Below are 72,089 nucleotides of genomic sequence, written 5' to 3' on the forward strand. Positions count from 1 at the left end.
TATTTTTCTCATAGATTTGGGAGGAGGAGGAAAAAGCTAGAAAAAAGAGAGTGAAAGCAACAGAGAGAGAAATAACATTAACAGGTAAACAAGCTCTTCCTGAGTGTGAGAGTGAGTGATTTCCTGACTTAAAAAAAGGACCCCTGGGCTTCCCTTGTGGTGCAGTGGTTGAGAGTCCGCCTGCCGATGCAGGGGACACAGGTTCGTGCCCCGGTCCAGGAAGATTCCACATGCCGCGGAGTGGCTGGGCCTGTGAGCCATGGCCGCTGAGCCTGCGCGTCCGGAGCCTGTGCTCCGCAACGGGAGAGGCCACAATAGTGGGAGGCCCGCGTACCACAAAAAAAAAAAAAAAAAAAAAGACCCCAAACCATGCTAAAGGGAGAATGAAATCAGGGAGTCCACCAGTGATTGTCTGCCTCTTCAAGCTTACACTTAGTAAAGATGAGGCACCTATAATTAATCTCAACTGTATGTAACCTCTGCTTACATTTTCCTTAAGCTGTTTTGCCTGCGAGCAAATTCTGAGCTTGTTGCACTTCCTGGGGGCTGGTGGATGGTTAGATAAACCGTAAATAAGAGAAATGGAGAAAGTCAGGAATTACAGGACATTGTTTTAGAAAAAGACCGTCACCCTCCGATGTCATCCCCCTTCCTATTGTAGAGGCAATAGAAAAATGTCCCAAAGCTGATGGGGTGAAAAATCTGCCTGGAAGAGCATCTTGAGTTTGGGACTGCTCAAGGAGAATTTGGTCACTTTCTGGCCTCCTTGGAGGGGAATACTTGGTAGGTGGGTGAATGTGAAACCAAAGGGTAGTTATCAGATCCATTAAACTGTAACTTGCTTAATAAATAATGAGCTGGAACCTGCCTTCACTGATCAAGCTCACTTTAACTGCTGCTACAAAAGCCTTGCATGTCCTTCAAGCATCATGTACCCTAAACAATAAGCTGTTTGTCCAAGTTGTTTTCCAGGAACTTGGAGTCAGCTGCGTCCAGTTCAAGTCTGGCCGGTTGAAGCTGGTTGGAACCACTGACCCTCCAACTGGGCATGCGTGGGCGCCTGTCTCGGTGACCTTTTGACTTTAGAGGGCCAACAATTCCACACTCAGAACACGCTAATGCCACCATTTTCTAAACATGCACCCCGTGAAGAATCCTGTAGCTTACCTGCACCTGCACAGAATGACCATTATGAAACTGAGTCCTATGACTAGTTTATAATTAAAGCTAATGCCTGGATTTATGCTCTTGTTCCTCTCGTTCCTCTTTTGGTCCCTTTTGTCCCCTTTTGTCCTAGCCCATGCCTGTTTGATCAAGTTTGCCTAATCAGTAAGGAGTAATGAATGTCAGGTGTCTTGAGACACAGCTTTCTGATAAGCATCCCTGTTTATGTGCTGTTCTGAGTTACCTTTGAGTAAGCTGACCTTCACAGATTAAGTAGGGTCAGACCTCAGGTCATGGACCAGTAGACCAAAAACACGTAACAGATGAAGAAATAGCACAAGAAGATGATTAATCACTAGATTTTTTGTTCTTCCCCTTTAAAACCCCAGACACAAAGACCAAAATGGAGTGGATCTGAGACTCCCACTCCCTCACTTGGCGCCCTGCGATAAAATCCTTACTTTGCTGCAAACTCCTGCTGTCAAGAGTGCAGCTTTCTGTGCCACGGGCACATGAGCCCTTTGCTCGGTTTCCATTATCTCAAATTTTTCTTATTTCTAATCACCCTTCTCCACATTCTCCATGCCTCAGCTCTAGCCCATAAATAGCATGAGCCCCTCACCTTCGGGGAGGAAGATTTGAGATTTGTTCTCCTGTCTCCTCACTTGGCTACCTCGTGAATAAACCCTTTCTCTGCTGCAAACCTCGGTGTCTCAGTATTTGACTTGCTGCACATCGAGCAAATGAAACTCATCCAGTAACAAGTGTATGGTTGAGAATTACCTTAGGAATTTGGGGGGCTTGGGGGATGGTGGAGATGGGCCCATAAATGGGTACAATATCTATGCTCTCTCATGAGACTAATTACTCTCACGTTGTGTGGACTTAGAACCTAAAGAAATAAGTGGGAGCAATGATCTCCTCTGAGATGGAACGCACCTTTTTTTTTAACTTTTTATTTTATATTGGAGTATAGCCGATTAACAATGTTGTGATAGTTTCAGGGGCACAGCAAAGCGACTCAGCCATACATATACATGTATCCGTTCTCCCCCACACTCCCCTCCCATCCAGGCTGCCACATAACATTGAGCAGAGTTCCCTGCACTATACAGTAGGTCCTTGCTGGTTATCCTTTTTAAATACAGCAGTGATTTTTTTAACTTTATTTTAGGAACACACCCTTGCATATTCCCCCCTTCTGAGATAATAACGACCACCCTTCCCTCTATGCATCTGTACACACACGCGCATTTGATTCCACCTTCTTCCTGGGGCCCTGGATCTCTTATCCACAAGGCTGAGACATCGGATGTCCTTCCTCCATGGTCCTCTAGGTAACCTTGAGTGCACAGCCGCAGCATCACCAGCTCAAAACGGATTTAGGTTTCTTATTAACCCTTAAGTCAAATTCACCAGCCTCCCTCTGGCAGAAGCTCTACGATAACTGCCTCTTTACCACTCCCTGATCCAACAACATCCCTCATCCGTGTCACCAGCAGAATCTCCGTGCCTGTTCAAGCAAATCAGTTTACCTTCTTTATTATGACAGGTTCTTTCCTTTCTTGGAACTACTGATACTATTTAGTCGCTTCCTCCTCCTAGAAATTCTGCATCACATCCTTCCTCGCCTCACATTCTACCACACATAAAAACACTTGCCAGGCTCTTCCCATTATCATAAAAATCCTAACTGCTAATGTCACTTCATTTTGATCTTCCATATAGCACTCAGGGGCTTAGATTACACAGGGGTCAAACCCACTTTCACATCTTAGAGAGGTTGGGAGGAAAGAAGAAAATGCAACTAGCAGGAAATTGTAAACTGATGAGAATTAACAAAGGTGCTCGTTTACTGTTGTTCTTCGATACCCAGAAAATTAACTTATCTCATAACGAGAATAAAGTGCTCATGAAGCATTTTCCTCATCCCAAGCAATCCACAGACAGAGCCTCCTGAAGAGGCAGGCCTGCAGCTCTTCACTAAGCTCTTAGGTACCAGCCCATAGGACTATTTCTAAAGGAGCAAACCATCCTCATCATCATGTATTACACCCCCTGACAGTGAAATGGCTGCAGAGAAGCTATGCTGTCCCAAAAGGGTGCTAAACACTTATGGCAGCAAAATGGTGTACGTCTGCCTGTAGCTTTCTGGCAAATAACTGAACATTATTTAGGAAAAACACTTAGAAATAAATGGAAAGTTCAAGAATTTAATGCAATAACAGCTTTGATTAAGGAAACTTAGGTCCAAACAATAAAAGTACAAGTTATAAGACTGTGACTGTGAAAATTTATAACTGTCTTATAAACATAAAGGGCCTGTTGATTTCTACCCCTGAAAACACACCCACCTCTCCCCATGTAGGAGCTGAAATGAAGAATTATCAGATGAGCATCTTTCCGATCACCTACTTTCTCTCTACACAGAGGAGCTACACGTAAACCATTGTCTCCCACTTCCTCACCTTGCCTTTCACCTCTTACAGTCCTCAGGCATTCCTTCTCATGCTCACATCACCACAGGTTTTCTTTTGTCCCAATTTCTGAGCTCCGATAGCACTCCTTTTCTCTACCTCCTTTCTATGTGTCCAAACTACCCAAGTCAAGACCAAGATGCACAAGACTAATGGTAGTTATTGTGTCTAACAAGAAAAAAGAAAAACAGTTTCTTTTAGAAATAATTTGTGCTTTTTTTTTCTGATTACCAGAAGACAGAAATAAAAATTGCCTGTTATCCATCTACCCAAAGAAAATGAGAGTCACCATTTTGGAAAATCATAGGTTTTGAACCAAATTCAAAATGCCAGGTCTGAGAAATCATCCCACAGCCCCTTGCACATGCATAGAATATCTCTTCAGAGAACCAGGAAATTTCCCATCTCTGTCCTCAGTCTCTGTTTATTAATCTTTTTTTTTCCCCAACTTTCAACATAGGACACTCTTTTTTCTAGGTTCAATTTATTGTTCTTCAGTTTTGCTTAATTACAAGTGTTGTATTAAAAAACAGAATATGTTTTCAGTTCAGTTTTAAGTTTATTTAGCCCTAAGACTTTTTTTGGAAACTTCACCCCATTCTTCTCTGGGGAGGTGTGGTATAAATTAAAGAAGAAACGTACGCACTTTTTTAGCAAATTTTTTCCTTTCATGAAATTTGGAATGCCTGTTTATTATTCCTCATTCTTTGATAATTTATTTTGTATTCTTTTGACAGTTCACCTAGCCAGATCGAGAACCATTTTTGGTTGGACTAGGAAAGCAACTCAGAAGATGTTACAGTAAAGAAGTGGCGTTGAAACTCTGCCACAGCTACTACAGATTATACACTAAATTTCTTATCAGCTTCCTCATCTTTCTTGCTGCTATCTCTAAATGAAATGATGCATCTGTAGGGGCCATACCCCCAAGCTTCAGCCTGCCTCACAAAACCCTGTAGTCCCTCTATCTTTCAGGTGCCTGGTTAGAAATAATGAATTGTGGAGTTAGAGATTGGTGGAATAGGACACAATCTGAATGGTCCAGCTAATTGATAGAATTATAATTTATAGACTTGATCTGTAACTTAAATACCCACAGTTCTGAGTTCTTAATGACAACGATGAAAGCAAGTCATTGGAGTGGAGTTCAGGAAGAAGTCAATGGGGTTGAGAAGATCACTAGAGGCCAAGGTGTTGAATGGATTATCCGCATAGACATACTCATTACCTGGAATGGTGGCATAACAGGGGGTGAGAAAGATAATTACCAGCCAGATGCCAAAGTCTTCGCTGATGTCTGGGAGATCAACAGGTTACAGGGAGGAGTGATAAATGAGAATATAATGAATGAAATTAGCCCCAAAGTAGCAGAGATAATCAAGTTTAAAAGACTAAACTCAGACATCATCTTTTCCAAGAAGAATGCACCGACTCCACCTCCACTTATTGTACTAAATGAATCTTTGAATGTCTTCATGGCATTCTGTGAAAATTTCTACTGTATTATATGCCAAGTGGTGTCCATTAGGTTACATCTCTCTTAGATTATGAGCTCTCCTGGTAACTCGTACATAGAAGGGGCTGACTAAAAATTTGTTAAATTGAACTCTTCTACTATACTGTACTGCCTCCATCTAGTGTGATTAATTTTCATGCCTCGCCTATTCCATGATGCTCAACCAAGTTAGAATTAGTGGAGAGAATGTTGGATTGAGCATTATAGGTTGTTTATCACTGTAAATGTTAAAAAGCATGAGTGTTAAAGTCGGAGAGGCCTGGGTGGCTTTACAAAGTCAAATCCCGACTTTACAATTTAGGCAATCTCTTTGAGCCTCCATTCCCTTCTCTGTAGAAGTGGAGAAAATAAACACACCACAAGAATGTTGCATAAATTAAAAGTAATTTGCACTGTAATATGTATAAAATTACCTAACAAGGTGCATTATATACAGTAGGGTTTTCTTTCTCTGTCTCTTTTTCTCTGTTTCCCTCTCTCTCATCTCACACTCCTGAATTTGAGCATGGTCATGCGACTTGCTTGGACCAGGCACATATGAATAGAAATGTCGTGACTCAATCATGGTGCACACATTTAAGAGACTCCATGTTCTATTCCCCTACCACATTAACTAAGGAAACATGTAATTGTATTGAGATGCACAAGAAAGGCACCTAGAATCTTGAGCCATATCCATACAGAAGATAGCTGCCCTGGACTCATGGTAGATTTTGCATACTGAGAGACTTTGGGCGCGTTAATCCACTCCTACTTTTATTATGTTTGTTACTATAGCATCATCTAGCCTATTATGTAATATACCTTTGAACTTTGCCTTCTCTGAAAGCTCCTCTATCCTTTTGGGAAGTAGCCCTATGTTAATTCTTTAGTATGAATAGTAGAGGACAGCTATCAGAAGAATCTTTTGCTGATAGCTATGGTGTTGCAACTGCATCTCTAAATATAATCTTATCTTTTTGAAAGTCCTCCTGTTTCTACTAGCAAAGATGCTAATAGAAACAGGGCAGTGTTACAGCATATTGTTCTATTATGATTATGTTTCTGATTTAGCTTCCTTTTTCTATGAAAAAGAACGAGAACTGATGCTAGCTCCCTGACCAAAAAAATCAACCTGGAAAACACTACAGAAGAACTAAATGGATATATTAGAAATTTACTATTTTAGAAAAAATTTATTTTAATTTCTAAATAAAATAGTATTTATTTCTACTTATTTTAATATTGCTGAAATAATTTAATATGTATAGGTATTGCATTTATTTCATTAAAATTAACAATTTGTTCATTTAATTAATATTTATTTAACAATTAGGTTTTTTTAGATGTAAAAAAATAAAGAAACCAAAATAAAAAGCTCAGCAGATGAGCTCATCAGCAGAATGAAGGAAACAGAGGAATGAAGCAGTGAACTGGAAAACAGAAAAAAGAAAATGGACAGAAAAAAATGAACAGAGCTGTGAGACACAGATAAAGCAGTGCTGAAAGGGAAATTTATAGCACTAAAATGTATGCACTAGAAAAGAGAAAAAGTCCTAAATCAATAATCTAAGCTCCCACCTTAAGAACCTAAAAAAAGAACCTGCTGTATAGCACAGGGAACTCCACTTCGCTGCACAGTAGAAACTAACACAACATCGTAAAACAACTATACCCCAATTAAAAGAAAAATTTTTTTGAAAAAAAAGAAAAAGAAAAAAATAAAAGTTTCATTTCCAGAATAAAGAACTCCTAAAGCTCAACAACAAATAGACAAGACAATTAAAAATGAGCACACGACTTGAACAGACTCCTAAGTTTTATATTCTGTGTGGTTCTGAGTAGCATGATGGAAAAAACAAAAAAAAGAACCTAGAAAAAGAAAAGTAAAATAAACCCAAAGCAAAAGAAGAAATGAAATAATAAACCAAGAGCATAAATAAATAAAATTGAAAACAGAAAAGCAGTAGAGAACATCAATGAAAAGAAGATCTGGTTCTTTGAAAACATCAATAAAATTGGCAAATTTCTAAAAATGCAGACAATAAAAAGAGAAGACATAATTACCAGTATTAGGAACGAAGCAAGAGATATCACTACGGACACTGAAGACTTACAAGGATAATAAGAAACTACTACGAACAACTCTACACACATAAATTTGACAATTTATACAAGATAGACCTCTTCCTCAAAAAGCACAAACTAGCACAACTCACCCAATATAAAATAGGTGTGAATTCTGAATACCCAATTACTATTAAGGAAGTTGAAGTCATAATTTTAAAACTCTCCAAAAAGAAACTTTCAGGTCCAGATGGTTTAACTGGATAATTCTACCCAAAATTTAAAGAAGAATTAATATCAGTTCTATACAGCCTCATTCAGAAAGTAGATGGAAAGGGAATATGTCTCAATGCACTCTATGAAGCTAATATTACCCTAATACTAAAACCAGGTAAAGACAGTGCAAGAGAACCACAAACTAATATCCTTCATGAACATATACTCAAAAATCCCTAACAAAATATTAGCAAAGAGAATTGAGCAATATGTAAAAAGAATTATCAAAATGACCAAGTGGGGATTATTCCAGTGATATCAGAGATTCAATATTCAAAAATCAATGTAACCTACCACATTAACAAGCTAAAAAAGAAAAATTACATGATAATATCAACCAGTGCAGAAAAAAGCATTTGACAAATTCAACACTCATTTATAATAAGAACTCTCAAAAAAATACAAAAACAGAGGGGAAACTACCTCAACCTGATAAAGTGCATCTGCAGGAAAAAAAACCTTTAGCTAACATTGTGTTTAATGGTGAAAGACTGAATGCTTTGCCCTTAAGACTCGGAATAAGGCACAGATGTCTGCTCTCATTACTCTTATTCAACATAGCACCAATACAAGTTCTAACCAATACAAAAAGGCAATAAAAGGCATTTATGTCATAAATGAATAAATTAACATGCTCTTACTTGCAAATGACATATTTGTCTATGTACAACTCCTAAGAAATCTTCCCCCAAAGCCCACCTAGAACTAAAAAGTGAGTTCAGAGGTTGCAGGATATAAGATAAATATGCAAATATCAATTATATTTTATATGCTAGCAGTGGCTGCAGGATACAAGATAAATATGCAAATATCAATTATATTTTATATGCTAGCAGTGAACAGATAGAAGATACTGAAATTTAAAATCTAATACCATGTACAATTTCTTTAAAAAGTAAAATACATAGGTGTAAATCTAACAAAATACATATAGGAATTGTATGCTGAAAACTACATAATACTGATGAAAAGAATCAAAAGATCCAAACAAATAGAAAGACAGGCATGTGAGTGGATGGGAAGTCTCAGCATAGTAAAGATGTCAATTCTTCTCAAATTGGTATACAGATTTAGCACAACTCTTATCAAATTTCCAGCAAGATTTTTTATAGATATCAACAAGATTATTCTAAAATTTACATGGAAATGCAAAGGAATTAGAAAAGCGCAAACAATTCTGGAAAAGAATAAAGTGGCAGGAAATGTTCTACCCAATTTCAAGACTTATTATATAGTTACAATAATCAACACTATGTGGTATTGGCATTCAAGTAGACACACAGACAAATGGAACAGAACAGATAACCCAGAAATAGATCCACACAAATATGTCCAACCGATTTTTCACAAAGGTGCAAAAGCAATTTAATGAAGGAAAGATAGCTTTTTCAACTAATAGTGCTGGAGCAATTGGGCATTCTTAGATTTAAAAAAAAAAACAAACCCTTAGAACCCTGACCCAAGTCCCATACCTTGTATAAAAATTTACGCAAAATGGATCATAGACAAATATAAAACATAAAAGTATAAAACTCATAGAAAAAAGTATAGGAGAAAATTTTTTCAGGAGCTAGGACTAGGCATAAAGAGGCCTCAAACTTCACATGGAAAGTAAAATCCATGAAGAGAAAATTGGATAAATTGGACTTCATCGAAATTTATAATTTTACTCTGGAAAATAATCTGTTAAGAGGATGAAAAGTCAAACTCTAGACTAGAAAAAATATTTGCAAACTAAACATCCAAAAAAAGGCTATATCTAGAATATATAAAGAGCTCTCAAACCCAACATTAGAAATACAAAAAATCCAATTAGAGAGCTAGCAAAAGACAAGAAAAGGCATTTAATCAAAAAAGATATAAAGATAGAAAAAAAAGCACATGAAAAGATGTTCAACATCATTAGCCACTGGGAAAATAGAATTACAATCAGATATAACCCATCATAGATTTACTTATCAAATACCTAAAATAAAAATAGTGACAACACTATATGCTGGTGAGGATGTGGTAAAACTGGATCACTCATACACTGCTGGTGGGAAGGTAAAAAGCTATAGCCATTATTGAATAAAATAAGGGTTACAGCACAAGGGTTACATTATAAGGGATGAACACAACCATTGTGATACCACAACAGTTGACCTGATAACCAGGTCAGCTACTAAATGACTAACAGGCGTGATGTGCTGGACAAAGGGATGATTCACATCTTGTCAGATGGAGCAAAATTTGTTCACACTACTCAGAACAATGCATAATTTAAAACTTATAAATTGTTTATTTCTGGAATTTTCCACTTAATATTTTTAGACCAACATGTCAACCAGATAGGCCATGGGTAACAAATCATAGAAAGCAAAACTGTACACGGGGGTTGCGGGGGATTACTGTTTGGTTTTTTAAGATGTTACCATTGGGCAAAACTGGGTTAAGAGTAAATGGGATCTTTCTGTACTATTTCTTATAAATTCTTGTGAATCTACTATTATCTCAAAATAAAAAATTTTAAAGAATAAATAAAAGCATCTGCACACAAAGCATGATTATATATGTTTTCCAAGAACACACACAGAAAATAGAAACTGAGCAGATTAAATTGCTTGCTGGTAGGAAAGGTGAGGAAAATGGGAATGAGAAATGAGGATAAAGGATATACTTTGTTAATAGGTGACAAAGTTTTAAATTTTAAAAAATACTCTTAATTCAATTGGTTCATACTTGGCTCATTAGAGGCTGACTTGCCAGTAGTGGACTGTAACACAAGACCTATAACTCTTTATTGAATGCATCCAAAGTCATAAAAGAAGGGTCACAGCAATATACTTCTATGAGGTTTATACGCTATCCACAGAGTTCCAGATATACTCATAGGTATCACACAATTGGCTCAGATAGGTATGCAAAATATAGTTCCATTTTGGTTCCAGGTGTCAAGTATTTACACAACCACTGACGTAATTCGAGTCACTGTGTCACTATAGAAACCATTAAGTTGGCAAGTTTCCCGTGTTTGGGGCAGTATGTTAACTGGCTCATTTTAATTGTTTGGATAATTAATTTGTAAAGGCCTACTGCCATTAAAGAACAAAACAGGTTCAGTCTAATAAATATTATTTTTTTTAATTTTTTATTGAAGTATAGTTGTTTTACAATGTTGTGTTAATTTCTGCTCTACAGCAAAGTGATTCAGTTATACATATATATACATTCTTTTTTATATTCTTTTTCATTATGGTTTATCATAGGATAGTGAATATAGTTCCCTGTGCTATATATAGTAGGACCTTGTTGTTTATAAACTAATCTTATTATTTTTATGTCTTAGTTCTCTTTTAAATTTTCTGTGAAAGCATTATGTTTAAAGACGGAAGAGGACCATTTTCTGCTAAGGGTTTTTAGTAGATATTTTAAATAAGAAACTATGGGGAAATTTACTTGCAAGCTTCAGATCTGGAATTCCAGGAAGACTTTAGGTTTATCAATCCTTTTCCGCGTTTATGAGAAAACAGAAAGTTTAACAAACTCAGGCCCATTTGATCTTTAAGAATGTATTCAATTAGCAAGCTTCTATTCAGCAACTCTATATACCAAGAACTACATTAGATACCGGTGAAAAATATAAATCAGACATAACCTCTATCCTTGAAGAGCTCAAAATCGAGTAGAGAAGACAAGTAAACAGTAAATTATAATTTAATGTGGAAAGGAATAAAGATATGAGCAAAATCCTGGGTGAGCAAAAGTGAGCAAAGAGTGGGTTGTAACTTGTTCTGAGGAAGCCAAGCAGAAGTGATACTCAAACTGTTCTTTAAAAAGAAGTAAGTGTGAGTGACAGAGAGGGAAAGGAAGTACATTTGAGATGGAGGACAGGTATATGCCAGGCTTGAAGACATGACAGGAAAGGGCATCTTTCCCACTTGAGCTTCTCAATCAGAGTCCTAGTTACGGTTCTTCTGGTTGCAATGCAATCTAAGAAAAGACCTCAGCAAGGTGAGAAATCAGGCATCTCTGAGGGCTATAGCCATCCTTCCCTCTCTACATCCCCCAGGTCGCTCTTTTGCTCCTCCAGCTGCTCTTTCACCCTCTTCCCTTTCCTGACCAACTTCCTCTGAGTTTCTCTACCTGATAAATCTTCATGACCATAAACTCGTATAAAGACCACCACGCCCCAACTTATCCTAACTTTCAGGTCAGTCATCCACCACTGGATGCCTTAAAACTGAGAGAGAAAATCTAACTGGTCTACTCTGTTTTCAGACATGTCCACTGAACATGGCGGACAGTTCACCCAGCATCTCATATGGATAAAGGAGACATAGTCTCCCTTTCTATCCCTCCTTCAATATTGAGGTGCCTGGTTGACTCTTCTGGGTTCATGTTTCCATACTGAGGGGTAGCATAATTTCAGTGTTTTGCAAGCCTGGCTATATGTTACAACCAGTTCTAAGTTGTATTTTAAAATAGTGATGCCAAGGTGCCATCCCCAGAAATTCTGATGTCATTAATTCGTCATGGAGTGAGGCTCCCCAGGTGACTCTATTGTGCACTCACATCAAGAACCAGAACCTTAGTGCACTGTGGGAAAGGAGATGATCAGCTTCCTGGGTCAGCGACTAATGAAGCCCTTACAGCTTTGGTCATCGTCATCAGCCACGAACCCAGATCCTCTTTGACAACTTCCAGCTGATCATCCCTTAGGCATAGAATTGCCAAAACCAGAGAGTATTACCTCGAGGGAAGGAAGCAGCTTATTCCCTCATACTTATATCTCTCCCTTCAGAAACGCAGACATGGCATATTATAGAATAGGGACTAAGCGAATGGAGAAGACAGGACAGTGTGTGATAGGTTAAATTCTCAGTGGATTTCCTGTACTCTACTAACCGGTGGTGACATTAGCTATGTATATGGCTTATGCAGTGATCCCAGGGCAGCTGAGCTTGACAGGCAGCACCCTTCCTCCCTATGACCTCACCTCCCTCAGTATTTCTCCCTCTTTGGTGCAGAACCAGTTCCTTCAAGGCTCAGTGAGGGACATCTTTTTATCCCACTCTTCCCCAGCCCCTAACATAGTCATTAAATTAGAGAAACAGGTAGTCATCTCTCCGTATGGATTATCTGCCTGGTTGAAAAATACTATAGGGGATGGGTATGTTTCCTGGGATGCCCCTCTCAGGAGTTTGAGAAACAGTTCCTCCTTCAGTAGCTACTGGGGTGACTCAGTCCTGTCCACGCCATTCCAGGACCAGCAGTCACAAGGTGAATTTTCTGTCCCAAAGATTCATGTCTCCCGAATCATCCAAAAACAACACTGTAGGATTAACCCAATGTCCTAAGTGATTTAGCCCAATGTTTCTTGGCTTGGCCCAGCATCCGGATATCTATTCTGGTCTTGGACTTCCAGGGTCAACATATGGAAGTGAGGCAAAGCAGCAGAAAGACAGCTCTGGGGGTGCACAGGCATATACAGAACTCACAGACCCATGTGCAGAAAGACACTGACTTACATTAGAAACATCAAGACACAGGTCCATGCACAGGCACATCAGACTGTGATCACCCACACTCAGCTAACACGTGAAGTCACACACACACGTACTAGAGTATCACTCCCTACCCCCCATTCCATGACTCATTATCAACACTTGCACAAATGTGTGTCAGAGGAGAATATGGTGAGCAACTAAAGCTGTCTACTTCTCCTCCTTTCTCACCTCCTTAGCTATTATCCTACACATCCAGGTATGTGATGCCTTTGCCTATGGAGAAGGAAGTGTGATTCCTCTAGGAGATGACCTAGTCAGTCCCATTGCTCTTGTCTCTATCCAGGGGAAGAAGAGGAGCTCCCCTCCTGGCATAGGAGACGCCCAAGGGTGAACCCACACGGTGAAGGCAGGAAGTAGGGCTCAGACATTTTGATGAAAAGAAAGTTTTTTTTCTCAAATTCTTATCCCTGCCACGAGAGAAACATTGGCCGCGGTGGAGGGCTGAGAATCCTAATTCAATACACCTCTCTCTTTCAGCCTTCTCCTCATATCCCTTTACTTGCCAGAGGGCATCTCATTCATCCCTCTACTTCCAGGAGTTGGCAGTTGCCACGGTGATGAGAAAGCCTGTGCGCAGCAACGGAGACCCAACGCAGCCATAAATAAATAAATTAAATAAATAAGCATGACGGAGAAAAACAAAGTAAGGCAAAGGGTGAAGAGTCTGGAAGTGACCATGTTAAAAAGGTTTTGATGGAAGAGCTCCCAGAAAGTGAACCATTTGAGCAGAGTGAGCCAGCCATTCCCATACCTAAGGGAGAGGTTGACATGTAGGACAGAGGTCCCGAAGCAAGAATTTGCTTTGGATTGTTTAACGAAGAGCAAGAGGTCAAGGCAAATGAAGCAGAATAAGGAAGAGGAACAGCAATAGGTGTTGAGATTGGAAAATTTCGTAGTGACCAGATCTCCTAGGGCTTCCTAGGCCATGACAGGGGAGGGGAATTGACATTTATTCTACATATAATGGAAAGCCATCAGGAAGGGTTTTGCCGTTGTTTTGAAGGGGTAGTACAAAATCTGACTTCTTTTTTGTTTAAAGGATCACACCCTGGCTCCTACCCATAGACTAGAGTATATGAGGGCAAAAGTGGAAGCAAGGAGAGCTGTTAGCACATGCTGCCCAGGTGACGGGTGCTTAGGGCTTGACTGAGGGGGTAGCATCAGAGATGGGAAATGTGATGGCATTCTAGGTACTTTTAAGGCAGAAACCACAGGATTTGCTGGTCGACTGGATGTGGGCTACAAGAGAAAGAGCACCATCAATGATGGCTCCAAACCATGTTCAGGACATTCAGAAGCTCAGTTTGTTTGGAACACAGATTCCGTCTATGGCACGTGCACATCCTGTTGATAACATCCAAGGCAGTTTGCCTGAAGGTGGGGTCCCTGTGTGTGACGGTGCTGGGCAGAGGGGAGAAGCACACACAAATACTTCCCTCATCTCCCTCCCTACATCTCTCATCTTGCTTCCACATGGCTTCCTCCAAGGTCAATAAAATCATGGCATAATCACGTCAAACTGTTTCCTTAACAAACAATATCTGTATTTGAAACGTAAGTACATTAGTCTAAATTTTAAAATGCCAAAGCCCTGCATACCCAGAGATTTTGATTCAGATCTCTAAGATGGGCCTCAATTTTTTTTTTTAACTGCTCACTCAATGCTTAATCACATGGGGATTTGAGAACCTATGGTTTATTAAATTCTAATGCTCCAACTTCATTAGAGCTTCAGCCTAAATTTGTAACTAAAAACTCCTTAAAAAACATCAGCAGGGGAGAATGGATTGAACCTCAGGGCAGGGTTATAATATCTTTAGGCTTGTTTTAGACCACGCTGGGAGATGTCCATCTTCCTGGCTACTTTTTTTTTTTTTTTGCGGTATGCGGTCCTCTCACTGTTGTGGCCTCTCCCGTTGCGGAGCACAGGCTCTGGACACGCAGGCTCAGTGGCCATGGCTCACGGGCCCAGCCGCTCCGCGGCATGTGCAATCTTCCCGGACGGGGGCACGAACCCGTGTCCCCTGCATCGGCAGGCGGACTCTCAACCACTGTGCCACCAGGGAAGCCCCTGGCTATCTTTTTAGCTTTCAGGTTTCCCTCAAATTGCTGCTCCCTAAGAATATGACCCCCCACCCTAATCTATGTATTTTAGGTTTTCTGTATCATTGGTAGCACATCAGAATCTCCTAGAGGTTTTTATCAAAATACCAAATTCCTACATCATTTTACCAAACTCCCGAATCAAAATCAATGTGGATGGAGTCCAGGAATCTGTTTTATGTTTAAAGGTACAACCAGCCCAACACTTGCCTACTGGCCATAGTATTAAACAGCTTCTACTTTGGGCGCAAACAGAGTCTGCCAAAGGGGTTCTTCTGGACCTGAGCCATTCAGACTTCTTCCTTTCTGAACCCCGAATCCTTCTAATTTGACCTCTGCCCACCTCTCCATGACCCATTTATACCTTAACCTTCTTCTCCAGATTCAACCAACTAGGTACTTTCCAGGTTCCCATCCCCATAAAGAATGTAGTTTTCTTTATTATTTCATTCACTTCATTGTGAAGTTTTCATTCTTCCATGAACATGGTACCTTGTATAACTCAACATGAAGAATACAGTTTTCTCAACCTCGGGCACTAAAATCTCTGGTTGATTAAAAATGTGACTATAGGGACTTCCCTGGTGGGGCAATAGTTAAGAATCTGCCTGCCAATGCAAGAGACACGGGTTCAAGTCCTGGTCAGGGAAGATCCCACATGCGGAGCAACTGAGCCCGTGCGCCACAACTACTGAAGCCGACGTGCCCTAGAGTCCACACACCACACTACTGAAGCCCGCGCACCTAGAGCCCACGCTCTGCAACAAGAGAAGCCACCGCAGTGAGAAGCCTGCACACCGCAACAAAGAGTAGCCCCCGCTCGCCCGTCACAACTAGAGAGAAGCCCACGCGCAGCAACGAAGACCCAACACAGCCAAATAAATAAATTTTTTAAAATGTGACTATATAAGCATGTCTAGTAACATCAACTTTGAGGTACTATATCTCTTCGAGATGATGAAAAAATAATAATTCGAGAGGAATTTGAAGATTGCCAAACGATACACATAAGTATAACGGCCCAAAGAGAGGACAGTGTCAGCCAATCAAAGAATATGGCATCTCTGGCAAGGAGCAACTAGGACTTAGAGTAAATCCTTCTGACTCTTGCATCACTAACCCAACAGGCACATCATCTGAATGGGAGCTATTATTCCAAGGAAAGTTCAAAAACACTTAAAATCATCTCAAATTGAAAGGCAATGTTCGACAGTTTATTTATTTATTTTGCAGTACACAGGCCTCTCACTGTTGTGGCCTCTCCCGCTGCGGAGCACAGGCTCCGGACGCGCAGGCCCAGCGGCCATGGCTCACGGGCCCAGCCGCTCCACGGCATGTGGGATCCTCCCGGATTGGGGCACGAACCCACGTCCCCTGCATCGGCAGGCGGACTCCCAACCACTGCGCCACCAGAGAAGCCCGTTTGACAGTTTAAATTGCTTCCTAATAACTGAAGAGGGAACGGGTGACATACTCAGTCTGTGGGGTGGGATGGTACCCTATTCTCACACAACACCAAATATGTAGTGCCCTGAAATATCAATGCAACACTCAGGAAAATATAAATCCCTGAAGCCAAACAGTTCCTGGACTTAGTCAACAGCTGTATGGAATAAATAAATCTCTGTGGGTTAGGTCACGTTGAGAATGATGGCCTATCTTCTTCTAGGAAATCTACTGTACAAGAAGAAATCCTGCAAATTCTAACAAAATATTCATAGAAGCACAAACTTCTACAAATAAGCAAGTACTATGATTTTGTTACCTAGGGACAGCTCTGCTTTATTCAGGCCTACAAACCCCTCCACAGTTGGAATCCTCTAACCACTATTAAATATTTGACCACACACTCAAATCTGAGAAAGGTTCCAAAAGACCTTGTGCCATAATAACTATTCCGGTTCCAACCTGAGATAAATCCCTTGATATAATTTCTTCATGAAAATTAGGGTACATCCATGTGATGAAACTATGAACTTCCATTAAAAATAGGGATAAGTAACATTTTTGAGTACTTAATATGAAAGGTAAAGAAATTAGTACAGAATCACACTACCAGTTAGAGGCAGAACAAGGCTTTAAACTCAAGTCTGTCTGATTTCAAGACCTGTGTTCTTGACTACTCTGCTACTTTGCCTGATCCCAAATGAATAAGAATATATAATAGCATGGAAAAGACTTATATAGGTATTCCACAATTGAGTGTGTACAAATGGGCAATAATCTTATGAAAATGGCCTCGTTACTATTTGTCCCTGGGTAAATACAAATAAAAACTACCATCAGATTTCATTGCACACATTACAGAATAGCTAAGGGGGGGAAAAGTGACAAAATATTGCTGGTGACGATGTAGAGCCACAGAACACATTGCTGTTGGGATGAATACTAGAAAACTTTTTTGGCAATAGCTAAAGCTGAACAACTGGATACCCTCTGAATACTGGATGCTTCATGACTGGTCTATTCCATTCTCAAATACAGTCAATTATGCTGTAACACTTGTTTTGAAAACTTGAATTTTTTTCAGTTTGATTAATTATTGGAAAACAACTTGAGCATAATGAGAATTTCACATTTCCTTGCAGACAGTTTCACCAGCAAGAACCACAAGATGAAGTAGAAACTGCACCCAGCTGAACCAATCCACATAGGAATACACAAAACACACTCACATACCTCAAAGGTCTACCAGCTACCCCAGTTCACTGGGTGTGTTATCTTACAAGGTTGTATTCTATTATGCCTTTGTATTCACAAACTTTTCTATATAAATAAATACACACTCAACATCCCAAACATATCTAAGTGACCTGGCTCAAAATGCCAAGCGATGCAAACTAAAAAAAGACAATACTATTTATATCTGAGAACTTTAAACAGAAATTGCCAAATTCTGCAGAAGTCGCTCCTTTAAGTGCTATTAGTTGCTAGTTTGATGACTTCAAATATCACTACAGTTTCCAAAGTCTTCAGCTCTCAGGTGAAACCATGAATGCAGATAAAAAAGCCATAAAAAGAAAGTGTCACTTTCCAGCAGTAACACTAAAGTTAATTGAAGAAGGAGGCTACACAGTGGATCAAAAATTGCAATTTTGATGAAACAGGCATCCATTATAAACCTTAAAAGACCTATAATCCAAAGGCAAAAAAAACATGCTCAAGGATTTAAGGGTTGTAAAAGATCAGAAGCCAATACCAAAGCAAGGAAAATGAATCACACCTACCCACCCACATCCAGTGTTACAACTTTCTGTCTGATTTCAGATAATCCTCTTCCCACGATTTCACAATAACTCACAAGCTGCCACCCTCTGTTATCTACTTCCACAAGCAAACATCATGTCTTTTTTTAAGGCTGTGTCATATTTATTGCAGTGTTTATATTTATATTTCTTAACCATCTGACATATGTAATATTATACCATTCTTTTATTAGGTTCCTCCTTTTATGTATTACTGACAATGTTTTTGAGTGGTATGCCCTTACTCTCATTTTTCTCGTAAGTCTTATGGGTTTTGTTGTGACATTTTGCATGGCGTAGTAATTTTTAGGAATACATGTGTCACAGTATAGTAGCTCTGACTGTATATAGTCAAGATAAATGAGTGGATCTGTGGTAGTGAGTTGTGTCTGGGGCAGAGCTCTGAACTGGACCTGGGCAGGGCCACAGGGATCTGTAAGTGTTGCAGTTAGGTTCTGGTCTGTACTAAAACCATGTATGAAAAAAAAATAACAGTTTTCTTCAAAATAGCAAAAATGGGGAAAAAAATCTCAATTGCGCATCAAGAGTAGAATGAAAAATAATGGTACGTTTATATAATGTAATATTAAATGACAATGGAAAAGATTTAATTACTGCTAAGTGCAATAATTTACAGAAATTATGTTGACAGAAAGAAGCCCAGAAGCCAACAAGTGGAGATTGATATAGATAGATAGATAGATTCTATTTATATGAAGCTCAGGAAAAGAAAAAAAAACAGTCTTAGGTGATAGAAATAGGAATTTTGGTTTAACGTTGGGGCTATTGACTTGAAGGGGGCACAAATGAGGTTTCTAGTGTACAAGGAATAATCTGTATCTTAATTTGGATGGTGGTTTCAGAGGGGTATTCCTTTGTAAAAAATTCATTAAGCTCTACTTGAAATCTGGGCATTTTATGTATGTTATACCTCAATAAAAACATTTACAAGAAAACTGTATTCAAAAATATATAAAGAGAATTAAAATACACCACAACAACGGCATACAAAGTTGCAGGTACAGGTAAAGGAATTAAAATTATCTAAGGCTTTGTACTGTTCAGAGAAAGTTGACGTAATTAATATTAGACTCTGTCTTGTTACATATGCCTGTTAAAATTTCTAGCATAACCACAAAAACAGTAATAGCCTATATAACATGAAAGCTAATACAGAAAAGATATTGAATAATAAGAAGTGTTATCAATTCTAAAGAAAACAAAAAAGAATGGAAAAGGAAACATAGAGGAGATAGAAAAATATAAATCATATAGTTTGATACTAGTTAAAACCCACATATATCAATTATTATGCCAGGTGTAAATTGATTAAATGCCTAAATTAGAACACTAATATTTTCAGACCGTATAAGCAATCCAAAACTCAATGACATACTGCTTATCAAAGACACATCTCAAATATGAGTATGAAAATACTGAAAATGAAAGCATATAAGAGAACAACAGACAATAACTAACCAAATATAGCTTATATCACTATGTTAATATGAGACAGAATAGAACTTACAGCCAAAAAATTACTAAAGTAAAAAAATAAAATTTTATTGACAAAAGTTTAGTTCAACAGGAAAATATAACTATCTTGAATGTATATATACCTAATAACACAGGCTCAAAATGCATAAAGCAAACTTTTACAGAATAAAAAGAAATGAAAAATTAAAATCTTTGACTGTAAAGATTCCAGCACACCACTATTAGTACTTTATAGAAAAAATTAATATAAATTTAGTAAGCAAGTAGACTATTTGATGACAGTTTTCTAAAACTTGACCTATTAGATACAGAAAAAACATGATACTCAAAAATACACATTCTTTTCAAGCACACAAATAACATCATAGAAACTAAAAAAAAAATTTCAATATGGATAAAATGATGGAAATTATGCAGCATATATTAGTTTCCCAATGTTGCTGTAACAAGTTACCATAAATTTAGTGGATTAAGACAACACAAATTTATTATCTTATAGGTCTGGAGCTTATAAGTCCTAAATTAAGGTGTCAGCAGGCCTGTGTTCCTTCTGAAGACTCTACTGGAGAACGTAATATTTCCTTTTCCAGATTCTGTCAATAGAAGCCACCTACATCCCTTGGCTTGTGGCCCCTTCCTTGTATCGCTCTGACCTCTGCTTCTGTCATCTTATCTCCTCTCACTCTAACACTCCTGCCTCATTCTTTCCCTTATAAGTACTTCTGTGATCACAATGAGCCCAGCAAGGTAACCTAGGATAATCTCCCCATCTCAAGGCCCTTCATTTAATGATATCTAGAAAGTCCTTTTTGCCATACAAGGTAACATACAGGTTCCAGAGATTAGGACATGGACAACTGGGGGTGCCATTATTCTTTCTACCACTTACTGTATACCCTTCAAATTCAATATAAATAAGTTAAAGTCAAAAATAAAAAGTTCTATATCTAGTACCTTGATTGTGGTGATAGTTTCACAGGTATACGCATATGTCCAAACTCATAAAACTGTATAATTAAATATGTGCAGTATTTTTTGTATATCAACTGTTACCTCAGTAAAACCTTAAGAAAAATCCTATATGTGGAAAGTAAGAAAGGCATACTCCTAAATAAGACATATATCAAAGAAGAAATCACAATGAAAATTAGAAAATATTTTAAACTAAGTGATGATTAAAATTCAACATACAAACTTACAGGATGCAGCTAAAGCTATGCTTTGAAACAAATTTATAGCTTTAAAATATATATATATATTTTTGTTGTTGTTGTTATATATATAACAAAAAAAGAAGATGAAAATCAATCAAGCATGCATCCCAAGAAATTGGGTGGGGGGAAAGCAAATTAAACATAAAGTGGTAATAAATAAATGAGAGAAATAAAAGCATAAACTAAAAAAATTTACAATGTTAAGAATTTCTTTAAGGCTAATAAAATTAATAAATACCTGGTGAGACTAATTTTTAAAAGGACAAAAAATACACACGTGAGGGATATAATTAAAGATCCTGCTGACATTAACAATATAATCAGAATATATGTACAACTTTATGCCAATAAATCTTAAAAATAATATGATATAGACAATTTCTTTTTGTCAACACAGCTTAATAAAACATAGCGTTAAAAAGTGAAGAATAGTCTGAATAATCCAATAATTAATTATAAAAGCACTGAAACTATAAAATCTTTCCAGAAAGAGAACACCAAGCCGTTATCTTCACCAACCACTTCTACCAAGTATTTTAGGAACAAATAACAATTATACACAATTATTTCAGAGAATAGAAGAACCATACTTTCCAACTCAATTTATGAGACCAGCCTAACCCAGATAACAAATTCTGACAAATAAATTATGAGAAAGTAAAATTACAGGTCAATATCACTCATGGACAGATAATCAAAGATACCAAGAAAATTCGATCAAACTAAATCCATCTATTTATCTACCTATGTATATATCTATATCCACCTACATGTATCTATATATGTTTACATATCTATATATGTGCATATATATTATATATAACATATTGTGTCTGAGCTTTTGTCTGCAACAAAAGGTTGTTTTAACATTCAAAAAGCAATGTAATGCTCCATATTAAAGTGCAAATCATATAATCATCTCAACTGAAAAAAAATTTTGATAAAATTTATTCTCTCTGATTTTTTAAAACTCTTATTACACTAGTGAATTAGTTTTCTACTACTACCACAGAAAAACTGCCACAACGTTAGTGGTTTAAACAGTCAAATGTATTATCTTTGACTGTTGTAGGTTAGAAGTCCCAAACAGGTCTCACTGGGTTAAAATCAAGGTATCCAAAGCCTGCATTATTTCCTGGAGGCATGAAGGGAGAATCCATTTCTTTCCCTTTTCCAGCTGAGGCTGTCCTGATGCCTTGGCTCACGGTTCCCTTTCTCCATTTTCAAAGCCAGCCATGTTACGTCTCCCTGACTTTTCTTCCATCTTCACATCTTTCTAACTGACCCAAGCTAAGAAATATTCTCTGATTTTAACAATTCACAAGATTATATTCGGCCCACCTGCAAGATCCAGGCTAATCTCCCCATCTCAAGATCTTTAACATTAATCACATCTGCCAAGTTCCTTTGCCGTGTAACACATTCCCAGGCTCTGCAGGGGAGGACTTGGACATCTTTGGGGGATGGAGGCACTATTCTGCCTACCACAACTAGTATGAAAGGGAAATTCTCTACTCTTACAAAGAATACCTAAAAAAATCCACACCACGTATTAAATTTCACATTGAACTATTAGCAGCTTTCACTTTGCAACCAGAAACACCACTGGGCATCCTTTATAGTTACTCCTATGGAACACTGGACTGGAAATTCTGAGTGGTTTAATAAGTCAGGAAAAGATATAAAAGTATACAGTAAGAATAAAAAACTTGTTATATTTGTAAGTGATGTATTTGTGGATCTTGAAGACTCAAAAGAATTAATGAGAAATTATGAGAATTACTAAGTGATTGCAAGATTTCTGGACACATGATCAATTTAAAAAAACAAGTGTGTTTCTATATACCAATAACAAACTATTGGAATATGAACATTTTTAAACCATACCATCTACAGTGGCATAAAATGTCAAGTACTCAAGAAAAAAAAATCTAACAAAAGATTTTCCACAGGGTATATTACTGAGAGAAATTAAAGAAGGCCTAAATAAATGAAAAGATATACTATCTTCATAGACTCTAAACTCAATACTGTGAAAATATTAATCCCCCAACACTGATCTATGGAATCAATGTATTCCCAATCAAAATACCAACTTTTTATTTGCAGAATTATACAAGCTGATTTTAAAATACGCATGAAATGGAAATGGTCAAGAATAAGGACAAGATAAAATCTTGAAGAAGAGCCGGTCTGAAAGAATTACTGGAGCAGGTGACATAAGTAATTTTTGTCTTAACATTATAATCATTAAAAGAGTAAAACTGGTATAAAGAAAACAAATAGAACAATGATAAAACATGGACATTTGATATGCAAAGAGGTTGGCATTGCAAAGCCATGAGAAAATAAAACTTTCAACAACAGTAGAGAGATAATTGAGTATATGGAGATATATTTATCTTGGTCCCTTTTCACATCAAACACAAAAGCCATCTAGTGAATAGATCTAAATGTCTAAAGAAACAAAACAATAACCTTAATGAGTATTTTCATGAACTTGGAGTAGAGAAAACATTAACCATAAAGCAAAAGATTGATGCATGTACAAATTAAAATTAAGAACATCTGTTCATCAAAAGACATTATTAAAAGAGCAAAAGGCAATATATACAGAAATCCTGCAATCAATAAGGAAAGACAAGCAACCCAATTGAAAAATGGAGAAGAACCTTGGAACAGGCACCTTAAAAAACAGAATATACAATACCCAGAAAACATGCAATAATAACAAAAGTTCAAAGTAAAATTTGTATGAGCTCCACTACACCCACCAGAATAGCCAAGGACTGACAATATCAAATATCGCTGAGGTTGTAATGAGATGGGAATTCTCACACCCTGCTGGTGTGCATATTGGTACAACTTTGGAAAACATTTTGGTATTATCTACTAGTAATGAAGATACACACACCGTATGTATATAGTAACACAGCAGTTTCACCAAAACCATTTCCTTTTCCTCCTAGGCACACAGGTGGTCTACATTTCCCATCTCCCTTGCAGTGTGATGTGGCCATATGATTAAGCTGTGACCATGGGGATATAGGATGAATGACGTAAACTACTTCCAAATCTGGCCCATTAAAAAATAACCCTCCATAACCCTCAATGCTCAATTCTCTCTCTCACCTTTTACCAGCTAGATATTAATGCCAAGATGACCTTAGAAATGACATTAAAGATGACAGGGTGTTTAATAACAGAGTCACACCCCTGCCCTCTCTCACCTCTGATAGGTTTTAAGGCAGCTAGCACTATAGTTGCTGATACACACACACATGCACGCACACACACACACACACACTTATGCTTAGCTCAGGCTGGTTAGGACTCACATTGCAACACTTCAAAACTCAACTTGGTTGCAGCTTCCTCTGGAAATTCATTACATCCTCAGTATGAGTTAAATGCCCTCTGTGCAATTTTTATAGCACTCATGCTTTTATTAATTAGGAGGCAATTTAAGATAGTCATTATGAGTACCAACTCTAGATTTGCTTCTATCTGGGTTTGAATATCACCTTTTTATTTTAATTTTTATTTTTCATTGAAGTAGAGTTTACTTACAATGTTTCAGGTATACAGCAAAGTGATTCAGATATATATATATAAACACACACACACGTATATTCTTTTTCAGATTGTTTTCCGGTATAGGTTATTACAAAATATGAATACAATTCCCTGTGCTATACAGTAGGGCCTTGTTGGTTATCTATTTTATACATAGTAGTGTGTATCTTTTAATCCCAAATTCCTAATTTATCCCTCCCCCACTCCTTTCCCCTTTGGTAACCGTTTGTTTTCTATGTCAGTGGGCCTATTTCTGTTTTGTAAATAAGTTCATTTGTATCATTTTTTTAGATTCCATATAAAAGTGATATCATATGTGAATATAATCTTTTTTATTTGTTGGCTGTATGACTTGAACAAGTTATTAAACCTCTGCTGAGTTTCCTTTCCTCAGCTACAATGTTGTCACATTAAGACACAGCTAATGTACTTAAGGACTTAGGATCTGGTATCAGATAACTTAGTTTTGAACCCCAACTCTGTCTGTTACTAATTTTGCCAACTGGAGCCAGTTACTTTATCCCTCTAGGCCTCAAATTCCTCATCCATAAAATGGGATAATACTTAAATTACACGATTGTTTAAGGAATAGGTGAATTAATATGTTAAGCACTTAGAACAGAGTCTGACATATAGTAAGCGCTCTGTAAGTATTTGTTCTTGCTGTTATTGTTGGTGTTTGTAGAAGCTATACATGGTAATTCCAGGGTGTGTGATTCTCATGAGAAAAGGAGACAAAAGGAACCGAACTCTACTTCTGAGGTCTTTCACACTGGGAGGGAGGGTCATACATCAAAAGTACTCAGTGTATAAAAAGGTGATAAAAATGGGTAAGCACCATGGCGGTGGCCACACTACATAGGTGAGAGAGACAAGGGGAAATGTCCAGCAGCTACCCTTAAGAGAGAAATGTTAGGATCAGGGAAGACCTTAAGAAAGGTGTCTGTGGAATATAACGTGTAAAATGTCTCCATCTTCCCTAAAAGAATAAAAATCTATGATATTATTCCAAACTTGTAATCACATTGGTATTTTATTGTTTTTAGGTATGTTTGTTTGGATGCTTTTTAAAATATATGGACATATAGGGTTTTCCTGGTGGTGCAGTGGTTGAGAGTCCCCCTGCCGATGCAGGGGACACGGGTTTGTGCCCCGGTCTGGGAGGATCCCACGTGCCTCGGAGCGGCTGGGCCCGTAAGCCATGGCCACTGAGCCTGTGCGTCCGGAGCCTATGCTCCACAACGGGAGAGGTCACAACAGTGAGAGGCCCGCGTACTGCAAAAAAAAAAAAAAAAAAAAAAAAAAAAAAAAAAAATATATATATATATATATATATATATATATGGACATATAGAAACAGGTTCCAAGGCTGCCAGTTCCATTTAGGTTGACCCTGCAAAAGACTTAGTAGTCCTCAATAAACAGAAACTATTATTACAGTGCTGATCATGACCTACTAAATTTGTTATTTTGACTCTTCTCTCCCACTACACTTTGTCATATTCATCTCTGCATGCCCATCACCTAAAGCTTCTCTGTAATGACAAGTACTTAACCAATATTTGTAGAATGGATTACCTGAAGGGATTGGGGCGATGATGGGTGGAGAGATGGATAGATAGAAGAAAGGATAAATGCTGAGACTGTTCACATCAACTTTATGGGGAAACACCCTAGCATGGTTGGCCATGGAAGGGAAAACGTGTGCTTAGAGTGGGCCTTGTGTCTACCCACTCTGGGACACTCCACTTGGGAGGGCTCACTGGGGCCCTGCACTTACCAGTAGGCAGTGGAATCACTAAAAGCTCAGGTTCTAGAACCAGAAGGCCTGTGTTCAAATTCTGGCTCCATCAAAAGATGTATTCACAATAAAGTTAATGACGTGAAGACTCGGGGCCCCTCACTTACAGCCTCTTCCAAGGTCCTGTATCTGTATTTCATATTTGTAAGCTTGTATTCTACTTCTGAAAGAGATTCCCAATACTATAAAACAAAACTTTCAGATTCCACAAAACCTGGGTCCAAAACTGGCTCTACCAGTTACTGGCTATGGGACCTGGGCTCAATATATTTATCTGCTATGTGCCTCCACATCTCCACTTGTAAAATGGGATACAACTGGAAACCTACTTTATGGGGTTGTTACGAAGATTAAGTGAGTTAGTATATGTGAAATACTTAGCACGATGTCATGCACACAGTACTTGCTGAATGCGCTGTTGGCGTCTATAACTCCCTTCTTTGGTCATCTCTTAACTTCCTCTTCCTTCTTTCAGCACTGTCAGGTCCAGGATCACCTTTCTCTTTGCAAATTTAGCCTGTGGCAAACTTGTCCCTAATCCTTAATCCCTTCCCCTTGCACTTGAGCACATTCTCACCATGAGCCTCCTGAGTGGTTTACAATCTGATTTTATCAGCCTCTATTTGGTTTCTTAAACTACTATACTTGTTCATTACTTAAAAGACGTGACAATTTTGGTTTCATTTTTTCCCTTTAGGAGCCATCTGCTAGCTTGGTTTTCTGAACAATAACATGGAGAAGAAGATGGCATTACCCTCAAACTTTTTTTTTTAACATCTTTATTGGAGTATAATTGCTTTACAATGGTGTGTTAGTTTCTGCTTTATAACAAAGTGAATCAGTGATACGTATACATATATCCCCATATCTCCTCCCTCTTGCATCTCCCTCCCACCCTCCCTATCCCAACCCTCTAGGTGGTCATAAAGTACCGAGCTGATCTCCCTGTGCTATGTGGCTGCTTCCCACTAGCTATCTGTTTTACATTTGATAGTGTATATATGTCCATGCCACTCTCTCACTTCATCCCAGTTTACCCTTCCCCCTCCCCATGTCCTCAAGTCCATTCTCTATGTCTGTATCTTTATTCCTGCCCTGCCATTAGGTTCTTCAGAACCTTTTCTTCTTTTTTTAAGCTTTCATATATATGTGTTAGCATATGGTATTTGTTTTTCTCTTTCTGACTAATTTCACTCTGTATGACAGTCTCTAGGTCCACCCACCTCACTACAAATGACTCAATTTCGTTTCTTTTTATGGCTGAGTAATATTCTATTGTATATATGTGCCACATCTTCTTCATCCATTCATCTGTCGATGGACACTTAGGTTACTTTCATGCCCTGGCTATTGTAAATAGAGCTGCAATGAACATTGTGGTACATGACTCTTTTTGAATTATGGTTTTCTCAGGGTATATGCCCAGTAGTGGGATTGCTGGGTCATATGGTAGTTCTATTTTTAGTATCCTCAAACTTTTGTCATAACATTTTGAAAACATTCGTACATACCATCTACAGAACTGTGGCCGCTAATTAGATTCTATCTTGCCCCTGAAATATTGATCTTTTCAGATATATGTAGCCCCATGAATATTGACAGCTCTGTGTCAACTGTGGAACCGACTTGGGACACATAGATTTTTGCCTGATGTATTTGCCTAGTTCCTGATTTTAAGTTAAATCCAGTGAAAATGTAAAAGAAAACACGGTGTTGCAAGGTTTGCCTGATAATCTTCATCTCCATCCAGATCTTTTCTTTTAAAGGAAGTTTTTTGTATATAAATTTAATTTATTTATTTATTTATTTATTTTTGGCTGAGTTGGGTCTTTGTTGCTGCTCGCGGGCTTTCTCTAGTTGTAGCGAGTGAGGGCTACTCTTCGTTGCGGTGTGCGGGCTTCTCATTGTGGAGGCTTATCTTGTTGCAGAGCACAGGCTTTAGGAGTGCAGGCTTCAGTAGTTGTGGCTCGCGGCTCTAGAGTACAGGCTCAGTAGTTGTGGCACACGGGCTTGGTTGCTCTGCAGCATGTGGGATCTTTCCGGACCAGGGCTCGAACCCATGTCCCCTGCATTGGCAGGTGGATTCTTAACCACCGTGCCACCAGGGAAGCCCTCCATCCAGATCTTCTATGCAGTTTGAGTAGCAGTTGAGGAAACTATGCTGTGATGATTAATTGGCTTAATGGCTCTCAAACCACATCACTTTCCAGAACAGATATCCATTGCTGTTTACATCAGAATTATTTAACCAATGTCTGAAAACGTTCAAATCAGGCTAACATACCCAGGAGTCCTATAATCAAACATATGTGATGGAATGAAAGACAAATGATGGTCATTCATACTGGTCCTTAAGCATTCCTCACCATGTTCCATTATTCTATGACCATCATATTCCATGATGTCCTTGACCAATATGTGACCATCACTTTAAAAAAATAATTTTTAGGGCTTCCCTGGTGGCACAGTGGTTGAGAATCTGCCTGCCAATGCAGGGGACACGGGTTCGAGCCCTGGTCTGGGAAGATCCCACTTGCCGTGGAGCAACTAGGCCCGTGAGCCACAACTACCGAGCCTGCACGTCTGGAGCCTGTGCTCCGCAACAAGAGAGGCTGCGATAGTGAGAGGCCCGCGCAACGTGATGAAGAGTGGCCCCCACTTGCCGCAACTAGAGAAAGCCCTCGCACAGAAACGAAGACCCAACACAGCCAAAAAAAAAAAAAAAAGATAGCCTCTCCCCCATCATTCTCTATCCCCGTACACTGTTTCATTTAAAAAATAATAATAATAATATTTTTTAAACTAAAATAGAGGTAAATATCATTATGTAGTGCCTTTCAAAATTACGCTCAATAGGCAATAATCTTACAGCCCAGGACTTTACCGCATAATAAAGTAACACTGAAACATCCTGAAGCCCAGAGAAATGGCACTGAGAATTCAGCCCAAGGTGCCTAAGTGGTATATCTTCTCCACTCTTCATCAGCCCTTCCCAGGTGAAATGTCTGCTACATCATGTGTCTAGAAACCGATTTCAATGCAAGGTTTCAAATATACCAATTAACCAATATGAATTCCAACCCTTTCAACATGTATTATCACTTTGCAAACACCAGCTGTATTAGAGTTCTCAAAAGAGAAACAAAACCAACAGGGTGTGTATATATAAAAAGAGAGATTTTTTTAAGGAACTGAATCAGGTAATTGTAGAGACTGGCCAGTTCGAAATCTACAGGGCAGGCCAGCACACTGAAGACCCAGGGAAGAGTTGGTGTTGCAGATCAAGTCTGATGGCATTCTGGAGGCAGAATTTCCTCTTCCTTGGGGACCTTAGTCCTTTCTCTAAAGGCTTTCACCTGATTGGATGAGACCCACCCACATTATGGAGGGTTATCAGCTTTACTCAATGTCTATTGATTTAAAAATAGCTCACAGTGACATCTAGACTTATACTTAACCCAAAACTAGGTACCATGGTCTAGCCAAGTTGACATACAAAATAAACCATCAAACTAGCCGTGACCTGCACAATACATAAGATTTGTCATGTGCACTGAAGGTTCTGAATATTGCAGTTCCCTGCTGCCCTATGGGAGAACATAGATTCAATAGATTCTCTCAACCCACTGTCAGCTGCACCTTTTGGAGCACTGCCTTGAGAATATGCTAGAGGTATGTCCTCAAGGATGCGGCTAGTCCTTCAAAGGGAGTTAAACCGCAGCAAGGAGCTCTTCCTGGATTTTCCCACATGGACACTTCCTAGATTATTTTGCCTTACTTCACTGATCTCAGCTAGCATGTCCCTCTGATGAAAATTATTCAAGTAAATAAGAGAAGAAGCAGGTGTAAAGAAAATTACAACACGGGAGAATGTTTATGAAGGAGGGCCATTGTGACCAGGGTGAGGGGGAATGAAAGCATTGTTCTTGAGTACATGGAAAGGAAACAAAGAAGAAAGCATGTGATCACAATAATAGCTGAAGTTATAAGTGAGGAATGACATGAATAATTTCAGGTGCAAAGGAATGAGAAGGGAAATGCAGGGGTAGAATAAGCAGGCAGAACAATGAATAAAGATACATTCAGGGGCTTCCCTGGTGGCACAGTGGTTAAGATTCCACCTGCCGATGAAGAGGACACGGGTTTGAGCCCTGGTCTGGGAAGATCCCACATGCCGCGGAGTAGCTAAGCCCATGCACCACAACTACTGAGCCTGAGTTCTAGAGGCCACAAGCCACAACTACTGAAGCCCACCTGCCTAGAGCCCGTGCTCCGCAACAAGAGAAGCCACCGCAATGAGAAGCCTGCGCACCACAAGAAAGAGTAGCCCCCGCTCGCCGGAACTAGAGAAAGCCTGCGTGCAGCAACGAAGACCCAACGCAGCCAAAAGTAAATAAATAAATAAATAAACAAATTTATTTATTTAAAAATAAAGATACATTCAGAAACAGAGGCGTACACCTAGAATTTAATTCTGAATTCTGGCTATACAAGTACACATAGGTAATTCCCAGAACCCTGATTTTCACATTCATGCAGAGAGAATCTTCCTGGGCCGCCATCTGTCATGCAAAGGGTAGGAACAAATTCCCCAATGCCATACATCATAGGTTAAGAAATAGATTTAATCGAGTAAAGAAAACTATCACAATGTCAGTGCCAGCAAGACCCAGCCTCCCTCCCATCCCAGGGAGAGAATCCACTCATGCCAGGGCCAGAGCAATCTCTGGACACTGGGCTCAGTTCTAATGGAGAGAATCCTTCCCACTGTAGGTCTTCCTACGCACCTTGTGCTGTAACACATGAGTAAGAAGTGGCCACGTCAGTAGTGAAATAAGCAGATTCTTCGGTGCTAAGATGTCTGATTAAGGGATGCCAGCTATTTACAGAAATTGTCTAGAGTTAAAATATTGTCTGCAATGGGAACTGTGGGGTAGCTGGGGATTTGGGGCATCTATAGGACTTATCAATACCTCTGAAGTTAAGAAGGACTCAACAGTCACAAACATCTTCCAGTCACCCAGTGCTATGAGTGCTATGGCCTCACTTTTCCATCATCCAGAGCAGCCCACCTCTAGTTCTCCCCCCACACAATGGGTGGTGGCCCTTGGGGAGGCCCTAGCGCCCCAAAAAATTATTTGAACATGCTCTCTTGAACTTACTATAAGGGGATCAAGCAAATGTGTCCTAGACTGTGATCTGAAATTTGCTACCATAGCTGGGTTCTCTGGCTCCAGAGACTAGGGGAGCAGTGACTGAAGCTAAGGCTACATATAGCAGGACAGACAGGCATGGAATAACGAGGGGAAAGAAATCATTCTGTTAACTAGGGAAGGGTGGGTATATGTTTTGAGGTCCTGGCCATTCCGAGAAACTCTGATAGTGAGAAAATGAGGAAGGATGATCTAATCCCCCTCCCAGACTCAAACGCTCTAGCTGAATATTGACTTTTTCCATAGAAAAACAAACTTCAGCTCAACAAGGAAAGATCATGAGTGGGAAGGATAATTGCGTGATTGACAACATGAATGTGCTTGGCAGCTCTCCACGTCCTTGATCTGCATATAGAGTGTGCTGAGCACCTGGGATCCTACTTCTCTAGGACGTCACATTCCATCTCTTCCAGCATGTACTCTCTCCACCTCCGGCTCAGGGCCAGCCCTGCTACCCTGCTCCTGATTCTCCGCCTGCAGCTGTGGACCAACAAATCTCAGGAAGATACATGAGCAAAGCCTTTCTCCTCCTCACAAAAATGTTGGGGGGAGAGCTCCTCTCCTAGCCTGGAAATCTGCATACCCCTTCTTGAAAACTCTTTCAACTTCCCAGAACTCACTCTGGTCCCCGAAGCTCTCATGAACCCCATGCCAAATCCCATTTCTCTCCTCTTAGGAAGTCATCAATTTCCCTCACATTGCTGCCGGGCACTTCTAGGTTGCCCATGGAAACAAGGCTCCCAGTGTACATATAGGCTGTAAGTAACAATTAGTCTTGCTCTAAAGCTCTGAACCACATCCTGTCCATAGTCAACACCTTTGTTAGACTTCTGCTCGATAAACTTCATCTTCTCACACCTTCCCTCCTAGAAGAGAAGCCTTAGCAGGTCTGCAAGTTCCAACAATACTTTGGAAAGCTTTGGCAAGACGCAGGGAAGGATTAGAGGCCGTGGTCACGGATCCTTGGCCCTATGGTCTGAGGCCGCGCTGACCCAGCAGCTTAGACATTTTTCCTATTCTGAAGCCCAAAGAGGAAGCAAGGACCAGTCACCCCCCAAACACTGAGACCTGGGAGCACAGGTTTAGAAGCCAGCTCACTGAGGGTCCATGTTTGACAGAAGCAGGAAAACTGGGGCAAACAGAATGAAGTAGGAAATGGAACCAGGGTCTGGGCAGGAGCAAGACCACTCAGCAAATCTTGGGAGTTTTCTCTACAGGAACAGGGATTGGGACACTGGGTTTCTGGATGGTGATTCTGGTGGCACCCTCTGTAGTGTGACCAGATGTCCTGTCCTGGAAGAAACCATTTAGAATTTTGACAAGCTGGTATAATGGAGGCAGCAAGAAACCCTTGGTGTGGCCAAGTTCAGATATAGGTATCACTCTGCTTAGCCCTGAGAGGCAGCAAGGTGTTGAAATAAGCTGTGCTCATTAGGGTGACCAACCATCCCAGTTTGCCCAGGAGTTTCTTGGTTTTAGCACCAAAAGCCCCTCAGCCCAGTAAGCTCCTCACTTTGGGGCAAACAAGATGATCAGTCACTCTAGCTAAACTGTTCATCCTACCAATTCTAAATTCATTTACATACAGGATGCATTTGGAAGATACTTAAGTCTTCACACCCCTTTGCTGAACACTGAGCACTAAAGCAACTGGCACAAGAAATGGAATCTCTCTGAAATCTGGGGTGCTTTACCACAGGAAAACGGGGCTATGAAGCACTGTAGTAAAGAAACTGAATTCCCTCCTGTCCTACCCAGAGGAGTTTAGCCAGGAGTTTCTGGGAAACAGAAAGTAAGTCTCCCGGTCCTGAATCCAGTCTTCACTGAAGAGGAATACTTGACTATTCTCTTCGCCTCCATTTCCTTCTTGTATCAGATTGTGATGTGTGGCCTGAATGCAGGGTGGTACCTAAAGTTCCCAAACATAGCCATGTGTCCAAATCCCCTACAGAGCTAAATAAATACAAATTCCTAGCCCCCACTAGGAACCAAAGAAGGAGGCTCTTCAAGAATGAAGAATCTACAAACTTCTCCAGTGCATTGAGATGTTTATGGTTTAAGGGGGTTCTGTTGGTTCTGTTGATATAAAATTTCTTTTTATAAATTTATTTATTTATTTATTTATTTATTTTTGGCTGTGATGGGTCTTCATTGCTGTGCACAGGCTTTCTCTAGTTGCTGCGAGCAAGGGCTACTCTTCATTGCGGTGGCTTCTCTTGTTGCAGAGCACGGGCTCTAGGTGCTCAGGCTTCAGTAGTTGTGGCACACAGGCTCAGCAGTTGTGGCTCGCGGGATCTAGAGCGCAGGCTCAGTAGTTGTGGCACATGGGCTTAGTTGCTCCATGGCATGTGGGATCTTTCCGGACCAGGACTTGAACCCGTGTCCCCTGTATTAGCAGGCAGATTCTTAACCACCGCGCCACGAGGGAAGCCCCCCAAGAAAACATCTTAACAATGCACGTTAAAGTGGAAACCGACAGATAAAGAGAATTATAAAAAAGCTGACTAGGACTTCCCTGGTGGCACAGTGGTTAAGAATCCGCCTGCCAATGCAGGGGACACGGGTTCAAGCCCTGGTCCGGGAAGATCCCACATGCCATGAAGCAACTAAGCCCATGTGCCACAACTACTGAGCCTGCACTCTAGAGCCTGAGAGCCACAACTACTGAGCCCGTGTGCCAACTACTGAGCCTGGGCTCTACAGCTTGTGCTCCACAACAAGAGAAGCCACTGCAATGAGAAGTCCGTGCACAGCAAGGAAAAGTAGCCCCCGCTCGCCACAACTAGAGAAAGCCCACGTGCAGCAGTGAAGACCCAATGCAGCCAAAAATTAAATAAATGAATAAAAAATTTTTTTAAAAAGCTGACTATAGTCGAGTATGACCCTGAATGTGTTAAGGGGTGATGTCTGGGGGAAACCCCTGGTGCCCCCTTCTTGTGTTGGCCTGAAACATGCTTATTTTGCTTAATGGTTACCCCAGGGATGCCTTAGCCAGATCTACTCTCTTTAAGCCTTTCCATCTTCTTCTCCTCAGGTTAAAGCCACAGCCCTAACCTCCAACAACATCAGTTTTCCTTACGGTAATTTTGATGACACCAGCCATCTGTGTAGTACCAAAAACTTCTTCTGGGACATACAAGCATCTGGTAAGTGAAGAAACTCCCTGCCTGAGCATTAATGTCAGATAAGGGGGAATGAGAGGAGAGGTCAAAGTGAAAAGGAGAAACCAAGACATGGCAGAAAGCAAAAGGAATAAGGTACTGGAGTAAGAATAAAACACAAGACACAGGGGAAGTGTGGGCAAGGGGTTCAGTGTGAAAGAAGGGAGATGAGCTCGTAACAGCTGTGCCTTGTGAAGGAGATTGAGAAATAGTAAAAGGGACTGAGCGTCAGAAACAGTAAAAGGCAGGATAGGGCTTCCCTGGTGGTGCAGTGGACAAGAATCTGCCTGCCAATGCAGGGGACACAGGTTTGATCCCTGGTCCGGGAAGATCCCACATGCCGTGGAGCAACTAAGCCCATGCGCCACAACTACTGAGCCTGTGCTCTAGAGCCCGCGAGCCACAACTACTGAGCCCGTGTGCTACAACTACTGACACCCGCGCACCTAGAGCCCGTGCTCTGCAACAAGAGAAGCCACCGCAATGAGAAGCCCGCGCACCACAATGAAGAGTAGCCCCCGCTTGCCGCAACTAGAGAGAGCCCGCGCACAGCAACGAAGACCCAACACAGCCAAAAATAAATAAATATTTTTTAAAAAGTAAGCATTTGTTCACACACACACACACACACCCCAGAAAAAGGCAGGATAGGAGGGTTTGTGGGTGGAGCCCAAGTGAGAAGACCAGAAGTGGAGTCCAGTTGCCTGACACAGCTTTGCTTCTTCTCTCCAGAAAATGCGATCATAACAGGGGAGGTTCAAGTTGTGTCAGAGGAGAATATATGCCCTTCTGACATGGAATTGTCCCCCTCCACTGGTTATGAAGTTTGTGTCACATGCATTGTCATCGTAACACCCTGATCTGGAAAGTCTGCTATCCCTGCGTTTGTAGGCATCTGTGTGGACAGTAAAATAAACTTCCTACTGGCTTCGCACTGTTCTACCTGTGTTCTTTCCCCGAAACTTAGTCCTGTATCTTCTTAGACACCCCAGGGTTCTAAAGCACTGGTATTTCAAGAAACCTTCTCAGATATAACACATGAGCATTCACTCCCTAGCAAATGAGGAGAAAGAGAAGACAGGAATTATTCTCACCATTTAACATAGGAGGGGAAATGTCCAGAGAGAGAGAACTGTCCCCAGGGCTAAAATTACGGGTAAAACTGAGGAACGGTTCTAAGTTTCCCTCCTGTTTCAGTCCAATTATATCCTGCTACCCCTCTCAGTTATCTGAAAGTTCAACTAATCTGAAGTCCTAAAATTATGACATCTTACTCCTCTTCAACTGGTGGCAGGGAAAAGACTCACAGAAGTGCAGGTTTGCTAGGCTCCTAACCATGATGGCCCTTCCCTGTGTCCATGCCCTTTCCTCACAATAAGACAAAACAAGGTGATACCAATTGTTGGCGGGCAATGAGGGGTTATGAGGACCATTCAGCGCTGCTAGTGGGAGTGCATAAATAGGTGCAGCCATCTGGAGAACCACCTGACATTACTTTAATTATGTACATACCTTCTGACCCAGCACTTCCACAACCAGAAGTGATGGTAAGAGAGACCATTTTGATCCCTGGGCCAATCTATTCTAGCTATCAAAGACAAAGTACCACTGAATAGCCGATGTTTCCAAATACATGCCACATCTTGAAGGACATCACCATGCCCCTAAAGAATATGACTGCCAAGTCATTTCCTTAGCTGCTCATTTATGAGATTTTTTTCCTGGCACGCCATAGGGCCAGTAGTTTCCTGATAATGCAATTAATTTGAGAAATCAGTACATACCTTGATCATGTGTCCCTTGCGGCAACTTTCATTTAAAAAGATGATTCCATTGATCTAAGGAGATGTTAGATGGGTCTAGAAATCAGATACTCTGTGAGCTCTCAGACAGTGATGCTGGCTAAGACACTGCAGGCAGGAAAGAGATCCATATCTAGAATATGTATCATTCTCAGTAAAGACAAGGTACTGCCCGCTCAAGAGTCAAAAGGATCCAGTGTAATCATTATTCTATCAAATGGTCTCCTTGAGAGATGGTACTCAATTAATGGTCTCAGTATTTAGTCTGTTTTTGAAAGGTCGGCAGCTGCAATATTTAAATCACTCATGGTAGGAAGTGTATTTTTTTAAATTTTAGCATATACTTTATTTTTTAATAAAGTATAGTTGATTTACAGTATCATGTAGGTTTTGGGTGTACAGCACAGAGATTCAGTTATATCTATTCTTTTTCAGATTCTTTTCCTTTACAGGTTATTACATAATATTGAGGATAGTTCCCTGTGTGATTTTAGCATATACTTTAACATCGCAGGGCATGAGTCAATGTCAATGGCAGTGATAGGAAGTGCATATCTAGTAAAAATCCCCACCTCATTAGCCAGCACACAAGCACTGGAGTAGCAGAGGACAGGAGCTGGCTGACATCCATAGAACCCGTCATCCTACCCTCTAATTGTTCAACGTCTGCTCTGTGTCAGATCTTTTCTTACAAGCACTAACATGAGACACCAAGAACCAAGCATTCTGTGTTCACATCCACTGGTTCTTTTGATGGCTCTCCTCCATACCTCCTGGGTCAAATATTCTAACCTTGTTCCTACCAGGCCCTGGACCAACCAGCCAAGAGATTTACCACTGCTCAAGAGTCCATGGTATATCTTTACTACAAGTCACTTTTCCTTCCATACAAAATTGACGACCGGGTATACTGCTTGTAGCTTTGCCCACTGAGAATATTCTCCCCCAGCTGTTTTTCTACAGCACCCCTGAGTGAAGTTCAGGTGTGCCAACCATCTACCTTTAGCTCACGAAAACAAACCGAGCCAACTAATCTGTGAAGCACACCTGGGTTTATTTCCTCCGAAACCTAGATATAGGAACTCCCCCACCCGTGAGGCTGTAAGTCCAATCTGAAGGGGTGTGTTAGTGCAGCCAAAGTAGTTGACATAGGGTATCAACCACGTTTTTCTGTACCATAAGCCCTCTGGACCCAGTTGGGTCCAATTTCAATTGTGCTGTTTCCATTGTATGAAGGATTGCTGCTGTACCCACTCAAGTATATAATTTGTGGGCCTCCCAATGCCTGAGTCATAATAGGGAACTCTGGTTTCTTGGTGTTTCCTGATCAGGTATTGGGTCTCTATAAGTGCCCAAGTGCACCTTTTAAAAAAATTAGTTTTCTGCTGCAGAGGGTATAGGTTTGATCCAGAATGCTACTGGTCTGCTCTGCAACTCTCCTCCTGAGGCTTAGCAGAGACTACACTCAGAGTCCTTAATCTACCATGGATCTCTCTAGCACCATAGGTTCTACCAAGCAGTATGGCCAAAATAAAGGATTTATATTAGCTCAGGCGGCCATAACAAAATACCATAAACTGAGTGGGTGAAATGACAGAAATTTATTTTCTCACAGTTCTGGAGGCTAGAAGTCTGAGATCAGGGTGCCAGCATGACCAGGTTCTAGTGAGGGCTCTCTTCCTGCACTGCAGCCACCTTCCCGCTAGCACTTTTTTTTTTTTTTAACTGTTTTACTGAAGGGTATGTCTTCTGGGCTTTATCAAGCAACCACGTCTCCTGATTCTCTGGCCTTATATAACATATCCATTCTGACATGTCCACCTCCCGGAGTCTTTTTTTTTTTCTTTTTTGGCTGCTTTGGGTCTTCACTGCTGCACGTGGGACATGCGGCATGTGGGCTCTTCATTGTGGCACACAGGCTTCTCTCTAGTTGTGGTGCACGGGCTCCAGTAGGTTCGATCCCTGGTCGGGGAACTTGGATCCCACATGCCACGGGGCAACCAAGCCCACATTCTCTAGAGCCCGCATGTCACAACTAGAGAACCCGTGTGCCGCAGCTACTGAGCCTGCATGCTCTGGAGCCCTCTCCAGGGACCACTCCCCCAGCACCTCAAGTGATCACCAACCTGAAAGTTCTCCAGACCCTATCTTTGTGGGTTTTTATGGTGGCATCATTACACGGGCACAATTGATTAAATCACTGGCCATTGGCTATTGATTCAACTTCCAACTCCCCTCCCCTCTCCAGAGGTCATGGCAGGTGGGACTGAAAGGGCAAGAACCACGGAGGAAGACCAAATATATTATATATGAGAAATGCATTTTCATCTAAATGACCAAATATATTTTTCTTCTAAATCACAGTATTACAATCTGTATCTCTGTGCTGGTAGGGTTTTTCCAGAAATACAGAAGACCACTCCACCCACACACACGGCAGCCTGGAAGGGCTGGGTGGGAATGCGAAGTCTAACAACCCGAGGAGCAACCTCCAACCGGTGACCGATGGAAACTGATACAGATCATCTGTGCTCTTAAGCCTCTCTGGGGGATCATAATCACGAGCCGCATGTTTTACACTGCCCGCCCTCAGGATTAAGCGTCTGTCTTCCACTGTGGTAACTGGCTTCATAATGACCCTTTATTACATTCCTCTGACTATACTAATAACCGCACTCCCTTGCCTATGTTCCCTACATTTTCCAGAAAGCTAAAAAATACTTCCATTCAAATCTTCATCTCAAAGTCCGCCCCTGGGGGAACACAAACTAAGGTAAACATTTCACTGTGTTAAAGAACAGTGATTAATGCGGACAGATGACTAGAACACCAACAACTCCTAGGAAGGAAGGGAAGAGAAAGAAAACTGTTGCATCACATCAGATAGTTCTGCCATAAAATGGTTCCAAAACATTTTGACGTGACTCTTTTGGTGTAGCCACTTGAGCTAAGGTCACATTTCTATGGGACCTAACAACAAAACAAAAATAAAACACTAAAATTTTAGTCATTTATTAGGGTCAGAAATGGGGTGAAGAAAAACTATGTAAAACCTGGAGCCAAATAGTTACCCAAAATGTACACATTAAAAGGGCCACAAATCAGAGAAATGAAATATCTGCAATACCCAGCAATATCAGAACCACGCAAGAATTCTAGTTCTGGACTGGGAAACCAGAGGTCCAGGAAATGGGTGACGTAAATGCTATAAAACTGCTAGACAGGGAGAGGTGACTACTGAGGAGGGAGAGACTCCCAGGATCAAGATGAAACTCCAAACCCAAACTGTGAAACACATATAGGAACTAATCACCAGGGAGTTCCCTGGTGGTCTAGTGGTTAGGACTCAGCCCTTTCACTGCGGAGGCCCAGGTTCAGCCCCTGGTGGGGGAACTGAGATCCTGCAAGCTGCATGGTGCAGCCAAAATAAAAACAAAAAACAAAACAAAACAAAAACTAATCATCGGGCATACAGTTTCAGTTAAGCAAGATGAATAAACTCTACAGACTTTCTGTTCAAATTATATCTATAGTCAACAATACTACAATGTACACTTAAACATTTGTTAAGAGGGTACATCTCAAGCATTCTTGCCACAATAAAATTAATTTTTTTTAAAAAAATCAAGGGCTTCCCTGGTGGCGCAGTGGTTGAGCGTCTGCTTGCCGATGCGGGAAACACGGGTTCGTGCCCCGGTCCGGGAAGATCCCACGTGCCGCGGAGCGGCTGGGCCCGTGAGCCATGGCCGCTGGGCCTGCACGTCTGGAGACTGTGCTCCGCAACGGGAGAGGCCACAGCAGTGAGAGGCCCGCGTACCACAAAAAAAAAAAAAAAAAAATCAAATGCCAACCTATTATTAAACTAATAGAACTATCTTGAAAGAGGCAGTTTTCTAAAGAGGCAGAAATGAAACAATAAGAGCTAAACAGGAAAAATAACCAATTAGAAACCTTGCAAATACATATATGTACTCACCGAAGTTTTCAAAGAGCAAATAAAAGGAACTGTGAAGTTGACTCAATAAATTAAATATTTGTAAATTAAAAGACAGTGTTGAAGAATTCATCTAGTGCTAGAGAAGAGCTCTGTAAGTGTATGAATGTATGCTTTTTGCTCCAGCACCCTGTCCAATTTAGCATTTGTCCCATATTTTAATTTTTTGATTATTTGATGGGCTTAGTACTTCCACTTTGTATTCCGACTTCTGCCAAGGTCTTCTGGGCCTAAGTCATAGTAAAATGTGAGATGTTCCACTGAAAACCCAGCTGGCTATTCCCTACAGTTTCCAGAAATAGCAGGACTAATACCTCTTTTTAAAGGACAATATCCAGGGAACTTACTTCGAAAACAAAGTGTACTCATAAATGAGTGGCTTGGGGCCACTGGCTCCTTCCAGCCCCGAGTGGCAGCAGGAAAGAAAACAATGCTGCTGCTCTGGGCATCTCCACCCACCAGCAGAGCATGGCTCATGCTGCGGCATGAGATTTGCAAGCAGGCTTCAGGCCACCAGTTGGTGAGAACAGTAGGGGGGCAATGAGAAATTATAGCTTAGGTGCAAAGTGTATAGGAAACAGAAGCTGAGCCGTTCTGCCATGGAGCAAGTAGAGAGGCGTCTGAATGTTCCTGCTATGGTACTTCGTCATTTTTCTGTCCAGTATAAATCTACGAGTACTTACTTGTTTTATCATTTGACTTTTTTTGCAATAAACCTTTTGGCATAATGAGCTCAAGGAAACAAGGTGTATGGTAATAAAAAATTAACTACTGAATTTTTATTTCTCAAGAAAGTTGATAATGAACATGTTTGTTGTCATTTACCATCTATTGCGGGGGCTATAATAGTATCACTGGTCACATGAAAACCATAGACCTAAATCTGCTGCAGGAGCATCAGCATCTACTACAAAAGTTAGTTGTTACTTTGAAAGGACTATACCTAAAGATGACATGAGTGTACACGTTGGAGAAGGTACATTTCATTCATAGCACTCAGGAGACCATGACCTTTCATTTTGGTCATATACCTTTAGCTAGATTAAACTAAGAAAAAAGGAGAGAAGACCAAATAACTAAAATCAGAAATGAAAGAGGAGGCTACAACGGTTACCAAGAAATTAAAAAGACCGTAAGAGACTACCGTGAACAATTATATGCCAACAAATTGGATAACCTAGAAAAAATGGATAAATTTCTAGAACCATACAATCTACCAAGACTGAAACATGAAGAAATAGAAAATCTGAACAGACCAGTAACAAATAAAGAGACTGAATCAGTAATCAAAAACCTCCCAACAGGGCTTCCCTGGTGGCGCAGTGGTTGAGAGTCCGCCTGCCAATGCAGGGGACATGGGCTCGTGCCCCGGTCTGGGAAGATCCCACATGCCGCGGAGCGGCTGGGCACGTGAGCCATGGCCACTGAGCCTGCGCGTCTGGAGCCTGTGCTCCGCAACGGGAGAGGCCACAACAGTGAGAGGCCTGCGTACTGCAAAAAAAAACAAAAAAACAAAAAAACCTCCCAACAAAGAAAAGGCCAGAACCAAATGGCTTCACTGGTGATTTCTACCACACTTTTAAAGAAGAATCTTTTTAAAACTCTTCCAAAAAATTAAGAGGAGGGAACACTTCCAAACTCATTTTATGAGGCTAGCCATTACTCTAAAGTTAGGCAAAGACACCACCCGAAAAGAAAACTATAGGGCAGTATCTCTGATGAACAAAGATACAAAAATCCTCAACAAAATACAAGCAAACCAAATTCAACAACACAGTAAAAGGATTATACACCATGCTCAAATGGATTTATTCCTGGGATGCAAGGATGGTTCAACATATGCAAACCAATAAATGAAATACACCACATTAACAGAGTGAAAGATAAAAACACACAGTCATCTCAATAGATGCAGAAAAAGCATTTGACAAAATTCAACACTCATTCATGATAAAAACATTCAAAGAACTAGGTATAGAAAAAAGTATTGTAACATACTGAAGGTCACATATGACAAAGCTCACAGCTAACATCACACTCAATGGTAAAAAACTGAAAGTTTTTCCTCTAAGATCGGGAATAATATAATACAAGAATGCTCACTCCTGCCACTTCTATTCAACATAGTACTGGAAGTCCTAGCCAGAGCAATCAGGCAAGAAATAAAAGGCATCCAAATGGGAAAGGAAGAAGTAAAATTCCTTTAGTAAGGTTTACATTTTCAACTGCAAGTTTTATGTGCAGGTACCAAAAAGGAACTGAAAGCTCTTAATGTGTTGGGTCCATTAGTAGAAGGAAAAATTCCCAGTAACGTGATCTCAGTTTTATACCAGTTTTATCAGTCTTTCAAATAGAAAATTTGGTTATTTCAAATAATAGTTAGATTGTGTTCATCTGATCCATGAAATAAAATGAAAGCTTTTGGAAGTTCTTTCTGTTGAAGGTGAAATAGCTGACATTCTGGTGTGTGTTATTCAAACTCATTTAAAAAGGTAAAACATTGAAGAGAAAAACTATGTGTTTGGTAGCCAATAAGACGAACACAAATTTTAGTGGAGCCCATTGTCACATTAAAACTAATATCCTCAATAAATTAAGAAATCTGTGAAGTGGAAAGATAATTGTAATTTTGTACAAAGATAATTCAAATAGCTTTCAAACAAGCTAAGATACTTCACCAATCAAAATAGAAGCTGTAGTTGATAAGCTTTGCAAACATTTTTACATAAGCAGAGTTTATATAACTTACAAAACTTCAAAGACTAAAAATTTGGACTTCCCTGGTGGTGCAGTGGTTAAGAATCAGCCTGCCAAGGCAGGGGACATGGGTTCGAGCCCTGGTCCAGGAAGACCCCACATGCCATGGAGCAACTAAGCCCATGTGCCACAACTACTGAGCCTGCACTCTAGAGCCTGTAAGCCACAACTACTGAGCCTGTGTGCCACAACTACTGAAGCCTGCACGCCTAGGGCCCGCACTCCACAACAAGAGAAGCCACCGCAATGCTGAAGCCCGCGCACTGCAAGGAAGAGTAGTCCCTGCTTATGGCAACTAGAGAAAGCCTGTGTGCAGCAACAAAGACCCAACACAGCCAAAAATAAATAAATAAATTTATTTTTTTAAAAAAAGACTAAAAATTTATATGATGAATCTCAGATATCAAAAAATACTTCAGCATGGCAATATACAATTTCTCCTTTTTTTTTTTTTTTTTTTTTTGCAGTACGCGGGCCTCCCACTGCTGCAGCCTCTCCCGTTGCGGAGCACAGGCTCCGGACACGCAGGCTCAGTGGCCATGGCTCACGGGCCCAGCCGCTCCGCGGCATGTGGGATCTTCCCGGACCGGGGTACGAACCTGTGTCCCCTGCATCAGCAGGCAGACTCTCAACCACTGTGCCACCAGGGAAGCCCAATTTCTCCTTTTGCTCCTTCTCATCAGTCATACTTTAGATATGTTTGAATCTTTGATGAACTACTTAATAAATGAACCTAAGTTGCCTACAATTATGTTGAATGTTTTGATATGCAGTTCCTGTAAATTTTGATTACTTTTGTGGAAAATATACATTGTATAATCAAAAGATTAAACAAATGGAGCAAAAAATGTTTCAGCCTATAAAGGTTTTAGTAAATTACAATGATTGAAACACAACTTAAAATAGGAAAACACTGACATTTAACCCTACAAAACTAAGGGAAAAAAACTAAAAAATAAACCACGTGTACTCAATGGTATAGAAGATTTAATTTCAAAATTTAAAAATTATTCTTTACAATATCTCAACTTCTAAAAAGAATATTTAATAGAGCTAATATTTTTGATTGGGTAAATGTATATTCACCCAATGAAATAAAATAAATACCCTCAGTGAAATAAAATTAAGAAATGGAATCATGCAGAATTTACATTTTGTGGAATATTCAAAGAATTATGGACAGAAAAAAAAGTATTTGAGTTTTGTTTTATAAAATATTTTGAAGAAAACCTTTCTGAATGGAAGATAAAATATTTACATAATTCAGTACCAAAAAAGTTGGAATTGAGAATATCCTCCCTTTAACAGAATTTGCTAATGCTCAGCATGTACTAATTATCTCAGCATCTATAAAGACTATTTTCTTAATATTCAGAGGAAAACCAATTGAAGGTGTCAACAATTTCAAATGTATTAGCCATAAAATGCAACTTCAAATAATATTGCAGGCAATTTTATGCAGATAAGAGAGATAAAAAGATATTGAAATATATATTATTCAGAAAAATACCAGTGACATAGTATTAGAAATATATATGACTAATAAGCTCATTAAAGTACATGAATATACAACAGGAAAATTGTTTATGTTATTTTTAATGTTCAGTGAATCAATACAAGGAAGTAGTTTTTATTTTGCTTTAGAGATCAAGGATAGGTAGTTTTTAGAAAGACTTTTTTAAAACAATTTTTGGGACTTCCCTGGTGGCACAGTGGTTAAGAATCCGTCTGCCAAGGCAGGGGACACGGGTTCAAGGCCTGGTCCAGGAAGATCCCACATGCTGCAGAGCAACTAAGCCCGTGTGCCACAACTACTGAGCCTGCGCTCTAGAGCCCGCAAGCCACAACTACTGAGCCCAAGTGCCACAACTACTGAAGCCCGTGCACCTAGAGCCTGTGCTCCACAACAAGAGGAGCCACCGCAATGAGAAGCCCGTGCACCGCAATGAAGAGTAGGCCCTGCTCGCCGGAACTAGAGAAAGCCCACACGCAGCAACAAAGACCCAATGCAGCCAAAAATATAAACAAAATTAATTAATTAATTTTTTTAAAAGTCTGAGAGACAGTTTTAAAGATATCATTGCTGAAAGTTTCCCAGTTTTTAAAAATATATAAAATATCATATCTAGAGCCCCTTCTGAATGTCAAGCAGGACAAATTTTTTAAATAATTACAGTCCAAACTAGACACATAGTAGAAAAAAATGCAGTAAACCAAAGAAAAAGATCATCGTAAAACTTACCAAAGACACAATAAAAAAGGATAACCACTAATGAATGACAGTGTATTTCTCATCAACAATAACACCAGAAACAAGAGACTGACAAATCCAAATATTTAAAGTGCTAAGGGAAAATAGGTGTCTCTTTTACCTAATCAAATTCTCATTAAAATAAGAGCAAAATAAAAATATATTCACACATACAAAAACCAAGAGAACCCTACTCATGCAGGAACAGTCATCTGAAGATTAATAGATAGCTGCTGAAAATCTTTACCAAAACATATAAAGACCAAATCAGAGAGGCATGAACTTACAGGAAATAGACAGTATGGAAGATGGAAACTTGAAGAGACAATAGTAACTTCATGCATATAGCAAGAGATGGACATTATTATAAAGGAGCGTTCAGAGGGGAGAAAACAACACAAGGAATTTTAAAATATTATAGTGAAAATGAAAACAGTCAATGGAATGGTTGGAAGACAAAGTCAAGGATATCTCCAGAAATTAGAACACAATGCTAGAGAGATGAAAAAAATTTTAAGGCCATTGAACATTGAACATTAGGAATTCAGAAGAGGGAGAAGAGAGAAAACAAAGTAAAAGAATCATTAAATAAATGATCAATAGACTGCCCAAATTGGAAGATGTAATTTTCCAGATTAAAATCCCAATCCAGTGGGTAAAACAGTCATGCAGCAAAGAATATCATGAAATGAAAATTCAGGACACTATGGACAAAGAGAAGGTATTTCATAATTCCAGAGAAAGAAATGTAAATTAAACGCAAAGGAACAAGACTGGGGTTAGACTCCTCAACAGTAACCGTGGAAGCTGGAAGAAATTCCAAGGGAAAATGTATCCCAACTTAGAGTCCTATTCACAGCCATATCATTAATCAGGAAGTTAGAATAAAGACTTTTTTTTTTTTTTTTTTTTTGTGGTACGCGGGCCTCTCACTGTTGGGGCCTCTCCCGTTGCGGAGCACAGGCTCCGGACATGCAGGCTCAGCGGCCATGGCTCACGGGCCCAGCCGCTCCGCGGCATGTGGGATCTTCCCAGACCGGGGCATGAACCCGCGTCCCCTGCATCGGCAGGCGGACTCTCAACCACTGCGCCACCAGGGAAGCCCAGAATAAAGATATTTTTAACATGCAAATTTGAAAAAAGAAAAAAAAAAGGATCTCCCATGCAACCTGGTGACCTAATACAAAGAGACAGCCAGTTATTTCTCCAGCAAAAATGAATTTATAGTATTCAGGATTACCAAAGAATTATAATTCAACGTCTACAACCATGGTGAGCCACGTGTAAGTCCCCCACAAAAATGGAGAGGATAACTCTTTTATAGAGGGCAGAAAGGAAGTTAGGAGGGCTATAGTAAACAGAGAGTCCTTGGCTTTTCATTGGCTGAGTTGTGACTGCCTCTCATTGACTAAGCTCTTGCCAGGAAACAAGAGGAAGTCTTTCTTCTTCCTGTTGGGCTCTGCTATCATCATGGGGTATGCGAGCTCCCCCTTCTGGCCTCCTGACTCTATTTTAATTGAGGTTTCTCTTCATTAATTTTTACAACCCTTTCTCAGGAAGCTATTGGAGTATGTGCTCTGCCAAAATAAGGGAGTAAACAAGAAAGAAGAAAACATGGGAACCAGGAAAGAGAATTCACCGTAAGACAGAGGCAAAGAGAATCAACAAGCTAATGGGTAGGGGAGAGTCTAAAACGGCAGGTGTGAGCAAGCCTAGAGAGAACCAGTCCAGATTGGAGCAGGTAGAAAGGATCAAGGAGATGTGTCTACAAAATATAAAACACCTGATGTAACTGAGCATATTGAAAAACATGTGGAAGTTTAGGGTCAAATCTGGAATGAGATGGTGACAAATACATAAAAAACTAAGAAACGAAGTCCCTTTTTGTTGTTCTAAGGAGAATAAAAATATGCATGTGAAACAAAAAGTAATCACAGGGTATCACATGGCTCAACTACAAATTGTATTTGCATTGTCATAATAATGTAAAAATTGAATATCATTTTAACCAATGTTATAAATGTATGGGCAGCATGAAGGTTAGGAAGTATCTGTGAGTGTGTTTGTGTGTGTGTGTGTATACTAAACTGGGGTGTGGAGAATGAAATAGAGATAAATCCTCATCTTCCAAACAGGAAGTCAAAAAAAAATGCCCAAAACTGGGGGAAAAAATCAAGAGGTAGCAGAATAAGTAAGTTATTTAGAGACATGGACAAAAACATCAAATAAAATAAAGGATGGGACTTCCCTGGTGCGCAGTGGTTAAGAATCCACCTGCCAATGCAAGGGACACAGGTTTGAGCCCTGGTCCAGGAAGATCCCACATGCCACGGAGCAACTAAGCCCATGCGCCACAACTACTGAGCCTGCGCTCTAGAGCCGATGAGCCACAACTACTGAGACCACGTGCCACAACTACTGAAGCCCGCGCACCTAGAGCATGTGCTCCGCAACAAGAAAAGCCACCGCAATGAGAAACCTGTGCACCGCAATGACGAGCAGCCCCCACTCGCTGCAACTAGAGAAAGCCCACGCACAGCAACGAAGACCCAACACAGCCAAAAATAAATAAATAAGTTTTTTTTAAAAATTCATAAAGGAGATGAAAATGGCTTCCTCTGAGTAGGGGAAATGAGATGGTGAGGGAAAACGGGGTTTTTTGTAAATAAAAAACCATGTAGAGGGCCTCCCTGGTGGCGCAGTGGTTGAGAGTCCGCCTGCCGATGCAGGGGATACGGGTTCGTGCCCCGGTCTGGGAGGATCCCATATACCGCGGAGCGGCTGGGCCCGTGAGCCATGGCTGCTGAGCCTGTGCATCCGGAGCCTGTGCTCCGCAACGGGAGAGGCCACAACAGTGAGAGGCCCGCGTACCACAAAAAAAAAAAAAAAAAAAAAAAAAAAAAAAAAAAAACCATGTAGAAATATGATTCTTTAAACTATGTGTACACTGAATAAAAACTAAACTAAAAAGTGTGACCTAATTACATTATTTTTTCCTGTGTCAAGGTAACTGTTTACAAGATCACTAAATGAGATTAGCTGTACCAGGAACAAAGAGAGGCTGATTTATGGGCATACATACTATACATTAATCTTGGCCTCATCTGGCCAGGGCCCTCTACCCAACCACTGTAGGCAGTAAACATACAGGCTGACTCAGTCAGAGGCCTACTTAACATGAAAAAACATACCATGCCATTAAGAGGAAACACCTTTTATACCTGTGATAGCTATAAACATTGATCTTCTCGAAGGTAGGGTCCCTGTGTTTCATTTCTGTATCCCACTTGCCTGGAATATAGTACATGCTCAAAAATGTATTAATATGTGCATATTTTACCTATTGAAAAAAATTCTCAAAGAGGAAATCATAAAGGAAGTTACAAAATATTTAGAAACACGTGACAATGTACTATACATCAAATTATACAGGGTTCATGTAACATGGTACTTAGCAGTAAATGATACACTTCTTTATTGAAAAAAATAAGGAAAACTGAAAATCAGTTTGTTAGGTGTTCAACTCAAGAAACTTTAAAGAGGTGACAAAATAAAACTAAAGGAAGATGGAAATTATATTAAAGATAATTGAAGAAGGGTGGCGCAGTGGTTAAGAATCCGCCTGCCAATGCAGGCGACACGGGTTCGAACCCTGGTCCAGGAAGATCCCACATGCCGCAGAGCAACTAAGCCCATGCGCCACACCTACTGAGCCTGCACTCCAGAGCCCACAAGCCACACCTACTGAGCCTGCGCTCTAGAGCCCACGAGCCACAACTACTGAGCCCACGTGCTACAACTACTGAAGCCCGTGCACCTAGAGCACGTGCTCCGCAACAAGAGAAGCCACCACAATGAGAAGCCCGCGCACCACAACAAAGAGTAGCCCCCGCTCACCGCAACTAGAGAAAGCCCGTGCACAGCAACGAAGACCCAATGAAGCCAAAAATAAATAAATTAAATAAAAATTTTAAAAAAAGATAATTGAAGAAATTAATGCAACAGGAATCAAGGAAACAATGGATGATATGCAAAACCCAAAACTGAATGTTCAGGATAAGGGTCGTATATCTACTTAAACAAGCAAACCTCTAAATAGAAAGCAACAAGAAGAGACACAGACAATATAAGAAAAAAAAAGGATGGAATAACTACAGTACAGCAGAGATTTACTAGGTAGGTGAGGTTTCCAAATCTTCAAGGAAAAGATAATCCTTACTTTAAATAAATAGTTTCAGAGACTAAAATAAGAGAGAAAGCTACCCAACTCATTTTATGAAATAATTATGTCCTAAACAATGATAGTACAAGAAAACAAAGTTAAAAATAAATCTAAAGTAGATGCAAAAATCTAAATAGAATATTAATGAACTGAATTCATCAGTATATTTTTAATATATTATGATGCTAGCAAACACTGCTAGTTTTTCCTCAATATTCATTTTCCTCTATCCAATGTAAAAGAAGTTTCAACCAGACACATAACTACCTACAAACAAGATTGCATTACCAATCCTCCTTTGCAGATAAATGTTGCAATATGACTAAAGCCAGCCAGTGGTATGCAAGAACTGCTACTTTGTAGTGTATGGGAGTCTTACTTCAGGGTCATGTCAACCTCCTTCCTCTCTTCTTTGCCCTTCTTCTACACTACCACCCTGACTGCAGATGCCCCCATCTTGAATCTGAGGCTGAAGGCCACACCCTAGAGATGGAGGAGCAATGACCTGAAAGAAGCATTGTCCCTGAGGACTTGGTGAAGCAGAGTTACCGTCATCATGGACCACTTAATCATCACGGACCAGACTTTAATATAATAGAGACTAAAGCTCTATCTTGTTTAAGCACTGCTTGCTATTGCTGTCATTGTTATTATGTAAACAATGACTTTAGATAATTACTATTAAGAACTGTAAAATGTCAAAAAAGGTTTTCTTTAATAGCATATCTGAACCAATTATAAAAAACAACTAAAGGGCTTTTATTTGGTGCAAAATGTTTATGATTCCTTCTTTGCTTTTACAAAAAAATTTTAAAACAACATATGTAGAAATTAGACATATAAAAATACTGAGTACAGTGGTCATTGCTGAGTCATGGAATTATGAGTCCTTTTTATTTTTTCTTTAAAATGTTCTATATTTTTCATATAAAAATCATTATTAATATAAAAACTATAATTGACCACATAGTATATTTTCATGGAATCCCAAGTAAGCAGAGTTATAGCATGCACACTGGGGAGAAAAGAAACACAGAGCTTATTACATGATGAAATGGTCATGGTGACATGAAGGAAACAAAAATCTTAACAAAATCAACCATGGGGATCTCTAGAGTGTAATAAATGTGAAATGTAAACCCTGATGATTTTGTAATAATCAGTCTAGATTACCATTTGCCTCTGGATCTAGTATGATAAAAATATAAAGAAAGAAGAGAATGTCCCTCTGCTTTTCGCTTCAGTACAAAAGATGGTTGAAACATGTGGCAGTTTCTGTGGCAGGAAACAGAAACCACAGGAAGAAAATGCTCCTTTGAAATGCTATGGTGGTTACTGCTGAAAAGAATCTGCTCAAACTTTTTTTCCAGAGCCTCTACTCATAGCAAAATAACTCTGAAAAGCTTGAATAAATTTGGAAGATTCACACTATCCAATTTCAAAACTTATCATAAAGCTATAAAACTTATTATAATACAGTGTGTTATTTACAAAAGGATAAGCACATAGATCAACAGAACAAATAGCTGAGAAGTAGACCCACACAAATATAGACAACTGAGTTGTTTTTTTTTTAACAATTTCATCAGGAGTTTATTTTTGTATTATATGAAGGAAGGCTAACTCCATTTTACTCTAAATTATTCAACACTTTCTTTTCCTTACCTAGTTTCTTCTTTCTCACTGATGTGAGATTTAATCAATAATCATTGTATTAGTCAATATAGTTTTGGTCACACTACGGCAATACCTTAACTCTAAAATCTCAGTAGACAACTGAGTTTTGACAAGGGTACCAGGGCAACTCAATGAAAAAAGAATACTTTTGTCAACAAATGGTTCTGGAACAGTTGGCTATCCGTGTGCAAAAAGCAAAACAAAAACAAGACAGAACAAAACCCTCCACACATTCCTCACACTCTTTACAAAAGTCAAATCAAAATGGATCATCAATCTAAATACAAAAGGTAAATTATAAAACTTCTCAAAGAAAACTAAGGGAAAAACTTTTTGTTGCCTTGGGACTGGCAAAGAGTTTTTCAATATAACACCAAAAGCATAATTCATGGTATAAAAATTAATAAATTGAAACTTATCAAAATTTAAAACTTTCATTCTGTGAAAGAAATTATTATGAGAATGAAAAGCTAAACCATGGACTGAGGTTTGAACATTTGCAAAGCACAAGGTGTTAAAGATCTTATAACTAGAATATATAAAGAATTTTTAAAATTCAACAATAAGCAAGCAACTCAGTTTTTAAAAAACAGGCAAAAATCTGTAAACACTTGACCAAAGAAGATATACTTATGTCCAATTGGCATATGAACAGATGTTCAACATCACTAGTCATTAGGGAAATGCCACTTAAAATCACAATGAAATACCACTATACATTTTTTAAATGACTTAAAAACAAACAAACAAAACACTGACAATTTAAATTAGATCTTGGGAGAGGATACTAGTTGAAAACTGGAAAATCCAAATCAAGCCTACAATTTCACTAATAGTATTGTAACTAGGCTAATTTCTTAGCTTTGATCATTGTACCATGGTTATTTATGTAAGATGTGAGCATATGCGGAAGCTGGGAGAAGGGTATATGGGAATTCTCTCTACTGTCTTTACAACGCATCTCTATGTCAAAAACAACTTCAAAATCATAAGTTAAAAATATAACCAAATAAACTGGACTTTTTTTTTTTTTTTTTTTTTTTTTTTTTGTTACACAGGCCTCTCACTGTTGTGGCCTCTCCCCCTGCGGAGCACAGGCTCCGGACGCACAGGCTCAGCGGCCATGGCTCACGGGCCCAGCCGCTCCGCAGCATGTGGGATCTTCCCGGACCGGGGCACGAACTCTTGTCCCCTGCATCGGCAGGCGGACTCTCAACCACTGCGCCACCAGGGAAGCCCTAAACTGGACTTTTTACAGCCATTCTTTCTGTCCTTAATGCTACAGCTTTCTTCATGAGTTTTCCTTGGTTAGAAATACACTTGAATACATCAGGATATATTTAGCAAACTGGACATGCCATTTAGGTACTGTTCCACCAGTTCTAATTTAAAAGATCACCTCTTCGCCTAGAAAGGTTACTTCACCCCCACTTTAGCCTAACTTTGGGAATTCCCATCAACAACATTCTTCTTTCCACTGCAGGAAGCAACACTGCCAGAAGCTATGGCAAGCACAGCCTCTTCTAAAATGCCTTTGATGATTGCAGCAACATGGATGCAACTAGAGATTATCATACTAAGTGAAGTAAGTCAGAAAGAGAAAGACAAATACCATGTGATACCACTTACATGTGGAACCTAAAGTATGCCACAAATGAACCTATCTATGAAACAGAAACAGGCTCACAGACATAGAGAACAGACTTGTGGTTGCCAAGGAGGAGGGGGGTGGGAGAGGGAAGGGTTGGGAGTGTGGCATTAGCAGATGTAAACTATTATATATAGGAGGGATAAACAACAAGGCCCTACTCTATAGCAGAGGGAACCATAGGCAATATCCTGTGATAAACTGTAATGGAAAAGAATATAAAAAAAGAATGTCTATATGTGTATAACTGAGTCACTTTGCCACACAGCAGATTGGCACAAGATTGTAAATCAACTATACGTCAATAAAAAAAAAAAAAATTAAAAAAATGCCTTTGATGATGTACACAGCCCGTGCTCCTGCTGACTACCTCTCTGCAGCACCCAACACTGTGAAACCCTGCCCCCAGCTGAGGTTACTCCAGTCCTGTGTCTCCTTCCTTTGTCCTCTGTCTCCCACCAGTGTTTCTCTAACAGAAACACAAAGAATTGCTGTGTTTTCATGCAGTCTCACTGTTCACGTTCCCACACTTGATTTGGGCATCAGACCTGCAAGAGTTCAAAACTTACTGGGTGGTGGAACTGCCATTTCTCTTCCTGTCTCTCATGATAAAGAACTTCTCTGAAATTCTGAATTCACTGATCTGGTCATTCATTCACCAGCAAGTATCTAGGTACTGGGGTTAAGAGCTAGGAATGAGATACAGTTGTTAATAAAGAAACAACATGGGCCTCCCTGGTGGCGCAGTGGTTGAGAGTCCGCCTGCTGATGCAGGGGATACGGGTTCGTGCCCCGGTCTGGGAGGATCCCATATGCCGCGGAGCGGCTGGGCCCGTGAGCCATGGCCGCTGAGCCTGCGCATCCGGAGCCTGTGCTCCGCAACGGGAGAGGCCACGACAGTGAGAGGCCCGCGTACCGCAAAAAAAAAAAAAAAAAAAAAAAAAAAAGAAACAACAAACCCCAAATGGAGTCACTTGTGCTAAGTCCCACATAGCAAACCAAGACTTAATATCTAACCTAATTGCAGTTTCAGCCTCTCTCAGGAATGTGACCTTTAACCAACAGATCTGGAATTACCTGGTCAGCACTAGAGGGGTGACCCCCACCTTCCCCCAAAAGGAAGGTGACCCTGCCTGAAACAATCCACTCTTAGCTAGAAACTTCCCTTTTCTGCCCCCTCCTGCCTGTAAAGTTCTTCCATTTTTTACAGCTCCTCAGAGCTCCTTTCTACTTGCTCGATGGGATGCTGCCCAATTCATAAATCATTGAATAAAGCCAATTCGATCTTCAAACTTACTCAGTTAGAATTTTATTTTTTTAATACAGTGATGAGCAAAACAAATAAAAAGAGAGGCATCAAACTCTTCAGAGAGTGTATTCCATTATCCCTCACACGCCTGGGTCAGCAGAAATGGAGGAGAGCCAGTGACAAGAAAAAGCCTCTTGCCAACCAAATCAGAGGTCCTGAAACACTACAGACTTACTTGTACAAGTGGGTGGGAACAAGCAGAGAGTAGCAGTTGTTTATTATTGTACACTGTATTCGAGGGAAACATTTGGAGTTCAAGAATAGAGATTTAAAGATGAGATGGTAAAATTCATAACAACTTGTCCAAAACAGGCCAGAAAACCTTAAGTTTTTGCCTTGTTTAAAAGAAGTCCTAAGTAAAGGGAAAACCAAATATTATGAAAAATTTTGGAGACTTCTCACACACCAACCTTCCCTTTATTAGAATTACTTCATTATCATTACTTTAGAGTTATGTACACTCATAAAAGTTAATTTATTCTGAGTTGAGAAGTCCATTTTATCATCATGTGTATTGTGCTTACATTTTAAAATCAGAAACAACTTCCCCAAGATAAAACTGATTCTTCATCTCTTTTGGTTTTAATATTCCAAAACAGACTAGGTGACTTGGGGTATTATTTTTACCCTATGTTGATTTGCCTACCTTGTAAAGGAACAAGGAACTTTTCCTTCAACCCTTATTTTCCTAGTGATTTGTTTAAAATGAAAGGTAAATGTGTGTGTGCACACAAGTGTGTGTGTACAATCATTTTTATATAGAGATTTATTATCTCTCAATTTATTTTGTAAAAGAGGTTTGTCTCAGAAAATCAGTGTCTTCTTGCTTTACTATTGTGATATTGTGATTTATAATAAGAAATACATTTGGTCTTTGTCCCCTTTTCTGGCACAGAGCTCCTAAAACCCTTGGAATTTCCTCAGTGAGGAGATCAACAAAAATGCCTTTGTTATGTTATCAAGGTGACTTTTGGAACACACCGAAGGATGGGGACTGATTGCCAGGAAAACCAACTGTGAATACAAGGTTGGAACTTTCAGTCCCACCCCCAGGTTTCCAGGAAGTGGGGAGAGGCTGGAGGTTGAAACAATAACCAATGGCCAGTGATTTAATCAACTGCACCTATGTAACAAAGCCTCCATTAAAACCCAAAAGGACTGGGTTCAAAGAGCTTTCAGACTGGTGAACACATGAGGTGCTCAGGGTGGGGCACCCCAAAGGGGGCGTTGAAGCTCCATGCCCCTTCCCACAACCTTGCTCTATGCACCTCTTCCGTCTGGGTGTTCATCTATGATCATAACCTTCTATAATAAATCGGTAAATGTAAATAAGCTGTTTTCTTGAGTTCTGTGAGCCACTCCAGCAAATCAACTGAAACCAAAAAGAGGGTCATAACTCTAACTTATAGCCAATAAGTCTAGGTGACAACCTAGACTTGGGATTGGCATCTGAAATGGAGGGCAGTCTGGCGGGACTGAGCCCTTATCCTGTGGATCTGATGTCATCTCCAGGTAGATAGTGTCAGAATTGAGTTAAATTGTAGGGCACCGAGACAGCGCTGCAGAATTGCTTGCTGTGGGGAAAAAAAAACCACACGTGTTTAATGACCAGAAGTGTCCAAAGTAAAGTGTTCTGTGTGGGCAGTGAAAAAAAAAATCTCCTTGGTGGCGCAGTGGTTGAGAGTCCGCCTGCCGATGCAGGGGGCACGGGTTCGTGCCCAAGTCTGGGAAGATCCCACATGCCGCGGAGCAGCTGGGCCCGTGAGCCACGGCCACTGAGCCTGCGCGTCCGGAGCCTGTGCTCCGCAACGGGAGAGGCCACAACAGTGAGAGGCCCGCGTACCGGAAAAAAAACAAAAACAAAAACAAAAACAAAAAAAACCTCACAGGTGGGTTTTTTTTCCAACTCAATTATTCTTCCCTTAAGCCCTGAGGGCATCGCAAAAGACCATCAGGATAAAAAGTTACAGTTAAGCCAACCCTGCCTTCAGTCTTTGGTGCACACAAAAGGATCCACAGGGGTAGGTAGTATAACATAGTGGGTTAGAACAAGGACTCTGGGACCATGTGACTCAGGTTTGAATCCCAGCTCTCTCTCTCTCCTTCTCCGTCTCCCTCTCCCTCTTTGACTTTGGACAAGTTATTTAGCCTCAGTTTCCTCCCCTGCAAAATGGAGATAATAAAAGTACATTCTTCAGAGGGTTGTTGTAAGGCTTAAATTTCATGATATGTATAAAGTGTTTGGACAGGGCCTAGCCCATAGCTATAAATATCTGAAGTTATTATTACTTTCAATCAGTTCCCTGAGGTCACAAGTGAAACGCACTTATATGGTGACTTAGTGGACAGATGGTTGACTTAACTAGAGCTATTAAAGAACACAGCTCTCAACACTATGTTAGTGATTTATAAAGGAGCGTCTACTCAAGTTCCTCCCTGGGCCCCACGACTGAACTCACACACCAGTGCATCCAAAAGGACACACGGGAGAGGATTAGAAAACAACTCCTTCCATCATTTGCATCTCCAGATTTAGAACTCAGAGTTCTAAAATAAACAAATGGAGTAGATTTGGAAATGATGCATCCACTGCTTCTTCTTTTGTCATGAATAGTGGGAGCTATCACAGATCTGCCCATCACACGCTAGGGAGATATTTTCCTCCAGACACCAAAGAGAAGCAACAACTCAGGATGACTGAAACCTGCAATCCCCCAGAAAATCAACTGTCACCATCTCGCATCATTTTGATGTGAATAATTACAGGCACTGAATGCGTCCTTGGTATCACTGCAAATGGGTTCATTGTGGCTATAAATACAGCAGAATGGATTCACAACAAGGCAGTTTCCACAAGTGGCAAGATCCTGCTTTTCCTGAGTGTATCCAGAAGAGCGCTACAAAGCTTCATGATGCTAGAACTCACCTTCAGTTCAACATCCCCACATTTTTATAATCAAGACATTCACTGTATATGATACATTCAAAGGAAGTTTCATGTTCATAAATTATTGTTGCCTCTGGTTTGCTGCCTGCCTTAGATTCTTCTACTTTGTGAAGATTGTGTATTTCTCCTATCCCCTTTTCCTCAAGCTGAAGTACAGAATCTCTGGATTGATGCCCTGGCTTCTGTGACTATCAGTGTTTGTTTCCTTGGGCCACAGTGTGTTCTTCCTCAAAAACATCTACACTGTGCATTGAAACCATCCTTGTTCTAGCCCCTCCTTCAACTCCACTAAGAAAAATTACTTCACTGAGACCAATGTGATCAGCCTGGTTCTTTTCTTTAACATGGGAATCTTCGTTCCTCTGATCACATTCATCCTGGCTGCCACCCTGCTGATCATCTCTCTCAAGAGACACACCCTACACATGGAAAGGAATGCCACTGGCTCCAGGGCCCCCAGCATGGAGGCTCATGTGGGGACCATCAAAGCTATCAGCTATTTTCTCATTTTCTAAATTTTCAATGCGATGCTCTATTTCTTTCCATGTCCAACATCTTTGATATCAAGAGTTCCCAGAATATTTTGTGCAAAATCATCATGGCTGCCTACCCTGCTGGCCACTCCATTCTACTGATACAGGACAACCTTGGGTTGAGAAGAGCCTGGAAGCGGCTTCAGGCTCACGTTCACCCTTACTTAAAAGAGTAGACTCTATGATCCACACCCAAAGCACCTACCCCAACCAGCTCTGCCTTTCCCTCACCTAGACCTCTCTCTTCCTGCCTCCTTTCTTCCCCAAACCTGATCTGATCCTTTCACTCGATGTGTTTTTTGTATTGGAATTGGATCTTCATTCCTCTTTTGCCTCATGGGCACAATCTTAGTGATGCTGGACATATTCTTCACCTGAGTCTTCCATTTCTACCTCCCCTTTCTCTATCTAAAGCAGTGATTTGGGACACTGGCTACACATTAGAATCTCTAGGGGAATTTTGTTTTAAAAAACACCAATGTCCAGGCCTGACCCCAGATCAGTGAAGTCAGGATTTCTGGTGTTGGAACTTGGACAATTTGTTCAGTTCTCAAGGTGATCCTGATGTGTAGCCCGAGTTGATGTACCACCAAAATAGAGGAAGGCTTTGCAACTTGAACTTCCTGCAACTCCTCTCTTTCCCCATCCACGTGTCTTTTAAACAGATTCAGATTATTCGGGAAGCTTTCTGAGTAACAGCTGGAAATGCATTTTATTTCCATCCTCCAAAGACATAATCTGAATAATTTGGAATATTTATCAAAATTAACAGTACATAAAATATCTTTCAACCTAAAAATTACTAAGAACTTTTCCAATAGATAAGATATGGTTATATATATATATATATATATATATATATATGGAAAAAAATATGTGCAGGAAGATGTTCACTGCAGGACTATTCATTAATGAGGGAACTCATATCTGAAATGGAAACGTATGCAAACATTTTTAAAGTGAGACGGATGCATGTGTCCTGAAATGAAAAGATCGCCAATATGTTAAGTACAAAATGCGAGCAGATATTTTATGATTCCACTTATGTTTTTAATGCAATATAAATACTTCTTGTGTATATATATGCATATATAATGTTGCTAGAAGGATGTACCAAAAATGATTTAACATAGGACTTCTGAATAGTGGCATCAGGTGTCTGGGGGTTAATGAAACATTTACACTTAATTTTATAGCTTTTTGCGTTTGAACCATTTAGAACATGTATGCACTAATTTCAAATTTTTAAAAGATTTATAGTTTTTTTTAATTACAAAGAAAACTAGGTAAGTGAGCAATGCTTGAGGGAAAGAACTGTGTATCTTAATGAGTTGATTGAAACCATTGCTTTTTATCAAAATGCAAACCTTCAAAATCATAAGTTAAACATCTCCACTCTATCACTACCTCCTATTTTTCATTTTATTAGCTCAAGGGCTGCCGTGGAAAATAACCAGCTTTCAATCCACTGACATGTCTAGATTCTCTGTCCCTCTATCAACCTCTCTTCTTCACTTTCCTTCATAGCAGTCTGGAATACTGGTTAATCATACCCACACCCTTCAAAATGTTTTCAGCATATACAGATGAAGTGAGATGATGTCTGAGATTTGCTTTGAGATAATTCAGCAGGGCAAAGGGGTAGAGAGGTTTTGATGAGTCTCATGTTGATGATGTTTTTCAAACAAGGTCTCAGGTACATGGTGGTTCTTTATACTAGTCTATTTCAGGGTATGTTTGAAATTTTCCCTAATATATTTTTTATATAAATGAATTATAAAACACTTTCATTTCCTGGTCCCTGTTTCCCATCATCCCCATCATGTGGAATAACTGCACATCTAGATGAACCCGACTATTTAACACCCCACATTTATTTCTAAGCAGCCTGGTGTTGCTTGAGATCTCTCACAACTGGATGAAGTTATGTTCCTACAGATTCACGCTCTTCAGCCTCAAATGAGTAACATCACTGGGCATTTCTATCCTGTATTTCCCTAAAGAAGTCATTCATTAACTACCCATGATGACTATCTCATATCTTTTCCTCAGTCCTAAACCTCCAGTCTATCATCTCTCTGCCTTATTTTCAACTGATGAAGTTGCCCTTACATTTTCTTTTTTGATAGAAGGAAGTCATTAGGTCATTCCTTCACCTTCCCATTAGTGAATTTATAAAACCACTAATTTTCTCCTACATTTCTAATGTTTCAATAGAAAGAGTGCCCTTCTATGAACATAGATACAAAGAACAAATTGGTGGTTGTAAGAGGTCGGGGGGGAGGGATGAGAAAGATAGATAAACTGGTTCTTTTTTTTAAGTTCAAATAAAATTTAAAATTTTTAAATAAATAAATCTAGGCAAAAGGAGACATTACAAACAGATCATAATCGTGAATTTGAATGTGTTACTCAAAATTCTAAGAGCTATTTTTCAATGTCCAATTTCAAAATATACATGTTGAACACATGTGTACATTTCTGGTCAATATACAATTAGTAGTGGGATTTCACAGTTACAGAATATGTGTATCTTCAGCTTTTATAGATGCTCCCAAACTGCTTTCCAATAAAGTTCACTGTATTTTCATACACAGTGAAATACTACATAGTACTGGAACAAATTCAGATAAATCACAAAAATGAAATCTCAAAAACACGGATATAAGAGAGGATAGATATTACGGTACCATTTTTAACAATATAAGCATTACCGAAACTGCTCTCTGCAATTTTAAGACAGGATATGTGGGGTGGCTATTGTCTAGAAAGGAGCAAAGGGAGACTTCTGGGGCACTGGTACCATGGTAATATTTTGTTTTATGATCTGGGTGCAAGTTACTTATTTTTAGTTTGTGAAAATTGATGAGTTATATAACTTCAATGAAGAGTTTAAAAAATTAAGTGGCTATACATGTATATATGTATTTGTGTATAAATACTTCAATTAAAAGGTTTTAAAAATCCTAAACAAAAAAACCAAAAAACGAAACAGGATGAATGAGATGTGGTGGTGTTGGTGGTATTAAACCAACCTAGCCAGGAAGGCTCTGTGTGAGTAAATAACATTTAAATAAGAAATAATTTTTAGGGCTTCCCTGGTGGCGCAGTGGTTGAGAGTCCGCCTGCCGATGCAGGGGACACGGGTTCGTGCCCCGGTCCGGGAAGATCCCACATGCCGCGGAGCGGCTAGGCCCGTGAGCCATGGCTGCTGGGCCTGCGCGTCCAGAGCCTGTGCTCCACAACGGGAGAGGCCACAGCAGTGAGAAGCCCACGTAATGCCAAAAAAAAAAAAAAAAAAAGAAATAATTTTTAAAATGATAAATGCAAATCAAGAATTTAGAAAAATAATTACAAAATATATCTAAGGAAATCATAAGGAAAACATGATTTATAAACATAATTCATTAAATATTCATTTCATGAAATGTCAAAAGGGGGAGAATTTAAAATGAATATAAGAATTGGTTCATTGCAAAAAGACAAAATTAGTAGTGTTATCTTATATAATTCAGAAAGAAAGACAAAGGAATACACAAAATTTTTGAAAAAGGAAAAGTTACCACAAACTGGAAAAATTACAATATTCTTAAGAATCTATTTTGTTCAACTATAATAAGAGTTTGAAAACCAAGATAAGATAGATGTTTCTAGAAAAAATGTAGTTTACTAAAGTTGACTCCAACAGAATTAGTCATTGTAGTCGAACTAGAGAAAGTTGTCAAGAACCACACCCCCAAAGTGCTAAGAATAAATGTCTTCACAAGGGAATTACAAGGACTTTTAAAAGCAGATAATTTCAAGCCTATGTAAATTCTTTCACAGAATAAAAATTAAGAGAAGCTTCCATATTTGTTTTATAAAATCAATATAATTTTGATATCAAAACACACAAAAAACTGTCTCCCAGAAAACTACAAACCAACCTCACTTACCAATATTTAGGCAAAAATGCTAAATAAAACTCAAAGAGATCCAAAGTACAAGTTTATTCCATAAAAGTAAGATGGTTTAATATTAGAAAATGTGTCAATGCAATTTAACATATTAACACTTAGGAGAAAAATCATATAGTAATTTTTATAAATACTTAAAAAACATGAGCAAAATTCAATATCAATTCCTATTTTTAAAATATTAATAAAATAATAGATGGATTATTTCTTAATATGATAAAATATATCTACCCTAACCTGATAGCCAGCATCATTCTTAAGGAGGGAACACTATTATTTATATTAAATTCAGGAAAAAGACAAAGATGTTCACTTTCACCCTATTAATTAATGTTGTCCAAAGATACTACCCAATGCAATTATAAAAGAGAAATAAATTGAAAGGATTTCTAAAAATTAGAAGGGAAAAGACAGAAGTATTATATGTAGAATATATAATGGTATAAATAAAAACTCAAACAACTGAAAAATTATTACAAATAATAGTATGAAATATGGAAGGGAAAAAAATCCCTTAGAGCAAAAAAAAGATAAAATATTAGCAATAAAGTTAAAAAATAAGCAAGATCTACCTGAAGACTACTATAAAATGCCCCAGAGGTACACAACAGGAGATTTGAACAAGGAGAACAGCTACCATGTCACTGAGTGGAAAGACTCAATGTCATTAAATGTAACATTTCCATAAATGAATCAAAATTGTGTGATATACACAAATGCCAAAATTTTTCTATACCAACTGATTACAAACATTATGTGGAAAAATAAAGCAAGCATATCTAGAAACATTCTGAATACAAATCTAAAAAAATGAGGGAGGATTAATCCCATGAGATAAACATGTTATGATGCTAACATATTCAAACTAGTGTGATATAGGACAATAAACAGCCAATGAAACCAAGTAGAAAGTCCAGAAATATGAGAATTTAGTATATGATAAAAGTAGTATAGCAAAACAGTAAGGAAATGATGGGTTATTCAAATAAATGGTATTAGAACAGTTAGATAGCCTTCTGGAAAAAGACAAATTTGGATGCATCTCCCACATTTTATACCAGGATAAATTCCAAATGGATCAAAGACTTAATGTTAAAAAAAATTAAATGCTAGAAGAAATCCTAGAGACTTCAAAATTAACTTTGGAGGTGGGGAAGACCTTTCTAAAAATAAAACAAGAAAAAAACATAAAAGTTTATTAAATCTGATTACATAAAATAAAGATTCTATATGGCAAAAACTACCACAAGCAAAGTCAAAGACAAATAAAAAACTGAGAAATAGTATCTGTTGCTCACATCCTGGATAGAGGCTAATTTTGCTAATTTTTTTTTATTAGGATCCTTAGTTTTTTGGGGGGGTTGTTTTTCGGTTCTTTTGGCCACACCATTGAGCTTGCAGGATCTCACTTCCCCGACCAGGGACTGAACCTGGGCCACGGCAGTGAAAGCCCAGAACCCTACCACTAGGCCACCAGGGGACTCCCTAATTTTGCTAATATATAAAGGGCTCATACAAATCAATAAGACCAATTACTAAATTTAAACATTGGCAAAGAATACGATCTGGAAGTTACAGAAAATGAAGATGGCTTTTTAAAATTAAAAGCTTACAAAATGCAAAAAGGTATATAGAAATAAAAATTGTAAATCACCCATTATCCTTCAACCCAGAGACAACTTTTGCTAATATTTTTTAAATGTGCATATGTGTGGTTGAACAAAATTGGGCTCTGAATATAAATTTCTGTGACATTTTGTTTTTACTTAACATCTTGATGTTTATTTCCAATTTTATTAAATTGCTCTCCAAAACCTAAAAAAAAAAAAAAAGTTAAAAATGCTCAGCCATAAGCATAACTTATAACAAGTGAAAAATTAAGACTACTCTAATTTTCACTCATCAGATTAGCAAAGATCAAAAAGTTTGGTCACACACTGTGCTGGCGATTACAGGGACCATGCAATCTCACAAACTGATGGAGTGTTAATTGCTACTTCCTCAAATGCAGTTTAGTAAGACCTATGAAAATTATGAAGGTATATCAGTCATGAGAAAGAAAGACATCCTGCCATTTGCAACGACATGGATGGACCCTGAAGACATTACGTTAAGAGAGATGAGTCAGGCAGAGAAACAGAAGTACTGTTATGATATCACTTGTATATGGAATCTAAAAAGGCCAAACTTGTAAAAACAGAGAGTAAAATGGTAGTTACCAGAGGATGCGGGGTAGGAGGTTAAGACAGAAATTGTTTAGGATACAAATTTGCAAGGAGTGGTAAGTAAGCTCTAGAGATCTAATGCACAGTAGTGAATATAGATAACAATATTGTATTGTAATCATCAAACTTGCTAAGAGACTAGAAGTTAAGGATTCCAACCACTAAAAAGAAAGGATCATTATGTAATGTGACAAAGGTACTAATTATTGCTGCAATGGCAATCATATCACAGTTTATAAATGTTTCAAATTAACATGTTGCACACCTTAAATTTACACTATATGTCAAATATACTTCAATTTACAAAAAGAAAAAGAGGAAATGCTAAAAAAATTATGGAGGTACATACATTTATCTGGGGGATTTATCTTACAAATATACTTGAATACACAAAAAGTGACATTTGTTGCAATATTCTTTATAATAGAAAAAAACAGTAAAATCAAAACATCCATCAACAGCCATCCATACAAAGGAGAAAGAATAGAGGGCAAGGAGGAGAAGAGAAAAGAAAGAAAGACAAAAATGTGCTTATATGTGGATATGGAACAGCTTCCAAATGTATCATTAGGGCCAAAAAACAAGTTTAAAAAGCAGTGCCTTTACTATACTATCATTTGTATTTAAAAGGGTTTGTAAAAAACACTTAAGCATATGTTTGCTTTCCTATATAAATTCTCTCTGGAAGATTTTAATAAGAAATTAATAACATTATTTTCTTTCAAAGAAGTTAATTGTGTGGCTAGGAGACAGGAGGAGAAGGGAAATTTTTCCCTGTATACATCTTTGTATCTTCTGAATTTTCAATGGTATAAACATATAATCTATTCAAGAAATGAATAAAAATAAAATCAGAGGTGTTTTGTGATATGTGTTACTAAATGTTGAGAATGAAGTCATGCTTACTGTATAAAGCACACCAGGCTTACTATAAAATGCTTACTATAAAGGCCACTGCCACTCGTGTGTTTCCCTGTCTTTGGTCTGTTTCAGCCACAGGTGGCAAAAAAGACTTTTTTCTCAAGTTATCCAGAACTAGCATATGATATGTGACGGCCATTCTCAGAAGGCCAGGAGTATTCTCAATGTGTGTCAACTTGGGTTATGAGGGCATAGTGTCTCTGGTCCAATAAATTTAAGAAATGCTGTATTAACCATAGCAAACAGGTTTATCACCACAGCCCTCCTCAGAGCCTTTAATTTGCCAAGATGCACTGAGAACCTCCATTTGGAAGTTTCAGAATGAGTTCCTATTTTGTGCGTTTTGAATGGGATTGTTTATCGCTAGATGTATAAATTAATTTTGTTATTGACATCCCTCCCTTTTGAGCTTTCTGATCTCTTATACTTTCTTCATTATGCTTACATTTATAAAGTGGTTTAAGTCTGTTTTGTTGAATTGGTTTTTTTTTAATTTCCTTCCTTTTCTCAAACTTGAAATAAAACTTTTTCATACTGAAGAATGTTCACTGAGATTTCTACCAACGTAAAATCTTTGTCTGCTTAATAAGTGTTTGCTTACGTGAATGAAAAATATTACCTGCCATATCAGTAAACAAAGGATGTTGCAGCCATCGAGCCATCACATTATAGCCACCCAGATGGGGAGCCCTGAGGGAATTCAGGATGGAAAGAGAATGCCCTGCCATCAAACCATCAGATACTGCAGGCACCCCCTGACGGTGCACCCTGAGGAAACTCAGGATGAGAAAGCACAGGATACTGACCCCAATAGCTGAAGTGCATATCAAAGGAATGATTTCAGTGAGCCCAGATTCTTGCATCTTCCCGTACATAGAAAAGTGCTAAATTCCTTAACTTGTGCTAAATTCCTTAACTTGAGATATCTGGTTTGCTTTAATTGATAGTAATCTTTTGATGTTCCGACTACCTGGTCTTTGTTGCAAAAACTCCTCTATCCTGGCTTCCCCCCACCCCCTTTACCTATTCGCAGCAGTCTCTCAGAGTTATCTGAGATGCTGCGTCCCGGGCTTAAGGCCTCAGTTTTGTCTGCTGAATAGAACGTAACTCTCAACTTTTAGATTGTGCATTTTTTTCAGTCAACATGTATAAATCTAAAATGTAAAACATCTCTCTAATTGAGTCCTTTATTTTCTATACACGAAAAAATTGTTTCTAATTTACCATCACTATTGGTATGACAAGCGCTAGAAAGCCGCCTCTCTAAATTCTAGTACGTTAGTGATAAAGGAGCACCCCCCATACCATCGGCTGACTTTTTTAACAAAAGAATTTCTTTCACTCAGCACTAGAGCAACAGTCAACTTGAGAAGGCCAGAATGAGATGTAAAAAACTAGAGACTAAAAATCAACTGAAGGGCTTCCCTGGTGGCGCAGTGGTTGGGGGTCCGCCTGCCGATGCAGGGGATATGGGTACGTGCCCGGGTCCGGGAGGATCCCACGTGCCGCGGAAAGGCTGGGCCCGTGAGCCATGGCCGCTGAGTCTGCGCGTCCGGAGCCTGTGCTCCGCAATGGGAGAGGCCACAACAGTGAAAGGCCCGCGTACCGCAAAAAAAAAATCAACTGAAAAAATCTGAGGAACCAGTAATTAGGAGAGGGCTCAGAGAAGAAAACTGGGTTGAATCTTTTAAAAAACTGAATTATTTAACAACAATAGTAGCAACAATGACAACAAAATAACCACAAGTGTGGGAAGTGCAAGGAATGGTCAGAATAACCTGTTTATCCTTGAGCAAACAACTAAACTTTCCAAATTTTAACTTCATCATCTAAAAATGAGAGGGATAATAATGCTGATCTCACAAGGGAGTCCAGAACAATAATTAAAATAATTTATACATGGTAAATGAATGATACAAGATGGCCATTTTGTTATTTTTTTATAAAGCCATATAAGGGTAGCAACTAATGTTGAATCACCAATCTCCAGAACTTAATCTATAATAAATTCACCAGATAAAACTTACTCCTCCTTCTCTTCCTATCTGCAAAGAATTAGGTTAAATTCCTTCTGAAATAGAAGCACTATTTCTTTTTCTTGTCAGGAAGAAGCAGAAGCTTGTCCTAAGGGTCCCATTTTCTGAACTTCAACGTCCAAGGACTTGTAAGAAGGGAAAAATAAAGGCAAACAGCAAAATCAATAAAGACCTTGAAACTCTCAAGCGTGAAAGAGATCCTATAGATCACTTGAATCTATTCAGAGCAGGTCTGGACTTCAGATGGAGTCATTGCTCATGACCTGGAGTGGAAAGGGCCACCGTCCTGAGACAAAAAAGGGTGAACTGCCCTCCCCCATTTCATAACCAGTCTACAGGACAATGGATAAACATGGACACCTTGGGTGGAGTCCTCACTGGGCCGAAAACTTAGCTGCACTAGACAGCATTCCTCACATGTACCATCCTTAAAAGCTACCAACACATAACACGACTTTTTGTTGACACCATGAAAGCTGTCCAGGAAGGAACATAACTGTTTCAGGTGTGAAACATCTCATCTTTATTTGTGATTTGATCCTTCCTAAAGATTCTGTTATCTTTTTTAAGTACTTGATATCCAAAATGATGGCATGGGTTTTTTTCACCTTAGCAAATGAATTTTGAATAACATACTGGATGCCGAGAAAACTGGTAGGCCAATTTTGTCAACACCTTTTCCCATCTCATTATTCTTAATGTTTTAATGAAGACATTAAGTCAATAAATATCAAAACATAACTATGGGCAGCTGGAAATAGGTGAGGGACTTCCCTGGCGGTACAGTGGTTAAGACTCCGGGCTTCCACTGCAGAGGGCATGGGGTTCCATCTCTGGCAGGGGAACTAAGATCCCACATGCCTCACAGCATGGCCAAAAAAAAAAAAAAGCCATCACCTGTGAGAAAATATTTATGGAAACAATTAGATTCTTCATCAAGCAGCTCCCCAAAGCAAGTAATAGATAATTGGGGAAGTACATGTCACATGTCACGATTGTTTGTCACTGTTTTCTGGTAATATTGTGAGGTTTTACTTTCTTGTGAAATAGCCTGATTGCTAGAAAGCTATTAAAAGCCTCATAACCCAAATTCTCAGGTATGGCTTTTTTTTTTTTCGCTGTACGCGGGCCTCTCACTGTTGTGGCCTCTCCTGTTGCGGAGCACAGGCTCCGGACGCGCAGGCTCAGCGGCCATGGCTCACGGGCCCAGCCGCTCCGTGGCACGTGGGATCCTCCTGGACCGGGGCACGAACCTGTGTCCCCTGCATCAGCAGGTGGACTCTCAACCACTGCGCCACCAGGGAAGCCCAGGTATGGCTTTTTTTTTTTAATAAGATTACCAATACTTATAAAAACATAATAATGTTCCTCATTTATAAATCTCCCCCCCCAAAAATTACAGAAATGAAATTAAAGTTGTTTCATTTTTAAATTATTACTATCAAAGTAATACCAGCTTTTGGTCAAAAAAAAAAATCAAATGCTGAAAAGGTGTTTTGTGAAAACCATCAGTCTCCCTCCTCACCTCAATTTCCACTTCCCAGAAGCTATGTTTTTGTTGATTTCTGGCTTTAGTTTTGGGGTGGTTACTTTCATAGGTCCAAGTGCATGTACCCAATACATGTACACATACATTGCTTTATGCATCTGTAAACAATATCCACTGACTCAGCACCGTAAAAGATGAGGACTGAAATGTCACTTCCATTGCCCTCAAATTCCCCGCCCTCCTCCCAAATTTTAACAGTTATATTACTACTTGTATTCCTTATTCTTGTTGCCTCAAAATTACTGAATGATTTTAAGTTTCAATTTCTTGTTCTACTATTTATAGTTAATGACTATCAACTCCACATGATACAAAAAGACTATATTAGCTCCCCTTGACTTCCAATGACTTCTCCCATTTTCTACTTTCTAACTTCTGAAAGCAACATGCTCCTTTTACATTGTAATATGCTGTTCTGTAACTATAGTTCAGTCTTCTATGCTTTATCTATGAATTTATTTTAAATGTGGAAAACCAATAAGCAGCATTCCTAATGTTGTTATTAAAAGTATTATTGGACTTAGGACCAAAAAGAGCTTTCCATTAAGTTCAGTGACACAGTCAATAGACCCAGATAAAAGGAGATTGTTTCCAACATAAAAATCAAATGCATTTTATTTTCTTACACTTCATCATTGACTCAACAGCAGTCAAAGTAGAGTTTGGGTTTGTAATTCTGCTCAATTGTCTTCCTTTATGTTGTTTAGATCATACACACCCCTAAAAAAGATAAGTATATACTTTACCATTTCCTCAAAGGAATTCAGATTTTTGACCATGTTACTATCAGTTAGATGTAATCCACTTTTTTTTTTTCCAGAAGCAGCTTTCTCAAAGCCCTTCATCCTCTTATTCCATTCTTGACAAATAGCTCCTAACCCTGACTCATATTTATCACTACTGGAAATTCCTTCACTGAATGTCCCACTGGAAATTCCTTCACTGAATGTCTCGGTTATATCCATCAACTGTTTCCTAGATCTCATGTCTAACTCTTTTTTTTTTAATTGAAATATATTTGACACATTGTGTAAAGTTAAGATGTACCTGTTAACTTAATACATTTATATATTATAATATGATTGCTATTATAGTGATAATTAGCACCTCTGTCATGTTACAGAATTATCCCTTTTTTAGTGATTGGAATCATTAAGTTCTAGTCTCTTTGCAAGATTAATGATTACGATACAGTACTGTTGTCTATATTCACTATACTAAGCATTCGATCGCTAGGATTTATTTACTACCCTTTATTAGTTTGTACCCTTAAACAACATCTGTTCAATCCCCCCAACCCCCAATCTCCTGGTAGCCACTATTTTACTCTTTTATTATTTCCTACCTTTCTTATTAGAATATATCCTCAAGTCACTTGCTCAGAAAGGTTACCATGAAAAAGTAAATTCTCTCAGTCCTTGAATGTTTGGGAAGGTTTTGGGGTTGGTTTGTTGTTTGTTTCTTGTCCTCACTCTTGATTGGTAGTTTGGTTAATTCTAGGTCTAAAATTACTTCCCTTAAGTTCTTTTTTTTTTTTTTTTTTTTGCTGTACGCGGGCCTCTCACTGTCGTGGCCTCTCCCGTTGCGGAACACAGGCTCCGGACGCGCAGGCTCAGCGGCCATGGCTCACGGGCCCAGCCACTCCGCGGCATGTGGGATCTTCCCGGACCGGGGCACGAACCCGTGTCCCTTGCATCGGCAGGCGGACTCTCAACCACTGCGCCACCAGGGAAACCCCCCTTAAGTTCTTAGAAGAAATTTCATTATCTTTGAGCATTCATTGTTACTAATTAGAAATCAGAATGCAACATGTACCTTTGTCCTTTGTTGGTTTTTGTATTTTCTTTCTCTAGGTTTCAGGATCTTCTTTTTGCCCTTAGTGACTCACAGCATTACACTACATCTGGATGTAATTACGGTAACCATATAATGCCTAATATTTTTAATGTAATTTAAATTCTAGAGGCTGGAGAAAATGCTCCAGGAAGCTATTAAAGAGCTTGGATCCTTCTAGCTTCTTATGCAATCCACGCTTATCATGTTTCTGCACCTCCTGTTCATGGCCACAAGGATGGCTGTGACACAGTGAGGTATCACCTCTACATTACATGCAAAACTGGGTATATGGACACCCCTGCAAGGAAATCTGCAGAAGAAATTATTTTTCATTGTGTGTGCTTTTACTCTTAAGAAAACCAGGGAACTTATAATGAGAAAGAGGGGAGAATGATCATGGCTTAGGCAGTTAGTCTCAAATGTTCCATTTGATGAAACTTATGTAAGACTAATTCAGGGCTTATCAATCAAAAGACCATGTCTTTCATCAGCACTAAGAAATTTTCTTCTATTTTTAAAACATAATTGCTTCCTCTCCATTTTCTCTAATCTTGCTCCCTGAAATTCCTCAGATTCTAGACCTCCTGGATTAAACATCTGTGTCTCTTATCCTTTCTGTTCTCATTTTTATCACTGATTTTTGCTCTGCATTCAGAGAAATGACCTTGACTTCATCTTATTTTTACTGAAGTCATATATTAACTGAATGTAATTTTAAATCATTTTTAATTTCTAAAAGCTTCTTGTTTTTATTTATAATAGCATCCTTTTCATATTTTATGGATACAATATCTTCTCTGTCTTCTCTGAGGATATGTTTGAATTTTTAAGTGTCCTTTGATCTTTATTTCTTCAGGGGTCATTTACTCTGAAAGTTTATCTTGGCTTTCTCTTGCAAGCTATGGATTTTGCTATTTCTGATAATCCTTGATTACTAATTCATGAGGGAAAATGAAAGGCTGTTTTGCATAAGTAAGTGTTATTCCCCAGTAGGACAGTCTCCTGATCAGAACGGTCGATGGAGAGCTCTGCTTTGTAACTGGGTCATCCATCCAGTTCACCAGGATTGGCTTCTGACAAGTGGCTTTTCTTGTAGGTATAGAGTGAGGAATGAGAGTGAGGAATCTGACATTAGCCTGGAAATCTAAAATGTCACAATAAGAAGGGATCTAATCTATGTGCACACACCAGCACTAGAAGCCCTAGTTCTCCCTGGGAAATGTATTCAATTCCTCTAGAAATGAGTTGTCAGTATGGGGGCTGCCAATGGTTCTGTGTGCAGTGGTGGGGAAAAGTTGGAAGGGATCACTGAAGCAGCCATCTGGCACACACAATTTTTTTTTTTTTTTTTTTTTTTTTTTTTGCGGTACGCAGGCCTCTCACTGTTGTGGCCTCTCCCCTTGCGGAGCACAGGCTCCGGACGCGCAGGCTCAGTGGCCATGGCCCATGGGCCCAGCCGCTCCGCGGCATGTGGTATCTTCCCAGACCAGGGCTCGAACCCGTGTCCCCTGCAATGGCAGGTGGATTCTTAACCACTGCGCCAGGGAAGCCCTGTTAATTCCATTTTGTGACTCCCCTCTTTGGAAAG

At 39.4% G+C, this 72,089-nt stretch overlaps 1 protein-coding gene across 1 annotated transcript; it reads left to right on the plus strand.

The window, feature by feature from the left end:
* Positions 1–4,762: 4,762 nt before the first annotated feature.
* Positions 4,763–58,154, plus strand: LOC307058423 (taste receptor type 2 member 39-like; the record flags this gene model as incomplete). Its single annotated transcript, XM_079711868.1, is given in 7 exon segments — positions 4,763–5,089; positions 34,712–34,823; positions 57,265–57,461; positions 57,463–57,630; positions 57,634–57,696; positions 57,700–57,955; positions 57,958–58,154. Coding segments are annotated over 7 exon segments (1,320 nt in total).
* Between the last annotated feature and the right edge of the window lie 13,935 nt (positions 58,155–72,089).

This window comes from Hyperoodon ampullatus (assembly GCF_949752795.1).
Source record: "Hyperoodon ampullatus genome assembly, chromosome: 9".
In the NCBI taxonomy this organism is placed as follows: domain Eukaryota; kingdom Metazoa; phylum Chordata; class Mammalia; order Artiodactyla; family Ziphiidae; genus Hyperoodon; species Hyperoodon ampullatus.